The 72,089-nt window shown below is 32.2% G+C and overlaps 1 protein-coding gene and 2 long non-coding RNA genes across 5 annotated transcripts; all 3 read left to right on the top strand.

Moving 5' to 3' along the window:
- Positions 1–36,007: 36,007 nt before the first annotated feature.
- LOC105797093 (uncharacterized) lies at positions 36,008–38,396 on the top strand. 2 transcript variants are annotated; one of them, XR_001134631.2, is made up of 3 exons: positions 36,008–36,296; positions 37,296–37,399; positions 37,942–38,396. It is a non-coding gene; the product is annotated as an uncharacterized LOC105797093 (long non-coding RNA). The 2 variants fall into 2 exon arrangements; XR_008197978.1 differs by lacking the exon at positions 36,008–36,296 and having other exon boundaries at positions 36,730–37,399.
- A 1,948-nt stretch (positions 38,397–40,344) lies between these two features.
- On the top strand, positions 40,345–41,210 carry LOC128042451 (uncharacterized). Its single transcript, XR_008197963.1, has 2 exons — positions 40,345–40,471; positions 40,741–41,210. It is a non-coding gene; the product is annotated as an uncharacterized LOC128042451 (long non-coding RNA).
- A 1,068-nt stretch (positions 41,211–42,278) lies between these two features.
- LOC105797099 (60S ribosomal protein L36-2) lies at positions 42,279–44,570 on the top strand. 2 transcript variants are annotated; one of them, XM_012627033.2, is made up of 5 exons: positions 42,279–42,375; positions 42,468–42,511; positions 43,708–43,812; positions 44,049–44,248; positions 44,354–44,570. In XM_012627033.2, exons 3-5 carry the CDS (start codon positions 43,711–43,713, stop codon positions 44,382–44,384), a joined length of 333 nt encoding a protein of 110 aa, XP_012482487.1. In that variant the 5' UTR covers positions 42,279–42,375; positions 42,468–42,511; positions 43,708–43,710; the 3' UTR covers positions 44,385–44,570. The 2 variants fall into 2 exon arrangements, with proteins under 2 accessions (XP_012482487.1, XP_012482503.1); XM_012627049.2 differs by having other exon boundaries at positions 42,360–42,375; positions 42,468–42,507.
- The last annotated feature ends 27,519 nt before the right edge of the window (positions 44,571–72,089 follow it).

Below are 72,089 nucleotides of genomic sequence, written 5' to 3'. Positions count from 1 at the left end.
AAGACACTAGTAGACAAAAGTTGTTCATCCTTAATTTCCATAATGTGCCATGGCCTTGGTCTTTTCACATAACTACCACACTGGCTTTCTCTCGTTTTTACATTCCTACCGGATAACATTTCACCACACTACCTTTCGTGTTTACTGTCCCGGCAGATGTCATCAAAGCACTACCGTGAGGTCTATTATCATATCACATATTTTAGCAACACTTCGTCCGAACCCCCTTGTCACTAACAAAAATTTGGCATTCATCAGTCAAACAACATTTTGGACACATTTACATAGACTTCACACATACCCTTAACAGAATCATACTTCCCAACACATAATTTCACATGCATGCTTACCACATATCCTTATTTTCATGCAGCACATTGTACACTTCAGTACATACATAAAAATGCTTTATAGAGAACACACACATCCATACATACAATAACTCCTCAAGAAGATATGCGCATCTATATGAACATCGATCGTATAATGAATCATCATAAAATATCATACTAAAGTTGGGTTTAGAAACTCAACAAAGACCTACCTTTACCTCGACTTAGAGCTTCTGTTTCAATTTCCCTCCTCAATCCAGCAGTCGCAATTGCTTACAAGATCATAAAATTTCTATTAGACTCCCATTTTACATATATTTTACAAACATTTCAACTACATGTGACCCCTATACAGGGCCTCTCACTCACACCCTACTGTTCTCACACCTTTTAGCATCCTTACTCATCAACAATCGTAACGTATAGGGCTATAAGACTTACCAGAAGGTTGAATCATCCATTAGTTAAATAAGGTTTTAACTCTACATTAATGAAGGAGAAGAGAATGTTTAGGTTACAAAGAAGAACCTGAACGTTAAGCAGAAAGAAAAGCCATTTGGAACGTCTCCCTCCCTTCAATAAATATACTTTTAATCCCCCTAATTTCCCTACCAAATTAAAAGGTAGGTAAAAGAAAATCCGGGGAAGATCTACTTTACTTTTGACTAGTCATGGGGAAAGTCAAATCAATCCAATTGACTCCCAACAAATCCCATTATAAGAACCAACTTGAAAAGTTCTCATGAAAACTGAGCGTATTATACCTTAATGATGACTTACGTATGGATCTTAACGACAACTAAGTCTCCTACAACTTTCTTATAAACTTGATAGGCTATTTGTGCTTAGCTAATACTCTAAGGCGTACTCGCTTTTTCACTTGAAGATACCCGTAACTAAATCCTTAGGTACTACTAAAGGGCAGATACTTTAATGCTTGTATATGCCAATATTATAACTCACCATCAAGTTAGCAGGGCGGCGAATTATACTACCACAGTGCCAAAACAGTTTGCATACATACCTTACTTACCTTTTTGGATCCATCATTTTTAAGGTGTGACAAGATAGAAGTGTCCTAATGTGGCCAATATTCCCAAAATGAGGGATTTCTTAGAGAAGAATGTTATATATTGTTCAATTTAACCCCTAACAACCCCAATCAAAAGTATTTTTCGAGAAGTTACAAATTTAGCTATTCACACAATGAGAGAAAGAGACAAATGGTAAGACTCTAGTGGAGTAAACAACAATTGGAGGATCCAAGATAGCCAAGACTGACATTTAAAATCGATGGTAAAGTTCAAGGAATTCCCGAACAAGTCCGGTAGCACAATAGAAATTTTAACCATCAAATTTAAATAATTTGTAATTAATCTATATTAATTTGTTTTCGACTTATTAGCATTAGGAATTAGAATTTTTTTTTGTTAAGAATTATTAGGGAACAAGTTTTTGAGCACAATGGAAGAGCTAGATGTTAGTAGGATGCATGTACGGGCAATTGAAGACCCTCTACAAGTTTCAGAGAGGCCAATTTGAAGTTATGTTGACACACAATGATTTCATGGTGCAGCACAAGCTAAGCATGCCAAAATTCATTTTCGTGTCACACAACACCATATCTGTGGCACGACACACCTTTGAACTCTGTACACACAGAGGTAAAAATTGCTTTTGTGCCATGCCATACATGCTCTCTGGTACAACACATAAGCCTTTTTTGGAAACTTTCTGTTATTCATTCCATGCGATCTTTAGATATTTTCACCAAGATTCGACAGCAAGTAAAGCCATAGGTGGCTTCTATATATTGCCCTTAGCAGTTACTAAACCATTTAAGCCATCATAGCCAACCAAAGTAACGTTTACCAACCTTTTATTCAGAATTCTGTAACTTCCCCTATTTTTCCTCTATTTTCGAACCTCAAAACATGCATAGCAATCCTTCCGGTAGTGAATCCATAGTGGATAGCCACACCTACCATCCGGAATGGGTGCTCAAAAGCAACCTTCTTACAGCTTAACATAAAATATCTTTGTAAGAACAAGGTTTTGAATCCTTAAACGAATTGAAGAATGAAACGCATGACTTAATCCAATACCATCGATTAGAGAAGTTCTGCACAAACCTGACCAAGTCGATGTACTTTTTGATCGTGCACGAATTTTTTTTCGCTTTGAAGGAGGCAGATGCGAGTAGACTAATGGAGGTACTATGGGTGTGGTTCTCTGTCTGAGGAAATGAGATAACTATCTCGCCATTCGAGATAGCAAGTTATTATGACATTTTGCTATATCTCTGTAATTTCGTTCAACTAACTAACCTAATGTAGTTCCCGAAAGAGAATATGCATGACATAATTAAACTCCTAATGAACAAGAAGGGTGAGTGGAAATGCCACTTAGGCACAGATTATCCTATATCGTTCTCTCAAGCAAAGTTAACTCTGACAATATGAATGTGGTTGAAATTTATTAGTACTCGAATTTGCCCAGCAACGGACATGTCCAACATCGATACATTCCAGGCAACCTTGTTATACATAATTTTAACAAAGGAAGTGGTTTGTGTGGGAACATGGATATATCGAAGAATGCTCTAATGTGTGAGGAAAAAAAAAGTAGAATTATTGTTCCCACACTTGGTAACGTCCATATGTCGACAAACGAAGCTACCGGTGGGATGATTAGGTCGTATCTTACAACCGAGCAAGTATCCAATCTTGAAACCAAGTGTAGAATACCTTATAGGAAACTGGAAATGAAATAGGGAAACAAAAATAAAACCACATCGAGGCAAAAATGTGTTACCCAATTTGGAATTGATCATTCGATGGATGTAAGAAAGCGGACCAATCTTTAAAGACTATGCAAGGAAAAGCGAGTTGAAGCGGCCACAATTCCTAGCAGCCAAGTATGAGGCAGTGACCGAATCAAGTAAGGTGAAGAAAAAGATGGAATTGGAGAAAGAGGAAGATCTTGAAGAAGATCCGAAGGAGAATTGGAAGCACAAAAATATATACACTTTTTCAGCACCTTTTGAGCCCTAATTCATGCAGTTTCGTGGTAATTTTTGTCAAAATTTATACTTTGATTATAAAATAATTAATTTGAACTTAAATTATTAACATATTTAATTTTAATTATTTTTATAATAAATTTACACAAATTTGGTTTATTTTTTATAATTTTGCACAAAGGGTGAAAATTGGCTCGGCAGACACCTCGAGAGGCTTGAACCGTTGGGGAAATGTTGTGCATCAAGTGATTAAGAGCAAGGCTAATAATATTTTCCAACCATAGACGGTCCAAAAATATGTCTTAAAATTATTTTATAATTAATTTTGATCCAAAATTAATTGTGTTAAAAATTAATTATAAGCCTGGAGATGAAAAGAGACCCAATTGTGCTAAGTAAAGAAGACTGATCCACTTAGCAAATGAGGCAGCCCAAACCATCCAAATAGCTGACCCAATCAGGTAATTTTAGCTTATTACCACACTTGCAAAACAACCCTTGAAGTTTCCATAAAATCTTATTCGAACCCTTCCACTATTCGTGCATTCAAACTTTTGCCCCTAGCTTAAAATAACAAGTTTGAGCCATTTCATAAATATTTTAGTTTTTAAAATCTCTTCTTTAAAACAAAATATTTTCCCATCACCAAAGTGTTTGGTTTACATTTCATAAATATTTTTCTTTCACAGTCCCTATGGGTATGATAACCCAACATTTACTTGTCACTTTATTACTTGTTGCGGTTGTGTACACTTGCACATTTCCATCGTTCCAAGAACCTAGAGGAAGAGTCAGAAGGTGAAAAATATAAACTGAATAAAGCATCGGATCCTGCCTCCGACTAATTTTAAACAATTTCATTTAAGTTTCACTTTTTATTAGAATTTGGACTTAATATTCGAAGTGTATTTCATATAGTTTTTAAGTATTTAAGACTTTAATATTAAATATATATATAATGTGTTTAGGTTTTCTTATAGCAACCCCAAATTTTTTATGGCACAACATTACAGAGCCACAAATCGAGAAGGGGGAGTAGTCCTACCAATTGTATTGCACGAATGAAGAAAATAAGGTAATCTCTTTCCTTAATATTTCTAGTTGCACATTAACGACAATGTGTCAAATAAAGTGTGGGGTGACTTAGGAAATTTTCAGAATTTTCTTTCCAGTTATGTTATTTTCTTTGTTTTTAGTTTTTAATTTTTCTTTTTAATTTCATGTTTGTGCTTGAGCTTGTAGAAATACAAGTGATTGGTTAGGATTATATACCTAGGTTGTTTGTTTAAATTTTAAATTTCACCTAAAATTAAATAATTTAGGTTGTTTTTATGTAGACTACTTAGTTTAGTATATTAGACTATAAATAGGAAAAAGAAATTAAATATATCAAGTGATAAAGGGGTTGGATGTAATCAAGTCGTCCTAAACGCCTTCAAAAACCCTCGTAGTCTACAATTAGTTTTAGTTTATTTTCTTTTCGATTTTTAAATATTTTCTTATTCTTCTTCTTGAATCATTCTTGATTCAAGGACTTGTTTGCTTAATTAAAGTATTGAGTCTATATTTTCCTTTGCATTTTTTTATTTCGTTATTCCAATCGAGAGATTTTCTACTCCATTTCCCATTTGATACTCAATCCACAACTATTCAAATCACATTTCTTCTTTGAATTGATCGTGTTTCTCAGATGGTTTATTCAATCGAAGTTGAGATTATGAATAACATGAGTGGCTAAATCCTTTAAGGGAGATTAATGAGTGGATAGGAATGTGACTAACGGAGGATTTGGGATTTCTCAGGATAGATTAGTTGATATAAATTATGTGTTCTTAAATTTTGAGGCTTGACAACCCTAATAAGTGATCATAGGTTAGATTACATCAGAAAATAAGTCGAACCGAGTAAATCATAATTTATACTAGTTGAGAAAGTGAGGTCTAAAGATAAGCGAGTATCAACTAATCGATTAAGTTAATTAAAGTCAGGAGGCAATAATTGTTTATCGGTGATTAATCCACTCTAGACCCCTAATTCGAAGTTAGTTGCAAACCTTGAAGCAAGTTAATCTTCCTGATTGGTTTACCAATTTAGTTCGTTTGTTTATTTATCATTATTTATTTCCTTTTGGTATTTCATTATTTTTATTCCTCTAAATCTATGTTATGATCCATCATAATATAGGAAATAATTATTACTACTTTGACTTATTATTGGGAAAATTATTTTCGTTATTTATTCCAACCTCTTTTGGGTACGATCCTCAAAATACTTCTAGTATTTCGTTGTACAACTATATTACAATTTGACTCGGGCACTTACGGACACCACCATTCTCAATTCTTATATTTTCTTGGTGATATATTTATTCTATAAATAATAGTTCATTTATAGGTGGTAATTGCCATTGTTAGACCAAATTGTAAGGCTTAATTGATAGTTTCGTATGTTATGGGAAAAATTAATTAAAATGCAAAATTGGTAGGAAATTTTGGTAGAAATAGAAAGTAGAAGTTCCTTAATGATTTTATGGGAAATCAGATTTTAATCCAAAGCCTTAGATTGAAAGATATGTTTGTCTCGGGTTTAGGGGCTAAATTGAATAAATTTCAGAATATGTATAACTTTATATTTGATTTTGATTTGATATAGAATTTTATGTTGTGTTATTTTTGAATTATTATTCGTAGCTAAAGACGACATAGGGTTGTCGAGAAGAAAAGAAAAGGCGAGAGTTGATGACGAGTGACACGAGCTATTGGTTTGTATTTTCATGATTCAAGATCAATTTAATTTTTTCATATTTGTGTTATTTTTCAAAATTTGACATCAAGGTGAGCTAATAATGATTATTCAAATTGAATTGCTAGGATTGAGATTTGTTATCGAAATAGAGGACTAAATTGAATAAAAAGAAAAATAGCATAGCTTAATGATTTATCGAGTTTAGTATGAAATGAGTTGAAATATTATGTATGAATTGATGAATTGATGAATTGAAAATTAAATGAGATTGATATAATGTGAATTGTACTTTGATTGAAATTGGAAAAATTGATTACCCTATTAACTGTTTGGACAAAGGCAGATATAGTTGGCATGTCATAGGATAGATTATGTATTGGTTACTTTGATTATATGTCGATGAGCACTAGGCGCATTTTTCTTCAGACATTTCGATGAGTGTTGGGCACAAATTTTATTTTTGTTATACTGATGAGCATTAGGCGCAATTTGTTTACTTCGGACGTTCTGATGAGGCACTGGGTGACAAATTAGTGTGTTGGTTAGGATCAGTGTATCCGTTCGAGTTCGAGCCTTGTTAATAAGGGATATAATTTTTGAATTGATTGAATGATATTTGAAAATGATTAAATGTTAATGACGGATTGAATATTACTTATATACGGTTTGTTTCTCGTGCGCAGGTTTAGGTACACCTTGAGGTCTCGAATAATGGTTTCATCATCCAGTCAGAGTTCCCAGGTTCATCAATGTTTGTAAAGTCTTTTTTTGTTCATTATATGGCACGTACCTAGGTTGATTAAGTTTTATTATAATAGGTGATCATGTGAACTTTGGAATCAAAATTAACAGGTTTGAATTAGCTATATATTTATATATATAAATTTGAGAATGTTACAACATTTGGTTAGACATAACTTGTGGTATCTTAATAGGCTATATGGAAATGTATCTATATACATATATATGCCAATTAGTTTAATGAAGAGCATTGATGAAATGATTTATGTACTTGAACGAATTTGTTGGAATGGATGAAATCATATATGTTTTAGGTGATTGCAATCAGGTACCAAAACTTGACCATTTGGAAATAGTATGTCACGTTGTGATAAGATCTAGCCAAATGCCACGCCTAGACGTCGAGCAATGGTTATTGCGACGAGGCGAAGTCAGTAAGTGGCGTCGAGATGAGGAACCCCCGAAATCGCAACGTCAACTCCAAACTTTGATAACATTACAAAATGGTCCTAATTCAACCTCGAGTTAGCATGTAACACCCCAATTTTGGCGGATTTAAATTTTTGGACGTATATAAGTAGACAGTTTGCCTAGCATTGTGATATCCGCCCAAATGACAATTTTGGCGCATACGTGTGGGCATATAATAACCAGCACTTGAGTTGGTAAGAATTTGATTTCAAGATATTCTCTATATAAGGAGACGTTCGTGTTAAGGGATAAAAGTGAAATACAATATGAGCATTCGCCAAAGGTATAGTACATTTGGTTTGTATGAATTATTGTGCTAGTTAGACTTTAAGTAATCTGGTTAGAAACCCACTGTATAGTTCAACTTGATAAGTTTGATGAAGAAAACCTATTTATACTTTTCTCAGAAATTGTAGGCCAATAAGAAGGCAAGTTTTGATACGTATGACACTTGTTAAATTCCACTAAGCAAGATGAGTCATATTTATATGTGAGAATGTGTTTTGAAAGGGGTTCTTCTTTATTTTTCTTTCTCTTTCTTAAGTGGTCTCTACTGAAACCTTCCTACAATCTGAATGTATCCTACCTCAATAACCTACAGGCTAAGGTTCTTTTATGATCAGTAGTTACTTCGCATCAGTGTAAGTATTTCAGCTCTGCATGTTAAGTTCTAAATGAGTAAATCTGCATTTGGCAACTGAACAGTGAGACTATAAGTATAAGGTTTCTGCATGAAATTGACAGCGATTAAATTAATAAGCAATTTGTATGTGTAAGAGTAGTAACTGTGTTCCAATATTTTGTAAGCAGTGTTGTCTCGCTTTCATGGTGGAAGTTTGAATTTGGAGTTCAAGCTATTGTACGTGGGTGTCAGGTGAGTTCTACACTGACTCATGCATGTATACTGTTCATATTGTGAGTCATCTATAGAAAATAGATTGAACTATGGATCTGAATTCATGAAGAGTATACCATGTGATGATTGGTGTATGAGTATTGAAACTTTAAAGTATGGCTAAGTATGTTTATGCCTGAAATGTATGTTATGAAATGTGTGTTCTATTTGGGTGTATGTTAGTGAAGTAAAAGGTTGAATTTAGATTGTGTCAATGTATGAAGATTCGGTTAAGAGAGTTTGCGTCTGTTCATCGCGGTGTTGTCTAATGGAGTCGTCGGGACTAAAAATAAAAACTCTTATATAAACTCTGAAGGAAAACCCATGGCCATGGCACACACTGAAAAGAACTAAGGAATGGTGATTACCCAATTGGGTTCTCAGCGTGTCCCAGGACAATGATGACCAAACCTCATGTAATGTGAGTTTAGGCAAATCCATATCGTAAACACGATAGTTAAGAATAGTCTGTGTGGCGAACTCTGAAAAAGGATGCCTTTGTGGAAAACTCTGAATGGATCGCCTTAGTGGCTTGTTCTATACAATTGCCTATATTGTGTATTCTGCCAAGTCTATGTTGTGTGAACTATTAGGAACATCTGGTAAGCTATGAATCTGAATGTCCATATCTAAAGTAAAACATGAGTAAATTCTAGTTGTTATGAAATAAATGTAACCAAGATAAGGTATTGATATGCTCTGGAATAAGAGTTGAATAAAGTCTTAAGGGTTTTCCATTACAAATATATGTGTGTGTGTATGTGTATGTCAAGAAGGGTATATGTTACAATGATCTATAAGTATGAAAAGTAAGAGATATCGCATTACAAATATATGTGTGTGTGTATGTGTATGTCAAGAAGGGTATATGTTACAATGATCTATAAGTATGAAAAGTAAGAGATATCGCATCTTCTTCTAAGTTTATTCTGAATCTGAATCACTGCTATTATGAGATTCTATAATAGCATGATATGGAGCTCATCTAGATGTTATACGATGTGAATTATCAATAGGGGTCTGTGTAAGGAACTGGTTCAGGGTATGTCTGAGTGTGAACCAATGGTAGGAAAGTCTACGTAAGTATCTGCCATATATATGTATTCACCCAAGATAGTGTCAGTGAGCAATTGTTTGAAATAAGAGAATGGGTTAAGGTGAGGAGTGTTGGAAGTAGTTTCTAAAGGTATGTTTTGTTAGGTAAGTATTATGGGATAAGAGATTCATGAATTGATTGGAGGGATTCCTCAGTTAACAACATATGGAAGACTAAGTATGATAAGGGCATGATATTGGCATATAAAAGACTGATCACACGGTGTTGGTATCAGCTGAAGTAAAGAGTGCAAACTATGGTTGGCTCATAGAAGTTCATATAAGATTGTAAAGTATCCATAAAGGTATGGTTATGGTGAGATTCACTAAGTACCCTTGTACTTCCAAGGTTTGTTATTTATTTTCAAGAATGTTGAAAAGAGACTTCGCCTGGAGGAACAACACTAGGAGTACAGCAAGTTGGTGGTGAAATAGGCTATCATGCATACAGTGGATATGTGGCACAGTCTTGAACATGCCCTTGAGTTTGTCCTGAAATAGTTTCTTGAACATGCCATTGAGTCTGTCTTGAAATAGTTTCTAACTTGTAAAGATTTGTATCAATATTGGTGTAATAAGTTATTCATTTCATATTTTATTCTAAATTTTCAAATGTTAAGTTTTTCTTAGAATTTCAAATAATAGGTATTAAGTTAAATAAGAAAATCTAATATGTTTTCGCTAAATGTTTTGTATTGTTTAACACCTGAGATCCAAACCCGATGAATCAAATCGGGTTGAGGGCGTTACATAGCAATAGAGCTTTTGTAATCTCGTATACGATCCAAAAATGAATGTATATCATATTATAATCGTATGTATTTATTGTTTGAAATTTAATCATTTCTTGGTATAAATTGAATGTAGTTTGATTGTAGTTGCTCCGGCAACGAATGTGACACCTTGTAGCTCAGACCCGATGATCAGGTCGGATGTCAAAGTGTTACAAAAATACTATTCTTAATAGAAACTATAAGAATAAGAATACAAAGGCATGACGCATAATACAAATAGTAAATAAATCACTACAAACTAATGCACAAATACCAACTCTGCAGAAGAATCTCAAAAAAAGAGAAAGAAAAAACTTGTGGCAACTGCAACACTAAAATAAGTAAGAAACAAACCAAAGATGCATCAACTTGATCAAATTGCTAAAATTTTCATCTTAGCCCTACCATCTCAAATCAACCTAAAGATGAACACCAATCAACCAAGAAAAAATTTCCAAAACCCCCAAGAGATCCATCGTATCAATGATGCACAAAAAGCCAATCTCAGATGGCCTATCCTCCTCCTCATCATCATCTCGAATCTATCACTATCACCTTAATTTATTGTGATAAGGCATTTCGAGAATGATTCCTAATATACCTAGGGGCTCACTTACCTTAACAAATCTCATATATATGCTTGACAACGACTAGAAACTAAAAACTATAAATAAAACTACATGTGCTTTCAAAGAGAATAGAGTGGACAAAATAAAATCATAAAATTCTAGATAAAACCGTGATAATATGGACTAAAATTAAAAACAAAACAAAAACCATGAAAAATAATGTTCAAAATGTCGTTACCAACAACCAACCTTCGCTGGCGCTGTCATCGACAAAACAAATTTTGTTTGAAAAAGTTAAGAAGCTAAGGTTTTTCTATGAAAGGTAGAGGTTTTCCTAGTTAAATTTGTATATTGATTCTTCATGTGTTTGTACTTTGTATTGATTTGATTTTATATTATAGTTATCTAAATATGTATTTTTCATTATATTATCTTATATTTAAGTTTGTAAACTCTAAAAAGAAAAAGAAAAGTCTTGCCATATGTGTACTACAAGTCGCATTTGAGAACCACGGAGAATATTCTTGATACATTACATTATTATTAAACTTAATTATTCTTTGAAAACACACAATTCTAACTATATTCTATAATATGAAAAATAACTATTTTATATAAATTTAACAATTAATTTTCTCTAATTTTATATGTTCATGCAGAAATTGTATACTAATATTGTATTCAAAATTATTATATTATATTTAATTAGCTTGTTTGATTTTGGGATGACCACGAATTTAGATATTTCAGACATTCGATTTTTTATTTGAATATTTCAAATTTAAATAATATTGAAATTCATCTTTTCTAATTAATATTCTCAACATAATTGGTGCACATGGGGATAAGAAGATATTAACTTTTGAATATTCATTTACCAAATTCACATTATTTTTATAGGTAACATATTCAATTTTAATATCTAAATTCATTATATTTTCACTTTTTAAATATTCATTTTAAATTTTATTACTTATCATATTCGAATATTTAACGTATTTAAATATATTACCTATAATTTATAATTATTAAAAATAAAATATTTTCAAAAACAAACACTTAAAACATTATGCAATACATTTAAATATTTATTTTCATTATATTATTCAGTATCTATGTTTGTAAACTCTAAAAGTGAAAATTTCCCATACATGTATTATATGTCATTCATAAATCACATCAAAAAATCTATATTTATGATTGTTTGTGGTGTAATGGACTACTTGTAAAAGAACCATCAAGAATATTGTTGATACATTGCATTATTATTAAACTTAATTATTCTTTGAATTGTTTTGTTTAAAACTCAAATTTTTAATTATTTTTTAAAATTCTAAAATTAACTATTTTATAAATTTTGTAATGCCCAAAATTTAAGTTTTTAATTGTTAGAAATTGTTAAAGTGATTAACTTAGTTCGGTGGTTAGGTGTTGTGAGTAGTGTGTAAGAGGTTTTGGGTTTGAATCTTATTTCTTGAATTTTTGTTATTTTGTCTAAACCCTTATCTATGAACATTTAATTTATATTTTATTTTCGCTCAACTAATGATAGAATGAGTTTGCTAGTTCAATAATAAGACTTTAGTTTACCTTTTGATCTTGTGTTCAAATACTTGCGTATGCAAAGTGGAAATTTTTTTATTCCCATGCACTGTGGTGGCATGTGGATGAGTTTGAGTCAATTTCAAACTGTGGATAATCTAATTAGTTATCAGAAAAATATGGTTGGTTAGATATTCTTTTCTTTTTTTTTTTAAATCTTTTCTTTTTTTTAAATAATGATAATAACAATTAACAAAAGGTTTTTCCCCCCCAAAATTCTCTCCTTTCTCACGTTCTTTCTCCCTCTTTCTCTGTTGTTCCATTTTCTTCTTCTTTCTATTAATTTCTTTTCCTTTTTCCTTTTTCCTTTATTTTCTCTTTTTCCTTCTTTTTTGTTCATTCGTAACTGTTGTCATTATTGTACTGTTGTTCTTCTTTCGATCGAAAGTGGGATATTTGAAAGGATTTTTCGTGGTTAATCTTGGCGTAAGTAATGTATTTTTCATTGTTTAAGTTTAGTTTTTACTCACACACAAGTGTTGTATTATCGGAGTTATGAACTTTGTTATTAATCTTTTAGGTTTTTTAGGTGAAGTTTACGAAACGACTAATCCTCTGGCGATTTAAAATATTTTGGTGGGCTGTTATTTTTCTCAAGGGTAAGAGTTCGATTTGATGTTTAAGATCAAATCTCGATGTTAAGACTATGTTGTTGGTGTTAGCAAACAAGTTAGGGACTCAGAATCTTAGTTTGTCGTTGTTAAATCTCATGGTTTTACTCGTCGTTTTAGGTACTGGATTCCTCACTGTTGAGTTTGCCTCAGAAACAGACCAGGTGAGAAATGAAAACCCAAAAAAATAGCGAACGGTGCGATACTAAAAAGTGGACTATCGACGCCACACGATCGTGTGAGCCACACAGCCGTATTCCAGACTGTGTAGCCCACACTGGCTAGGCCAGTTGGGTTATGTAAGTCACACGGGCGTGTGGGCCCATTTTCTAAAAATATTCTTTAGGCCTGAATTGTTGTGTGATTCGTATTTAGTCACTCCATAGGGTCCATACTATATAATAAGACTTGAAATCATGATATTCGATAGTATGTTACTGTATGTAATGTGGTTATGGTATGTGAAATATATATGAATTGTATTCTGATAATTTTTTATAGCATGTCTTATGTGAAAAGCATGCATGACATATGTGACTATGATATCTGTTAGTATTTGCATGAGCATTGGGGTGGGAATATAAATTGACGGAGGAAGCATTGGCATTTTAATAATCTGCCCTATTTGGTCATAAAAACATGTATATGTTATAGTGGCTTAACCACATTTATCTGTTTCTAGCGGTTTACCATGTATTATTATCCAGCAGTTTGTCTGCTTTATTTCTAAAAAGTGACATACAGTCACTTATTGGGGTGTGAGGTTGGATGGGTATTTGATACCCTAACTAGTGTGTAGGGATGGATGGAGATGGTGTGTAGTGGATAAGGGTAGGATTTGATTCTATATTTGATATTGCATATTACTTTGCATCTAAGATTATATCTGAAATTGTATGTGAATTGCATCCGAAAACGTATTTGTTAATTTATGTGTATCTGATTTGCTGCTTGGGATGTGTTACACACTAAGCTCGTAAGCTCACTCTTTGTTTGTTTTCTTCTCAGGTAACCAGCAAACTTAGGATGGGTTGGCATAATGGGAGATCGAATTAAAATTTCTGTTTTATAATTTGGGTTAAGTTAAAGTTTTATTTCTAATTGGACTGCTTTGGACTCTTGAGGGACTGTTATTTGTTTTGGGTTTTATTTGTCATTTTTGAACTGATTAATCGCATTTAAACTATTTTATTTCAAACTACAATTCGTTGAATTTCAAATTAAACCATGGTTTTTGAAGCTCGATATAACTTAAAAAATTCTGCTGCAAAACTAAGTGATCTTAAGTGCTTTTTTGTAACTAAAATGAATTACCTTAAAAATGTGTTTTTCCCTAAAAATTGAAAAATATCATTATCAAGTTTAGTTCCATGTTACATGTCCGATCTTAATTTCTGGTTTTAAAATGAATGTATGTAATCCCTCAAGATTCGGCCATAACGTCTAGGCCAAGTTTAGGGTATTACATTTGGTGGCATCAAAGTCTGGCTTTAGAACTCGGGCTATGATTTTTGGGTTCAAAATTTTTACGAAAATTATTTTCAATAACTTGTATTTTTTTATTAATTTTGATAATTGGGTCTGTAAAAAATGAATCTAAATCTCCAAACACTAATCCAAGTAAGTACTTTAGTCACTTTAGTTAAATGAACACTATAGAGACTATAGAGTAGAAAATCTTCTACTTTAGAAAAGACACTATGATAACTTCTGATAAAATTGTAGACTTAGGGTTTTCAATAATAAACCTAAGTTTATATATAAAACACTAAATTGTAGATAATTTAAACATAATGAGTACACGAGGAACCGGTGAACGTAGTTCCCGTGGGCGTTGTGGGCACTAAAGAGGGGATTAAGTTTAGTCATCTTCGATAGGTAGCATGCCTAATTTAGATACAAATGAGACTATTGGGACACCTACTACTGAGACCGAGTCTCAAGCTCAGACTGTTGGGGGCGACGCACTGTCCCAAGCTATGTTGAGGGTGCTTGAGAGGGTCACTAGGGCCCAAACTAGATTTGATAACCAAAGGCTAGTAACTGAAAGATTTTGTTCGAATGGGACTGAGTTATTTAAAGGTGTCATTGGGACTACCCCAACAGTGCCCGGGTACTGGTTGGAGGCCATCGAGAGAATAATGAATGATTTGGACTGCACCCCTGAGCAGAAACTGAATGGTGCAGTATCCTTACTTCGCGAGGAAGCGTATCAATGGTGGTAATCGATTGAGTGAGGCACCTAGCCTAAGCAAGTGATTTGGGATTTCTTTCAATACGCCTTCTAGAAAAAATATATGGGGGCTAGGTATATTGAGGCTCGGTGGTTAGATTTTATCGTGCTTACTTAGGGGGATAAGACTTCGGCTAAGTATGAGGACAAATTTCAGAGGCTGAGCAGGTACACTCATAGTCTGGTAACGGGGGTCTATGATAAGATTGTTCATTTTGAGAACGGACTCCACTATGATTTAAAAGTGTTAGTGGCTCCACAACAAGAGAAAATCTTTAAAACACTAGTGGAAAGACTAAGATCACCAAGGAAATTAAATGCGTGAAACGCGAAAGGAGAGATAAGGAAAGGGGCCAGAATAAGAATAAGAGGGATTCAGATCCTTTTAGTTCTACTCAGCAGCCCAAGAAATAGGTCAGGTTTGATAGACCTCCGTAGGTTGAGGCACCGATTACTACTGTGAGGTTTCAAATCTGTAGTGATTGTGGTAGGCACCATCCGAGCGAGTGTTGAAGAAGCTTATGAGCTTTTCTTAGATGCAGGTCTATGGAACACCACATGACTGTCCTTATCGGGTCAATCAAGTGCAAGCTCCAAGTTTAGTTCAGCCACAGAGAGCTATTCAGCAGGCACATAGAGGTCGTGGTCAAGGTATAGGTTGTAGGCAGAGAGCACTGGGTAAAGGTGTTAATCAGACTGAGATGAGACAACCTGTATTGATGTATATGATGAGGCACCGCGAGGATAGAGATGCGGCCGATGTGATAGCCAATACATTTTTTATCAATTCTCTCCTTTATTTTGCATTAATTGATGTTGGTTCCATGCATTCATACATAGCTAGTGGGGTTTCTAGTAATTTGGGGGTTCCTGTCGAGGATATTTCTAGTGGGATTTCTGTGATTAGTCTGTTGGGTCAGTTTGTACAAGTTAGTAATGTGTATAAAAGGTTTTCGTGAAAGATCCAAGGTGTTATATTTCCGGCTAATCTAATGGAGTTACCATTCGGGGAGTTTGATCTGATTCTGGGTACCGACTGGCTTGTGGAGTATCGAGTCAGTTTAGACTGTGCGACCAAGAAGCTAACTCTGAAAAATGAGGATGATGTGGAGATTGTAATGGTTGGTGAGTGTCAAGATTACCTCCCTAATGTAATATTCGCTCTAGTAGATGAAATGATAGTCCAAAAAGGGTGTGAAGCGTTTCTGGCATTTGTGTATGATAGAGTATTTTGGGATCTTCTGTTGAGGGTATCCGGATAGTTAGAGAATTTCTAGACATCTTTCCCAATGAATTGTCGGGGGTTACCACAAAATAGGAAGGTTGAGTTCAGAATTGAGGTATAGCTTGGGACAGCTCTGTTGTCAATCGCTCATTGCCATATGGTACCAAATGAGCTAAAAAGACTGAAAGTACAACTTCTGGAACTTCTAAGGTACTATGAGGATGTGTGTAGATTACCAACAGTTGAATAAATTGACAGTAAAGAATAAGTATCCACTTCTGAGGATTGATTATCTGTTTGATCAATTTCGTGGGGCATCGATTTTCTCCAAGATTAACTTTCATTCCGGGTACCATCAGTTGAAAGTGAAGGAAGTTGATGTGCATAAGACTACTTTTAGGACTCGCTATAGGCATTATGAGTTCCTTGTCATGCCTTCCGATTTGACGAATGTTCCGGTTGCGTTCATGGATCTCATGAACCGGGTATATACACATACACTAAAGTAATGTTTGAGAGAAAAAAAAAAGAAACAAGCTTAGGTGGTAGGCTTCAATGTTTGACAAGTTCTACATTCTTATAGCACATATGCATTTAATGTGTGAATATTTTTGTGTCTCATTAAGTGCAATGTTTCAGTGTAAAAGTGAAAAAAAAATGTTTGAATATTATATATATTATAACAACATTTATAAAAAAAAATCCTTTTGAATATCATTCCCTTACTCTATGTTTGGATTGAGGTAATACAAGGGAAATGAAAGGAAAGGGAAATCCTTTCCCTCTTTTGGATAATTTTTTTCTTTGGGTAAAGGAAAGCAAAAAGAGTTTAATATCCTTTACTTTTCCTTGAGTTACTCACTTTTTAATTCCCCCAATTTGGGAGAAAAGTTAGGGAAAGAAAAGTAATGTTTTTTTAAAATGCAAAATACCATTTTATCCTATTGACCTTTTAGATTAGTTATTTTATAAGAATGATATAATTGAAAAAAATTATTATAAATAATTATTTCCTTAACTTTTCACAGATTAACCAAACAAAGTAGTGAAAAATTTTCACCTCCTTTTCCTTATTAATTTTAACTATTCAAATGAAATAAAGATATTTTATTTCATTTTCTTATCCTTCCTTTCCTTCCTTCCTCCTCTTCTTTTCCTTTACTTTCCTTGCCTCTCCTTTAAAATTATTTACCCAAACATAGGTAGCATTTGGTATAATGGAAAGTAATCACTTTCCTGAAAATTTATTAGTTGGAAAATAATTTTAATGTTTAGTGTGTCAAATTTTATTTACTTTTCTTAGAATCTAATTTTTCCTTGTGAGTTACTTTCTCGTGAATATGTTGATGTGATTCCTATGATAAAAGGTGGAAAAATTATTTTCCCATACAAATTGGAAAGTTAAAAGACCATTAAGATAAAATTATCCCTATTTTATATCGATTTAGGATAGTAATCAATTATAATAAACGTAAAAAAATTTATTGCCTTCTTCTTTTGTCCCACTATTTGATTTTCTCAATTACTTCAACTGATTCTTCACAAGTATTATATATATAGTTTTTAATTTATTCTAGAACAAGTTTTATATATACATGATTTTATATGTGTTATTATATTTAGAAAATATATGTAGGACAAATTTGAAACAATATTGCTTTCAATTAACATTTTAAATTCAAAAATATATATCAATTAAAATTTATTATTAAACATTTAATCCAAATATTTGTTAAGAATAAAGTTTATTATAAAATTAAATACATGAATATTATATTTTATGTAATAAGCTAAATTTGTAAATTATCATTATATTTTTAGGAAAGTACTTAATGAACAATACGTGTCAATGTAACTTTTTGGGATTTTAATCACTATCTTCCAATGTATACTAAAATTGTAAAGTAACTTTCCCAGCAATTACATTCCAAGGAGTCACATTCTATTGAAATTATAACATGAGAAAGCACCATATGATACCACAGTGTTATTTTTTAAATTAAAAAAAGTGAAAATATAAATAATTAGTAAATGCATTAATTTAATTATTTTTAATATTTTCTTAGTGGTGGGATTAAAATAAATTTCTTACAAATTGTGAATTAATTACAAACATATTTAGTAATATCAAATATAATTTCCCATATTCGGTAATTTTAAAATAAAAATAAATTAAAAGAAATTTGACTAGAAATAATATCAGACATATTCGGTAATTGAAGGAACTTAACGTTGTTCACCCTATAAATAGTGAACTTGCATACGATTTTCAATCACATTTATATTATATTATTTTAAAATTAAAATCAAACAAATTAATCATAATACAAATTATCGAGATTCTAAAATTAAAATTTTAGATTATATTATTTTTACTTTCTCAATCATAATATTTTTAAAGGTTACAAATTTTATAACCATTTTTAATATTTGACATATATAACTAAACTCGTGCATTGCACCGATAAGAAATTAGTTTTAATATCTAAATTCATGTCCTATTTTAATTTTTAAATATTTATTTTAAATTTTATTAACTTACCATATTCTTGCCTATAATTTACACTAATTAAAATAATTAAAAATACAATATTTTAAAAATAAATTAAAAATTAAAAATATAAAATCACAAACAATACATTTAAATATGTATTTTTCACTATATTATCTTGTATATATGTTTGTAAACTGTAAAAGAGAAAACTTCCCCTGCATGTGCTACAGGTCACATTGCAAATCACATCGATTTAAAAAGAAAACATTTATGGAACCTCTCTATCCTGACTTAGACATTAAAATCGAATTCGGAAGAATACATCATTTACCGAAATGGCCTAATACAATCGGAGTTTTATAAAATGGTTGTTAAAACAATTGTTTATTATTGAGAAAAAATTAGTCTATTCGCAGAAAAACTCACGAGTTATCGAAAATCGATTAAGTTTAACATTTCCCTTGTAACGGTGATTTCTTTTGAAAACTTAGTTAATTTCTAATTTATTCATTACTCAAAATTAATTTATAATCTAGCGGTAGAAAATGATATTCAACTTAGTTTTAAATAAGTAAAATCAAAATAATTTTATGCATAAATAATTCTAAATCCATGTTTCATTATCCTAAATTTAAATTAAATACCATGCATGCTAAATAAACTCAAAATCAAAGTTTCATACCACAATTCAAATAAAGCGATATAGTTTCCAAAATAACAGAAACTTCAAATAGTAAATCTAAAATACTTCTTAATAGAAATTAATCCGAGTTGAGCCCTCCGTATGTCGAGTCCATGTCCTAACCTAGTGGAATAATGGGGGAGTGAACTTAAGAAGCTCAGTGTGAGTTCAATCACAAGGAAATCAGTGCAAACGGTAGACAAATCATATAGAATAACGACTCATAGAATAAACCACAATTGAATAGCAATTCAGAATATCGATATTTCAAATCAACTCATCAATATAATATCTTAGTATTCACAGCCATGTAAATACTTATGGATGCAATGCAATTTCAATTTATCAAAAAGGATCCTACCCAACTCCGCTACACACCATAATAGGAGTTCTTTCTACCTTTACACCATGTTGTGGATGAGCCACTGATCGTTGCAGATGAATTGTTAACGATAAAAATATTGGTGTACGAACCATCCATCAGTGCAGATAAAAGCTGCTAATAAGTTGTGTATGAACCACTGTAATACATTGTGGATGAACCACTAGTCGTGCAAATAGACTGCCGACTAAAATACGTTGTGGATGAAGCATTGGTCGTGCAAATAAATTGCCGACTACTTCCTCGGTTCATATCGTCTAACCCCATGCAATGTAACATGACATGTTTATAACAGATCAATACGGTAGCAATAACATTCTTATAACGAGTCAATTCGGTAGCAATTATCATGTTTATGATAGATCAATACGGTAGCAATAAAATGCTTATAACAAATCGATATAGTAGCATTTGTCATGCTTATAGTAGATCAGTACGGTGAATAACATGCTTATAACAAGTCGATACAGTAGCATTTATCATGTTTGTAATAGATCAATATGGTAGCAATAAACATGCTTGGCATGTATTTGGTTTAACGGTAGCAGGAGGCATGTATAACATATAAACAGTAACACAATGGTATGAATAACATTATCAATTCATTAGAAACACAGTGTCAGTAGGCATGTATTATTCACATATCATGCATATAACAGTAATAATTCAGTTATTCAGATCATGGACTCCGGAATATTCAATCATCAGGGACTCAATTGAGTGTATAAAATCTCTAAAAATAATTTGGGGATTATATGGGGACTAAACTAAACAATTCAAAAAAAATTGGATAAAACTGTAAAATAGAGGTCATACAGCCGTGTGGGATGCTATAGATTGTGTGGAGGGGTTACATGGTCATGTTGTCAGGCCGTGTAACAAATTTTGGTCGTGTGGTTCACGAACTAGTCTAGGGTTTTCAGAGGCACATGACAGTGTGGTCCACACGCCCGTGTGGGAGGCAGTGTGGCCCTAATTCTACACACGGTTTGCCTCGATTCACTTGTAAAAGAACACACACCTTTCACCGGGAGTCCGATCGACGTTCCTCACGCCCGATTTTGATTCGTTTCACCTAAATCTGATCCTTCAAACGGCATTTACACTCGAATTCACGATTGGTTTCAATATTTGACAATATTAACAAAAGATTTGGCAAGAACCGTAGAAGATTAATTAATCTAATGTAAGATTAGTGTCAGATAGAAATATTACAAAAATTTGGGATCTAAACATCAGAAACGAGATGTAATTATTGATTATTGGCAAGAATGTTGAATGTTTTTTTATGAAAATTATAAACCGATAGAAAGAACGATTATTTGATTCGGAAAGCTAAATAATTATCAACAATTAGGATGAAAATATGGTGTAAAAAAAAAAGAAGAGGAAAGAAAATAAAAGAGAATAAATAGAAAGATGGAGAGCAAATTCTATTAGGATTTGAAAAGGGAAACATGAAAATCTAATTAGTAAAAGAAGATAAAATTATGGTGAAATTCTAATTCTATTAGAATTTTGAGAAATAGCAAAATATGAATTCTAATTAAAAAGAATTGGTTAAATCCTAGAATTTATAAAAAATCATATTTAAACATTGGTTTAAAATTATTATACGATGCTGATGCAATTATTGTATAATCATATTTTGTTTAAAATTATTATATTTAATCTAATTAGTTTGTCTAATGGATTTAGATATTTAGACATTCAACTTGTGTTTGGAAAGATATTTAGTCATTGAATTTCATATATAGGATGACATGTTTGAGTTACTATTGTAATTAGTGAGTCCCACTAAATTGAGTGTAATTGAAGCTCTCCAATTACACATTCCAATTCTTAAGTGATGAGAATTTGAGTACTTGCGCAGCTAATTACACCCAAATCCAATTACTTTATGGACTTTCCAAATACTCGTATATAATTTTACTTTAGCAATTATTTGTTATACAAGTTTAAATTGTGAAAATTATATTATAAGCATGGATATGTATTAGTGTTTGGGATGGTTATATTTAAAAATTTTAAAGTTATATTAAAAATCCTAAAAATTATATTATAAAAAATAATGTGTGTATTTTATAAATTTATAACAAAAATAGATTATTTAATTTCTATAAGTCATTGTCAAAAGTATATTATAAAAATCATTTAATGTATTATAAAAGTGCTATAATGTAATTATTTATAAAAATTATAGCAAAAAATATGGACATAATTTATTTATGTCAACATGCTATATATTATAAAAATAATATACTTATTTTGAAAAGAAAAAAAGTGTTATAATTTTTGCCATAACTTATTTTTAAAAATAACTTTTCAAAGCTATGGCAAAAAATTCTATTATTTATATGTTATTGGACATTTTATAAATTCTTTTTATAAAAGTTATATATTATAAATTTTATGTTATTTTTAACCTAATTTACATATTATACAAAGTGTTATAATCTAGCATAAGTTTTCTCTAAATTAAATTTATATGAGTTTTTTTTATAATCAAATCTACATATTATTTGCACTATAAACCTAAATATTACTTGGTAAATGATAGTTAATCAAATATAAAAGGTCTTCTTGCACTATATCGTGGGGTACAATACCATTTAAGAAAATGGAGCTAGACACAAACACTAGAACGACTCACAAACTATTTAATTTTAGACATTAAAAACTTTGAAATGTGGTTGAGATGACAATTGTCATTTTAAAACAAATTTCCATTTTAACATCACCTTAGTATAGCATAAAAAAAAAAAAAGAAGGTTGGATCATATTAACATGTTGCATACTTCAACTTTATTTGTAGATGGAATTGGAATGATCCATACTTTGAAAAATCCATAGAAGAATGAGATATTGATAATCTTAATGATACATATTTAAATTTAGATTCAAATGACGAAGAGCTTGGTTAAAGACCAACATATGATGGCAAGGAGAATATGTTAAATGTTAAAGATGGAATAACCCAACAAATATGGAATCTTGGAGCAATTAGATAAAATTGCATATGATGTTTATCGACTACTTTCTTAGACTAATATATTATACATGATGATTTGATTTTAATTTTGTTACTCATTTAGAATTTTTATGGTACTAATATTTTTATAGTAATTAAACAAGTGTAATTACACTATATCAATCAAACACGTTTAGGGAATTACAATCAAGAAAGCGTAATTACTACCCTAATAATTACATTTTCATTCATATTACTTTATGTTGTCCAAATAAACTCTTAACGATTTTGGATATTACAAATTTAAATAATATTGAATTTATATTTTCTAATTATTATTCTCAACATAATTCAAGTATCTTTAATTTATTCAAACTTTAATGTCTAAATTCATTATATATTTTACATTTTAATTTTTGTAACATGCTATATTCAAATATTTAACATATTTAAATATTGTACCTATAATTTATTTAATTCAAATAATACAACTTAAATTTAATTAAATATTAAATAAAAATTATGAATACTATTTAATATATATTGAAAACAATGCATCCAAATTTATTATAAATAGTTGGGTATAATAGTGAGACACATTGTTCTCTTAAGAAAAAGACATAAATTCAAATCTTGAAAACAATAATATTAAGAAAAATAACTACAAACTCTGAACATCGACTATAAAACGGACATGAATAATATAAAAAAATTCTTATTAATACAACAGTCAGGCACCAATTATAATAGTGGCAAAGCTGGAAAGGCATTAAAGAGACCAAAAATGATTTCTTAATTTACAGAGTCATTATCATCCTTAAATTTCCTTTTTTGTGAAGTAAGAGTACAATAATAAAATTCTTAACCGCGTGTTCACAATATTCGTGCAAATAATTTGGCACCTAGCCCCGTTTTGTATTTATCAACCAAATCCAAATGTCAATCAACCAGTATCCTCCTCTTATTATTATTATTATTATTTATGTGTTTACCGTTTTTAAGCGATCATTTTCAGTGTAGTTTAAATATTATAATTTAAAAATTATTAATAAATGTTATTTGAGTTTTAATTTGATTGTTATATATATTGTTGTCAATGTAAAAAATATAGGTTCAAGTATACACCTCTTATTTATAAGTTGAGGATGGACTATGAGTATTTTTAAATATTATATCTTAAAATTTATAATAAAATTATTAAAAATAATAATAATAAATAGATAAATTAGAAAAAAACTAGACGTTCCTTACAGGTTGCAACAGTCCAAATTTTGGTGCAAACTACAAGATGTCTTTTTTTCAACAAATTCATTATTTTGATGACATGTAACTTTATAATAATTTAATTAATATTTAGTAAGATTGATACCATAAAATAGAAGTATATTCTGTTTGATTCATTTCTATGTGACAGAGACGATGTTAACCAGCCAGCCATCAATTATTGAATAATTTAACTCTTCCAACTTTCCAAACTGTAATCTGATTTCAAGTTTTATAATATTTAATTTTTTACACTATCAAACCTAGGTTTGAAAGCATAATAAAATTAAATAAATGAAGGTACGGAGTCGCACGCTATGTACGAGGGCAAATACATTTGGTACCTTTTCACTATAATTTTGTTTTCCACTTAAAATTGACAAATATTTTATAAAAATATAGTAAAATATTAAAAATACATACCAGATTTTTAAAATTACTTATAAAATATAAAAAGAACGTTACTATTATACCAAATACAAATCTTAAAAATAATTAAAGAAAAATAAATTTTAAGTGTGCCTTTTTTAAGATTACAAGAAACTATTATAATACATAATTTGACTGAATATGTTCGATTTACAATAAAATAAATTTGAATAAGAAAAATTAAATATGATGAGACTCAATTTAAGATTTAAAACTTTATTGGCAACTTTTAGGTGTGTTTGTTGAATGAGTCTTTGAGTAATTAAGTCTAAATTTTATTATGTATATGCAATTGTTTTACTGAGTCTTTAGTTTTATCATGTGTAATTATTATGTGTGGTTCATTTCGATTTTTATTCATTTATACTTTATGTTAGATTTAATTCTATTTTATCGCACGTATAATTATAATAATTGTTAAATTAAAAAAACCTCCAACAAGAGAATCTGTTTAAAATTAGAAATTACTAACAAGAAGAAAATGACAAGGAAAATCTCAAGAGGGCCGAAGTTGAGCTTAAGGGCACAATATTTGGACCCATTAACCGGTCAAATTGCTTAGGAATATGGACCTTTTTCATCTAAGGTAGTGTACCGTTTTTTTTATTGATATTGGTATATATTGATCTCGATTTATTGTATTGTTTTAGATTAATCATTATTTTTTTAAAAATATTTCATATATTTATATAAAAAATATTATAAATATTAAATAATGAGATTAAATAAATATTAAATATAAAATACTCATAAATTAAATAAATTATTCTTTAAGAAATTCACAAATGCAATCCATCGTTAATTAAACTAAAATAAATAAGAAAAAAATTATTATATAAATTAAAAAATAAGATCATCCGTAATTCTATAAATTCAAAATAAAAAATAAAAAATTTATGTTATATTTTAAGATTTATTGGCGATACACCATATTTCGGTCATTACAAACAAAATCAACTGGTACACATCGATATAGCCGGTACTGATCAAAATTTTCACTAGAGTGGTACCTAGAGTTTCTTGTTTTGGTTTACTACCAGAACGAAGTGTTTCGACCAATAAGGGTGATACCGAAATGGAATTGATTACCTTGATTTCGCCCCCTGTGATTTGACCTTCTCTCTAAAACTCTTATATTATAATTTTCATCTTTTATTATACTTAAATTTGACCGAATTAACGAGTAATCAAAATTAATAATATATATCATATATAAACTCAATATATATTATAGATTTATAAGTTGAATATATATAAACCAAATGGACTTATAACTATTTATATGATGGACAAAAGAAAAATATAGTAAAAATAATATTAATGTTGTTATAAAATAAAGAGAGATGGGGAGAATAAAGAATAAAGTAAATATAGAGGATGCACTTTATTGATCAAAATGAATGATTACAATGCTTCATCGTAATCTCTATTTATAGGCATAAGAAGTATAAAACAAATAAAGATCTAATTCTAATAACTACTAGAATTTAAAGTATACCAAAACTTTATCTTGATCATGATGAACATTCACTTAATTAGATATTCATAACACTCCCCCTTAGATGTCCATTGGTAGATAATGTGTCTCAGTTAAAACTTATTAGGAAAAATCCTGCGGGATAAAAACTTAAAGAAGGAAAAAGAGTACACAATCTATAATACGCATAATATGTTGCCTCATTAAAAACCTTAACAGGAAAACCCAATGAGATAAAACCTCGATTAAGGGAAAAAGAGTGCAACGCGTATTTACTCCCCCTCATGAAAACATCACATATTTTCTCATATTCTACGTATTCAATCTTGAATACTAGCTTTTCAAATGACTATTTAAATGTATTTGATAAGCATTTATATTACTATTCTTTTAAAACTCATGAGTGAGGGAAAATTTTGGGGAAATATATTTTGATCTCTTCAGGAGTTTCAACAATAATCATAGCAAACTTTAAACATGATCCTTCTGCAAAAATACGAAAAAGGTATTTTGGATCATTTTATAATCCTCTTTCAACTACTATTGACTAAGTCAAATTTACCACATATGTTCAATTATTTCAATTCATATAAATAAATAATTTTCCAAGAATTTCAATATGCTTCTAGCATTCTAATCCTTCAAGGATTTTAATATAAATTTTACTATATAGTGATTTATAAAGGTTGTAACAATAACCATTAGACGCTAGTTAAATCTTTTATGAATTGTCAATTTAATAATATATCTAAATGTTATTGCATCCACTACAAAAGAATATTATATCTTTTCATAATCAATATCGAGACTTAGCAAAAACTTCATATTTTTATTCTGCTTTTGGAAAACTACTTCATTTGCACCCTCACTGACTTTATATCTTTAGATATTTGGACTACTGGTCCAAAAACTCTACGAATTTAATTGTACTTGAGTTGCATCTTTCTATTTTGATCAATTTATTCCATATCTATATTTCTCAATACATTTATTCAAGATCCTCTTTTTATTTCATTATTTCAATAATAATATTACATGCAAAATTATTGTCGACCACTTTTATTATTCGGTTCCACATTTTCTCGAATTGACATAACTTATCGAGATCTCTTATTTTCATTATTTCAAAATTCAGTTTCAGGTATCTGAATCTCTTCTGAAGTTTTACTTATTAGTTATGTCTTGAGTCTCTTCTAGAGCACCCGCCTTCACTATATGATCATCTAGAAGAATTTTCATCTTTGGAACCAATCAAACTATTATTTATTCTAACCGATTGTCCTATTGGGACTTTTGGTTCAAATTAAAATATTAATTTGATTATTTTCATTAATGTTGTAAATACATATGATAGTTAAATTGTATTGCGTTATCATTGTTGAACTTCTGGTTCAAATTACTCTCCCCCTAACTCATTACAAATTATTATTTCTCTCCCCCTAATATCGAGAAAACTATCGAATCAAAATTATAATCACAAATAATGTCATAATTGAATCTCCAATGCATTCATAATAATATAAATAAACTTGTAATTAATATATATTCCCAACTTTCTTTGAGGATTCACTCATCTTTGTGCGTTGTGGTGAAGCAATTGGAAGATATACGCACATACAAAAATTCAAAGATGAGAAATATTTAGCTCTTGATCAAAAACCAATTGTAATGGGAATTATTTATAACTTATTGGCTTGATGTGTACAACACGTAAATTAACATAATCTCATGTTCAAATAGAAAGTTTAGTTCTCATAAGTAATGGTTTAAACATTAATCAGAAGTGTTTAATCAATAATTTCTCTAAACCATTATGCGTAAGCTTTTAGAAAAGTTTTTCAAGCTCAATCAATAAAAGATTGAGATATAAACTCATCAGTATTAGCAAGATGAATTGTCTTAATTGCATGATCTGAAATTAATTATTTAAACAAGCAATCTTGCAAACGACATGTTGCAAATTGATAATGCATGTGATTATTTTGTAGATGCATCTACTAAAATCATATAATATCAAAATCATCAACATTGTGGATGAATGAGCCTATATTCATTTCAGAAATGCAAGACATTAAATCTCAACTTTAGCTAGTGAGTTTCTAAGATTCAATTTTCATTGGGAACAAGCAACAGATGAGAATTCTTTAAATTAAAGAATCTTCAAGTTCTGTAATGAATGTCTATATGAATTTTCAATTAATTTTCGCATCATATATAATTCAGGATGGTCTAACTGGTCACGCCAAACAATAAATGCATTTGTATCAGTAAACTTTTGGTTTACTTTAACATGTGTTTCAATTGTACTAAATTGTAACAAATTAATAATTTTACTATTATTCCTTTTACTTTGTATCCACATATGAGTACTATTGTGACATTTACTACTGGAAATGTCTAAATCAATGTGAATATTATAATATCACTAAGTCAACAAAATAAATATAATTTCCAAACAATTATATGCAATATTCGCTTTGGGGAATATGCCAAAATCTTCAAATATCTAAAAACTTTTTGCAACTTTAGGTGTATCCAACCATAACGAGCTTTAGATAGAATTATCATATTTTATTGCTCATAAATATATCTTTCACAATAAAATATTTTGCTTCCAACCCTTAATGGGGATGATGACAAAAGAAGATCACAAAATTATAAAAATAAATATACATTAATAACACAATACTCTCTTTTTCATCCTTTCAAAATAAATATTTATAGCAATAGTGATTCATATGGAATATAATATTTTTCTCATTCAAAATCTCAACATAAGATCCATTATAAATATCTTTTAAAACCAATAGATTAACCATCACAAGATATTAATATATTAGCTCTTCTAGAGCTTTCGACTAATTTTGTACTATCAAATATTGGAATAATATTTGTTTGTTTTAGTACCAAATAAGATAACTATTTTCTATCAATAATGATAGAATTTATTACTCCATTCTCATATCATTCCTCAAAGAATATTAATGTAAACAAAATATTTAAGCATACACCACATATGTGACCAATCATCTTTCATGTCACATTGATAACATAAGTTATCTTTACCCTTTGAAAAGTTATCTTGAGAACTCTCATTGTTCTCTTATTTATTGTTATGTTCCCAATTTTAGTGGTCCATAAGTATATCTTTTATTTTCTTTATGTTTACATTCACTTCGGGGAATGCAACAAATCTATGAGGACAGATTTATAAACATCCCAATAGATTCTTTATTTCATAATCACCATCGTAAACATGCGTGAGATTTCAAATCAAATTCTATCTATTCATGTTGTCATGATTAGTTTCCAATTATAATAAACATGATATAATAAATAAAACATAGTAAAATATACCAAGATCTTTAACATCATCGTTATCACCTTAACAATTATCACGAGCACTATTAGAAGTAGTAAAACAACTTTATTTTCGTAATAACATTTACAATCTAATAGTAAACATCATTTAATAAACAATCAAAATTTTCATGTACGATGCTTGAAAATTATCTTATACACATTGTACCAAATTTCAATATCACATATATGTTATAAAATCTTATCTTGCTCTAATAAAATTTATAAGTTCAATTTAAAAGATATCATACAATCATTCAATATTAGCAAGTTAATAAGACTAAATAGATCCTATCAAATTCCTTTTAATCAACAATGGTAGGTTAATAACAAACATATCTAATCAATAATTATGTTTTTACATAAAAATTAACCTAAAAGGCAAAAATCAAATACCATCGAATGTCAAATTTATGTCAAATAAAAATTAATAGTAGTTATACATTAATTGAAAAAAAATATGGTCGAAATATAAAAGTTTCTTACCAAATCTATACTTTACCCATGCTTGTACAATAAATCAAAGATCAAGAATAAGAACCATAATTCATTCTAAGATTGAATCTTTCAACATCTCGAAGATGAAATTGTAAGGGTGAAAGTTTAAGGTGAAAAAGAATTTTATCTGTGGGACGACTTCGAAAGATTTTGAAAAAATAGAGAATCATCGTGCTGATAACATGTTATAAAATAAAGAGAGATGGGGAGAATAAAGAACAAAGAAAATATGAAAGTAATAGATGATGCACTTTATTGATCAAAAGGGATAATTATAATGCTTCATCAGAGTCTCTATTTATAGGCATAAGAAGCATAAAAGAAGTAAAGATCTAATTCTAATAACTATTAGAATTTAAAGTTGACCAAAACTTTATATTGATCATGATGGATATCCACTTAATAAGATATTCATAATAAATGCAATATTTTTAATATAGTGTTGCCATGAATAGATAAAAGTATAATGGAGGCTTCTATACTAAGAATCGGGTTGTATTTTTTTTCCTCTACTTAAAAATAGACAAATGAGTCTTTATACGTTAGATCAAAGTGCAAACTGGTCATTCTGTTAAAAATTACATTCATTTCTACTATTAAGTAATGACATATTATTGTATGGTTTCTTGAATTAGTCCCTCCACTTAAAAACTTCCATCCATTCACAATTAGTTAAAAAATTCCATTCATTTTTATTAAATGAATCCTATGTCAGCATGAGGTACATGTGGCACGCAAAGTGTAAGTGTCTAGTTGATCTATCAACCACATTAGCACTTAACAGTAAAAATAAATGAAACTTTTTACAAAAAGGTCAATTTGTGCTTTAATCTAATGTACAAAGACTAATTTGCTCATTTCTTGAGTAGAGAGGGAAAAATGCAATCTTACTCCCAGTACAGGAACCTCCATGGCACTTTTACCCTATGAATATTATTTTAATTTAATGTTTGTTAGTATATTTTTATTGTAATTAATTGTTGTGATTGTATTATTTGTTTTTTTTATTTCAAACTTCTTTGAACTACAAGTTGGAAGCAAATTGAGTAGCTTGTTAGAGGTTTCATTTAGGGTATAAGGGCTAATTATAAGAAAATGGCATTTGTGAACTGGAATGATATTTGCCAACCTTGTTGTAATGGGGGTCTGGGTATTCGTAAACTAAAGGAACAAAATATGTCTTTATTGATAAAATTGGGTATGCAGCTGATCACTAAGCTTGAAGCATTGTGGGCCCAAGTTCTCAGGTTCAAGTATAAGATAGAAGAGGAGCGTCCGCAAAGCATTTATCGTATAAGATGCTCGTTTATGTGGTATTCTATTGTTAAGGTATGAGACAATGTGTGAGGTAACTTTCTATGGTTGGTTTGTGATGGGTGAAGGGTTAGATTTTGGATTGATAATTGGGTCCCTAACTGTGGCCCTTTTTGGTTCTATAGATCAAGTTCTGAGGGCATTAATAGGGAAGCACTTGTATGTGATATAGTGACCAATATTGGCAAATGGGATTAGCAAACTCTAACACAGTGGTTAAGCCATGTTACTCTTACTCTTATAACCAGTATTTTGCCACCTAATGAGGGAATAGGGCGAGACCAAATGATTTAGAAAAGGACCAATAATGGGCAAGGCACCAGTATGTTACTCGTACTCAGATAACCAATTTATTTGGATGTTGATTTAGAGGGTACAATGTCCCTAACGTATCAAAAGCTTCATGTGGATGCTTGCTGGAGGAAGAATCCTAACAAATTTTGAGAGGTGTTACTGGAGCACTTTCCAAACCATAGTCAAAATTTCCTTTTAATAAAACACCATTTGACAACCTTATAGAATTTATTGAAAACAATTCTCAATGTTTAAGAAAGAGTAATATACAATTCTGAAATCATTTCAGGTCAGGTACAAGATTATATAATATTCTTTGAACTAATGTGATTGACAACTACATGACAATTCAAAGAAATAAAGAACAATTAGTAATATGAGAATACATACAAGAATTTGCGTCGAACAATTCATGTGTTTGTATTTATCATGCTAAAATCAAGTTATTATTTATCATCGCTAGTAAACTTTAGCCCTTAGTGCGCTTAGAAAACAAAGATAGGATACTAGGGACAAATTATCTGAAATTATATTAACAAGAGCGCCAAAACACAAGTGTCAGACCATATCATGATTGCACCAAAATGCTAGGAATAGGAGCATTGAAGTGCAAGTAACATGAGTACCGAAGTACAAAACATGAGTCCCTTACTGTCATGCCAATTGTCTCCTAGCCATTTAACTAAGCTACTAAGGCCTTGTTTCAATATTTCCAAAATATTCATATTTGCATCTACAAACTAGTTTACAAAATTAAAACAATGTCCGAGACAATAGCCATTACAATACAGAATAATGATTCCATTCATAACTTTAACCCTTCAAATCAAGATTCATGTTCCTATAAATGTCTCCACAAGGAGACTTAACTTCAAAATCACTCATAAAGTTATTATCTTGCCATTAACCACACTTTCATAATCATTAATATTTATATACTATAATATATTCAATTCAATCATAGTAAATCAAGTATAAACAAAATTAATTTTAAATAAAAGATTTCATAAGTTTTCTATATATCTTCCCACACTAAAATGTTCAAAAGAGTTGGCGAAGCCTAAATCCACCTTAATCAACAAGCTTTTCCTTCCCCTTGCTAGCACTTTCCTTTCCTTCTTTAATTGAGTTTCATGAAAACATAAGCACAAAATTTATTAAATGAACATAAATATGGCTCAACAACTCAAAAGTTTACAATAAACATGATATTGAACATGTATGATATGTACACTATAAAACTCAACCCTTGATTACCTTCTTTCTTCATCTTAACACAATTTCGTTTACTAGGGTTCAAATCCTAAGTACTTGGATGATGAAGATTATGAAAGGATTAACCAAGTAAAGGTTTGAAGGTGAAGATATATTACAAAAATTTGATGAGAAATGGTGGAAATTTGGAAGAGAGATGGATAAAGATTGAAGAAAAATGAAGAAAATGGTGGAAAGCAGTGAAAACGCTTCTCCCTAAGATAGCTGGCTGAATATGGATGAAAAAGATGATACTTTCATCTTTTATTTCTTATTTTATTAATATAACACTCAATAGGATTGGTCATTAAGTCAAGGCATGTTAACATGTGTCAAAAATGCCATTTATACAATAAAATTGGATTAAAAAGGTTCTAATATCATCTCATCACCACAAGTCTAAAATTGCTCAATATTTAATTCCTAACAATTTTTAAATGTATAAAATAACCTTCGATAGAAAAATTATCATTTTACTCGTAACCTTGTACTTTACTCGATTAAACCGATAACAATCAAATTAACAAAAGTGCCTTTTTAAAGGCTCATCAATAATTTAAAATTAACATAGTCCATCAGAAATTTTAATTTTCTCATATTAGATTTCTATTGGATTCCTCAATGTGTCGTTATACAATAAATAAAACAAATTTGGGGTGTTATGATTCTCCCCTCATAAATTTCAACCTAAAAGATTACCCGAACCAAATAGTTGGGGATACTATTGTCTCATAACATGCTCACTCACTTTCCCAAGTAGCATCTTCAACCTTGTGATTGCGCCAAAGTACTTTCACTAACGAAACCTTTTTGTTCCTCAACTCTTTGGTCTCATGAGCCAAAATTTTCATTGACTCTTCCTCATATGTCAAATCGAGTTGAATTTCCACTTCCTCAAGAGTGATAATATGCGAAGGATCATATCTATACTTCCTCGACATAGAGACATGGAAACATTATGAATTTTTGATAGCTCAGAAGCTGATGCTAATCGATACACTACCTGTCCAATAAGTTCCAGTACCTCATATAGTCTAATAAATCTTGAATTCAATTTTCTTTTCCAACCAAACTGAAGCACCTTCTTCCAAGACGAGACCTTTAAGAACACTTTGTCTCCCATGTTAGAAAAGTTATATGTTGACGTACATCAATTAATAGGTTTTTTTAACAATAATGAAATAGCTTTTTGGAACTTATACTATGAATTGGAAGTTATAATTACAACCAAATTGAGCATGAATATTGTAAACACAAAAGCTCTTTTCGGTTTCGATTGCAAGGAATACGTACAATGTTCAAGTCTATAAATGATACTAAACATAACTTATATCTTGTGAAAGAGATTAGGATACTACAATTTAACAATTATGTTGTCTTACGCTCTTATGTTTTATGACTTAGGGTGGGTTTGGATGGCGGTGGGGTGCGGTACGGTGTGTTTAGCTTACTTTTTATCTTACGCTACAGTATTTAATCTCACTGCCATCTCTATTTTTACACTAATCGCAAATAAATGCATCATCCATCCAAACTCACCCTTATTGTCCGTCTTCTTTTAAATTACTTTTCAATTACATTAATAAATTTATTCAATAAACTTTTATCTTTTATTTGTGTCCATATCTTTATTTTTCCATCTTATATATATAATTATATTGACAAAATGTTATTAATTTGTTAAATAGTTTTTAAAAAATTATTATAGTTGGACATTTAAATTTTTTCATCAAATCCTATTCTAACAATGTTAAACTAAAATAGTAAGGTAATATATATGATAGCTTTTATATAAAATATAACATCTTGTATTAATTACTTTTATAAAATAATATTAATACTTTTAATTAATTAAAATATTTAACTTTAATTTTAAATAACTAATTCTATTTAAGTAAATAAACAAATACATACTAAAAGTAGGAATTGGTAAATAAACTTTGAAATGAAAAATATTAAATATTTTAAATAAATAAATATCATTTTAAATAATATTGTAATTAATTTAAGCTTATTTTAATATTACTTTTTTCCTTAATTGAAATCGATGACAAATTATCATAATTTTAAAATTAAACAATTTTTTGTTTTGTTTTTATTTTATCAATCATTGAAAATGTTACAAATTTTGTTTTTATATTTCGCCTTTTTAATAAGGATAAACTTTTTCTTTTGGCAATAGCATTTTCCTTAAATGTTGCCTTTCATATTGATTAGCCTTTAGATTTTATTTCCATTAAATTTAGCACAATGTTGGTCATGTTATTAAAATATTTTTTCTCTATAAAGGAGGAATCTTCAAGCCCACATTATATTGAACAATAGAGATTTACTAGAGAAAAAAATAAAGTTACGAATTATATAATTAAAATAATTTTTAACAAAAAAATCAAGTGGTACTTTCGTTCCGTAGTAGTTTGATGTAATACATTTTACATCTTTATTTTTTTCTAAAAAAAAATCAAAGAAATATATCTTTTTCATAATTTAAATCAACTTTAAACTTAACCAAAAAATAAAATCTTAGTTTTTTAAAATCACGCAAACTACTCTATTCCCACATTTTTTAATAGTCAAACTTGTGATTTCGTTGGATCAACAACAAAAGCTCTTCCAAAGTTGTCTTTCAGCAACAGTCATTTTCTACTCCTTCATCAACCAATGCCATCTTTATTTTATACAACATTTAAACCATCAAATCTCCCTCACAATCTTTACTCTATTAATGTTTCATATTTAAAACTCTTGAGGCAAGCCATCCTCTAGAACTATATTTTATTTTATCCCCAAAATTTGTTAATCCACACATTAAATTATATTATTATTGTTAAAGTTTCATAAAAGAAATAAAGAAGACTTAAATTTAAATTAGATCATTGCCTTGATATTAAAAATTAATATCCTTAATTAAACGTTGCTTAATTTTTTAGTATTTGGAAGACACACATCAATATGGCTTTCAACTTTATCCAATCATTGCCGTGTATATACATTCGTTATCCTCAGTTCCATATTTTCAAAACAATGACTTTTACGAGGTTTAGTAACATTCTTAAATACAACCTATATATTCCAGGGTTTTATTATATATATTTCTTGACAAATAAATAATTTTTTATATTTATTATATTTATTTTTTATACCATGCTTAAATTTGCTCATAATCCTTCTTTAACCTAAGAATATGTTTGGTTGGGTGTATTGGATTAGCCAATACACTCCTAATCCGTGGCCCCACCGATTACCCTGTTTGGTTGGCTATATTACCCTAATACGGGCCTATTACGCTGCGCACGGATTCCTCATTTTCCCTTATGCAGCGCCGATTTGTAATCCCTTCCAAAAAAAAGGATTACCTAATCGGTCCTCTTTTAACCTCCCAAGCCGTTGCAGCATCTTTTCTATTTTTCATTTTTCTTCCCATTTCCTTCCAACCTTCTCCCTCCTTTTCATGCTTCTATCCTGACCAACCCTTTAACAAACCCTAACAACCCTCAACAAGGCCTTCAATTACAAATCGTATGAGGTAATAGAGTAACAGAGAGTAGTAGCAATGGTTCCCAAGTACGCTTCTCCCTTCTTCTATTCCTTTGATTTCAATTAAATTTCTTTATATATACCATGAATTTAATGATCTGTTCTTGAAATATTGTTTCTTTATTTTTGTTTTTGGGGAAAATGGATTTGCCTTTCATTTCATTCCATTTCGCCTGAAATCGAAAATATGATTAATTTTTGGTTTTTAGGTTATATTTACATGTAATTTCAATGTTAACCGCTTTTGTGTTTAAATTTCGTCTTTGAAATTTTACACTTTCAATCGATCAACTGTATATAGGATTTGATTAATGAAGCTAATAGTTGTGAATTAACGAAAGGGAAAGGTTTTAATGCTCATTGTACTTTGATTGATTGGAACACTATATGGTGTTTAAGGCAATCGATTATTTTCATTGTTAAAATATACCTCTGCTTGTCTGCTTTTAGCTCGTTGGATAGTAGCTCTATAAATAATTATTTTTGTTTTGTCGGCTATGTTGCTGCTGATGAATGTTGGATATGGGTTCGAGTTTTCTCATTTAAGTTTTACATAAATTTGGAGGTAATGTTAATTGGACTCGGGTGTTTTTTGTAAGATATGTGTATGTATGCTTCATAAGTGTGTTCTTTTATGTATTTGGGAATCTTTGGAATATATTAATGTCATATCCATGCCTAAGAATCTGTTGAACATTGCTTGAAATACAAGTTTCCGATACGGTTTTTTTTGGAAAAATGAAGAGTACGAGAGCACCTTACAAGTTGGAAATGGGAAATTAACTTGCTCCTGCTTCATACTATGGTCTATAAGATGGATATTGTGTTTTTTTGCAATCAAGAGCTAGTGTAAGGGGTAGTTGTTTGTAGAATTCTGTTTATGTTAATGGTGATTGTTGTTCGATCTTGTTAATTATGTAATAAGCTCGTAACTCGTTCAAAGGCACAAATGAGCATGCTGTCATAAAGTGTGACTTTAAGAGTGAGAAAGGGAAAACATCTAACTTATTAGATGTACCTTATTAGATGTTGAGAATGCGCTTGCGAAGTTCACATGGGCTAAAGAAGTTCATAAGAAGATGGTTAAGCTGAAAGAGGAAGGCAAACCGATGCCAAAGAACTTTGCTGAGGTAGGTTCACCACTGGTTTTTTTCAGTTATGTTTTTGCTGATCATATGTTGAATGATTAAAATGTATGAGCTAGTGTATTTATGCTTATTGCTCAATTTGTCTGATCTTAAATTCTCTAAGTTAATGTAAGGGAGTTAGTTTGAGTGTCTGATATATATGTTTGACACGGGTGTGTTATGTTCATTTTTTGTCCAAGTTTTTTAATGTATATGGAGGATTTTTAGAGGATTATCTCCCTATATTCATTCTGGTCCCAGACTTTCATCAAACATGGATGCATAAAGGAAAAGAAAGAGTCGAACTAACATAGAGTTACAAATGTTTGGTCTGCTGATCTGCGTTATGCTTTTTTGGTTCAATGCCAGATTGCTTAAAAGACTGAGATGTCTGCCTTCATTCATCTTCAGTTGCTGAAATTCGCATTTGAGTTCGGATGAATGTTTCTCCCACAGTTTAAAACATCAATGACAAGTATTAGTTTATGCATCTCTCTCTTTCTCCATTGGAAATGTCATTCGTTTTATTTTTTTATCTTTTGCAGGTGCAAAAGCTAATGGGTTCAACACCATTGGATCTTGCCAAGTTTAATATGGTAAAGAGTGGAGAAATGAGCCGTAATGCTCCTTGTCCATGTGGTTCCAAGAAGAGATACAAAAGGTAATTTGGCACACTATTTCCCAGCGATCTGTGTTGCTGTGAGTAGCTCATAACCTGGACGCAGTGCTTAAGAGATTTTATGTCCTCAACCACGGAATGTTTTTCCAGTGCCAGTGTTGTTCCCTTCAAGTAGCACAATTTGTTTATCTTCTTTCGTAAGAAGTTTCGCTTTGTGAGCTAGTTTCGTTTTGATACTTATATGTTGTTGGGGTCTACTTTAGTATCTAACTTTACAAGTAGGTCTATTTTGACTATGAATTTATATTCCGTCCAAATTTAATGATGTGAGACAATCTTAAAGTGTTATGTCAATAAAATTTTATATATTTCAAGTTCAAAGATTAAAATATATCTAATTGTAAAGTTCAATTATTAAAGTGGGAAAAAATATACAAGTACTAAAATAAACTTAATTGTCAAGTTCAGTCAAGAAGTATACTAAATTTTGGGGTAAATTTTAAAATTATACATGAAATTTAATTTAGGGTATGTTTGTTAATATTTGAATATTATATTTATGCAAAATATAATTTTCAAGTTATTTATTACTTTTAATTTTTTTGTAGAATAATTAAATTATTTGATTCACTAATGATGTTTTAGCACATTAAATTTGTATTTCGGTTTAAAAATAATAAATGAGATTAAATATTTTATATTATTATATATTATGATTTTAGTAAATTAATATAAGAATAATTTTATTAAGAATTTTATTAAATTATATATTTTTATTAAATTATATTTAATAATAATTATTTTAAATTATTATTAAATTATTTATTATTTATATTAATAATCTTATTAAAATTTAATAACAATAACAATAAATCATCTACCTAAAAAATTTCATTAAGGGTATTTTAGTCATTTTAGTTTTTTTCCTTATGCTATTACGCCTCTATTCCATTCAACCAAACACAAGAGTACTATTACGCCTCTATTCCATTACATTCAACCAAACAATTGAATTGCTATTACACCTCTATTCCATTATGCCTCTATTCCATTACAGCGAACCAAACCTTGCTCTTAATAAAAAGATAAATGCACATTAGCGTACTCAAACCCACATCCTCCTTACCAACAATACTGATGCTAATCGAACTAAGATTCAATCGGCAACCTATAAATAAAATTTTAAAATCCAAGTACCAAAAGGTGATACAAATAGAGACAATTAAAAATGATAAAAATTTGATTTAATCTTTTAAAAATTATAAAGGCATGAAATTATATTTTTACTGAAAAAATTATAATTAAATTAAGCTCCCTAAAAAGAATTTATAACTTCATCCCTGCCGCAGTCAAATAAAAAGAAGTAGAAAAACAAACCTAGTGTTTAACATAGAAGTTATAGTTCAACACGCAAGAGAGTCCGCCATTAAGTTTTCATCAACCAAACATCCCAATTCTCATACTCGCGTTCCAGAATCGAATAAATATTTGTATATTTATATTTCTAAAATAGTTTAAAATTAGATAATCTCAAATATGATAGAAATATTTATATTTTGTATTGAATTTAAATTTTAAACACAATTAATTCCTAATTTAATATATTATATGATATTTTAAATTTATTAGAGTATATTATAATATCTTTGATCGCGACTAATTTCTCGACCCACTAACACACACATTCACATTATTTTATGATTCACACAATCCAAATGCTAAACTGGTAGGTAAAGATTTAAATAAATAATTTTCTTTTTAATTTCCTTTTGGTTTCTAAACTATCCTATTAACCCTATCTGCATCTACTTAACCCCATTTGAGAGCGCATTTTTCATTTCAGTTTATGGGAGTTATATATATTCCACAATTACAAACTCATGTCTTCCTTTTCTTTCTTTTAATTACACTTATAATTTTTAATACATCTTTAAATTAATTTATAATCTCCTTTTCTATTTATTAAAATGTCATTTTATATAATTAGATTTAAAATAATTAATATTTATATTTTAATTTAATTAAATTAATTTTAGTTGCTGTATTTTTAAAATTTAAAATTTTAATCCTTATTCAAATAGTAACAATTAAATTCAGTTATTAGTCTTCTATTGTGCATATAGTTGTAGATTTAACCCATATTCTCTTATTTTGAAAATTTAAAATTTAAATGTACAGGGACTAAAATACCAAATTTAAATATAAAATTAAATCCATAATTTTTACAAAGTACAGGGACTAACAGCAGAATTTAACCAAGATAACATAAAGAGTATTGCTCCGACTAAATATGAAATATCTATGTGTGTTATATATAACGACTATTTCGAGAAAATATTCCAATACCTTTCTCTGTAAGTCCTAATTCTTGCTCCATCTCTCTTTAAAACAAAGCCTTTCTCCAACGCTCTCTTCATCTGCAAACTTCACTACTCCCATCATTTAGCTTTATCTGAGTAAGTTCAAAGTTCCCACTTTTTCATTTTTACCCCTATGTTCTTCTTGTTTTAGATGTATTTCTCATTAGTTTTTTAGTTAATATCAGACGAAACCATGTTTTTATCTTGCTAACTATATCTTCTCTCTTTTTGATTTTTTGTTTCCTCTCGAAAACATGCTTTTTCTATCCTAACCAAACTCTTGAAACAATGAAACCCAGAATCTCTTTTCTTTTATCGTCTTTTGCCTTGTTTAATTTCTCATGGAAATTATTTGTGGGTTTTAGTTGAGTTTGTGAAATTTATTGAGGCAATGGATAAAGAGAAAGAGGTGAATGCGGCGAGTGGTGGTGTGAATGTGGCAGAGAAGAAGAGATTGTCGCAAGCCAATTCTGAGGCCATGGAGAAGTGTTTGGAAGAGAACAAAGGAGACAACACCAAATGCAAGGATAAGGTTGAAGCTTTCAGATCATCTTCCTCAACTTCTTCTCCAACAAAACCCTTGAGGCGTTTCATAGTAAGGAGTGGTTCATTGAGTGATGTTTGAATGGAATTCCGGGTATCTCAAGCTTCTTTTTATATTTGAAATGAATTAGTGGGTCAAAATCACTTCCCTTTAGCTTGTTTCAGTCCATAATTTCAAAATTTGTGAAAATGGTAGTTGAAAGTAATTTGAGAAAATTTAGTTGTGTATGAACAGGCGGTAGACTTTCTTTTCTTATGTTTTAATTTGTGAAAATTGAAGTAATTTGAGAAAGTTTAGTTCAGAAGATGAAAAACTCTAGTGTTGATAGCCATAGCTGGCTTGTGACGTTTTTTTTTATTAGGAGAGTGATGTATGTTTGATGAGGCAAGGGATTCCTTCCCAATTTGAGGGCACACACTCCTTTCCTCTGCACACCAGAATTGTGCGTCCTGGAACTGGCTATCCACTATCCTCTGTCAAACCATGTGGGGCTATCAAATAACCCTTTTCCACTACTGCTGATTGTGTGATGTTCAATGTTCTTTTACATAAACACCTTTTTGTGTTTACAATTAGCATTGCATCCAAATTTCTTCCTGCAAAACCAATGAATTGAATAATGAACTACCCCAAAAATCCAACCCTTCAACCGAACCCAACCAGCTGTGAACAAACACCTATGAATCCGATCCAATTTTGAACAACATAACGGCGTTCATAAACCGATGGACTCACTCGAGCGGCCGCTGTGTTCATCTCTGCAGTCATAGTTGGTAAGTCACATTATACTCCATAAAGGAGGACTCGAGTTCTTTAGAGGTACAATATTTGATGCAGAATGAGTATATAATATTATATGTTAATTAGTTTTCTTTATCCATGTGAAGCACTAACTTATTATTTATATAAGTTATTTAAAAAAAAGATGTTGTACGTTAATGTTGCATGCAATTATATTATTATTTATTTATGTTAAGAGATTTTAGTTTTAAATTTTAATTATGATGTAACATATGATGTTTAAAATTGTTTATTATTTAAAATATTATTATTAATGGTAAAAAATCATATTTAAAAATGGGAGTCACTTTAAACATAATTTTAAAAATATTTTAAAATTAAAAAACTAACCCAAAACCCAAAGTTTTCATATATATACTCTATATGGTAACTTTAATATGAAAATCGTGGATTATAAGAAAGAAAATGCAGAATTTGAAACAGAGAGCCTAAAAAATTAGACCGGTCTGCTTATTGGTCTTTTGGGTCTTCAGTCATGAGCCTAATAAATGGAAACCTCTTTCTTCTTTAACTTTTGGGTTCAACGTGGACCCAATTATGTTAATCTTTTAACGATAGGGTTAATGGACCCAAAAAAGCCTCGACCCGATTTACCACCTATAAATACGCATAACATGCAAAACCCTAGCTATTTTCCCCTTGCACGGTCGGGAAGGTTGGCCGCCCTTCTTTGTTCTAAGCCTAAATTGAAACTTAAGATCTCTACCGGGTTTCAGAAGCTAATGTCTGTTTTTCTATTTTTTGCAGCTTCGAGTTCTTTTAGGTGATTTTCTGTTAGGGCTGTTTGGTAGGTGAGAAAATGCGCTGAAACTGCTACATCATCTGCCTTTGTTTTATTTTGTTTGTGTAGGAAATGTGTTATTTCCTTCTTTCCCTGATCTTGTTTGATGTTGAACTTTATAACGTATGTAAATAGCATGAAGTTGGGGCTCTGTTGCTTTTTTGGTTTCGATAAAACGAACAATAAGTGATTAGACGTTCTGGGATTTGAAAATTTTAGGCATTGTTTTCCTGAATGATTTGGTTAACACATTTTCACTGGTTCCAAAATTAAAATCTGAAGTTTATCCAAGTCCTCTTTTTTTTTTCTCTGAAACTAAGTTGAAACCTCACTCGAGTTTGTTTTTGAGAAAGTATTTGTCCCTACTAGTACTAAGCAGTTACTAGTCTGTGAAACTGAGAAATTTGATTGAGACATACTTTTAAGATGGTGCTGAATTTCAACCATCTGATTTGATCCTTTTTAGCCTCCCGCCATTGTACTGTAAATGTCTGCATTAATTTATCCTAGGTTCCAAGTTGATATACTTAGTGGAACTTTTCATATCTGATTAACATTGAGTGCCAAATGATGTTATCATTTCTCAAACTGAGTAGATAATTTGGTTTGTTTTTTTTTTATTTTGTTTAGCATGTTTTAAGTTTTATGCAGTTTTAAAATGATCCTATTGGAGGGTTAAAACTCTTGAATTTGAGAAATGTGCTATGGAATCCCAAATTCCCAACCATTTGCCTATGTTGAAATATCTTGAAAGCCTATAGATTGCTAGGTCCGGACTACTCAGGGTACTTTTCTTTTGGTCTTAATCCTTATTTTCTTATAACTAAGCCTGTAAATATTCTAACTAATCACTGTTGATGAAACAGCTTGGGAACTGATGTCTGTACTTGTGCTGGTAGCTTTGACATGAGTGATTTTCTACAATTTTGATTTATGATGTATTGCTTGATGCTTATGGGTGTTCTTTTTTGGTCTTGGCATTCTGATTTACCAGAATATGCTGATTTTTGTAACACCCCTTTCATTTTTCATCATTTAAAAACAAACAAATCTTCTCCTTGATTGTTTGGTAAATTTGGAATGCATGTGTTCTTTACTTTACTCTACCTCTTTGTTTGGGATCTCTATTGTGAATTACAGAATTAACTTTCCTTTCTTAGACTGATTTCATTTCTGATTTGTCGTGATACCTGATGATTCTCTCAGGTGATGGCTCCAAGTCAACCTAAAACTGGCCTTTCTGTGGGCTTAAACAAAGGACATGTTGTTACCAAGAAGGAATTGGCTCCCCGCCCTTCTAATAGAAAGGGGGTAAGCTTCTATTATAATAACTTTTGATAAAGTTGCAGTCTCAATTCTATGCGCCTTTAAAACCTTTAATGAAGTCTTTTCAAGCTACTTTAGAGGTGGCTTCTTTTTCTTTTGAACCCGTAGTATATCTGCATGTTCTTGTTTTTTATATCAATCTATCTCCGCATTGTCTTAATGATGTACTCTGTATCATTGATATATGTTTTATGGCGTTTTTATTTTTATTTTTGCTCTAGAAAACCAGCAAGAGAGTCCACTTTGTGAGGAGCCTAATTCGGGAGGTTGCTGGTTTCGCTCCATATGAGAAGAGGATAACTGAACTTCTCAAAGTTGGGAAAGATAAGCGTGCTTTGAAGGTGGCGAAGAGAAAGTTAGGCACTCACAAGCGGGCCAAGAAGAAGCGTGAGGAGATGTCTAGCGTTCTCCGCAAGATGAGGTAACTTAGGCTAATGATGATAGGATAAAAAATGGAACTATTTTTATCAATATTTGTATTTGGACCAAGGCTTTTTATGTTGATGCATTTGTTGTGTGTTTGCAGGTCAGCTGGAGGTGGAGAGAAAAAGAAGTGAGTTGCCCTGCGATTGTGCTTCAAAGCAAGTATTGAGTTTTTTAGATTTGTTAAATTCTCTCTTCAGTTTTGTTTGGAGAGTTTGGAGTACTGAGTCGGATAGCATTCTTTTACTTGTGTTGGATATTTAAAAAAAAAGAAAATGAAATTTGCATCACTTAATTGCAATCTAGATTCGATTATGAAATGAGAATCGGCCTTCATTTTCTTTTAAAAGTAGAATGTATAATCCAATACTGCCATTACAAGACTTTAGATTCTCGATCCTGGAAATGCACTCTTTCACCCTCTTCACAACAACTGGCATAGCTGATATGTTACAAAAATATTTTTCCTAGCTTATATCTTTGCAGCCCTCCTTAAGTAATGTTTGGAAAGTTATTTAATAATTGAGTTGAGTTTGGGTGTAATTGTTTGTAACTATATAAGGGTGGCATATTTGGATAATTATTATAATGGTAATGTTGACACCATTTTTTTGATAAAAACGGGGTCGATTTGGGTTTTGAAAAATGAAATCGAATGTGGGAGTCGCCACCAATCCTTTTTGATAAAGTGTGATCGGGTTACTTTGAAAAGTGGTTGTTTTTAATAAACGATTTGATTTTCTTAAAACAACGGTTTTGGTCTACGAAATTTAGAAAAACAGGTTCGGGAGTCGGTTACGCACGAGGAAGGATTAGCACTTTCGATACGCCCAAAATTGGTACCTAGTTGATTACTTAATATCTTAGTGTCGAAAAATTGAAAATTTTAAAGAATTTTAAAAATACGATCCTAAAAACTTGAACGGCATGGATTGAGATTTAAGAGGATATTTGGATATTTAGTCAAACGAGAAATCGAAACCCAGCACATTAGGGCACGTTTTCTCGAATTTTCAAACGCAAAATATTGTCTTATTTCGAAATTTGAAAAGGATATTTGGCTATTTGATCAAACGAGAAAAATCGAAACTCAGCACATTAGGGCACGTTTTCTCAAATCTCCAAACGCAAAACATTGCCTTTATTATTTTTTAGAAAATCCTCATCTCGAGAAAACGACGTGTCATATCCAATGCGTCAGGACACGACGTATCGAATTCTCGATATGAGAATAAATGCTGAAAATTCACTTATTTAGAAGATATTTAGTCATCTTAGGTTTAAAAAATGGGTCATGCCCGGTAAGTTAAGACACGATCTTTTCTGAATTCCCGAGATTGTTTAAAACTTGAATTTGAAAATATTCGTGTATTTAGATTTATTGTGAAAGTCGAAACCCAGTAAGTTAGGGTACGACTTTCTCAAATCTAAACACGAAATTTTGTTTATTCAAAAGTCATAATTCATACATTGAATAATTTAACACGAAATAGTAGAAATAAGATACAATATTAATATGCGTAACTAAACAAAGATGAATACGATGATGTAAAAACAATACGAATAATAGCAATGAAAATAAGATAAATAAAAAGTACAGATTAATAGCATAAAAATAACAAGTATATAAGCAAGTAAAAGTAAAACATTCTTTTAAAATAATGATGAAAATGTAATAAATAAGTAAATAAAGAAAATGATTAAAATTATAAAAAATGTAAAAAGATATATATGCATGGATATAGGTGTATGTACGAAAAAGAAGTATAAAATATATTTATAACTTTGGAAATATACATTTATATTAGCAAAATATTTGTGTATATATATTGTAGAAATGTATATATATATTTAATGTATATAACAAAATTAAGATTAAAAAAAAGGTAGAAACGAGTAAATGACAACAATAATAATTATTAATAATAACACTAATCTAATTTGTTCTATAATAATCAAAGTCACAATGGAAAAGGATTAAATTAACAAATAAACAAAACATAGGGCCAAAATCAGGAGCAAAAATAAAATTATAGGGTAAAAACCGCAATAAAACAAACAAAAAGGACTAAAATCAAAATGCGCGCAAAAGTCAAGGACCAAACGGGTAATAAAACCCAAATCCGGACACGTGTCCATTGTCCAGTACACCAGAGGGTTTGGGACGAAATCGAAAAAGAAACAAAAGTTTGGGGCTAAATTAAAAAAAATAAAATTGAACAAAAAGGAGTAAATTTAAAAGAAAATAAACATAGAAGGACTAGGATCGCAAATAGACCCTCAGGTATGAAAACACGCGGACCGTCATCGGGTCGGGTCGGACGGATAGGGTCAAAGCCAAAACGGCGTCGTTTTGGTGCCTGAGAGGCATGCCCAAAACGGCGCCGTTTTGAATGCCTATATTAATCAAATTTTTTTCTTAAAATTTCATTTTCTGCCTTTTCTTTAAAAAAAAACCTAAAATTCTCTCAAGCCCTCTCTACCCTTTCCAGATGCCGGCTAGAGATTCGGTGGCCGGAAAGTTGAAAAGGTGCGTTTTTTCCTCTTTTTTTTATAAATCTTTTTCAATATATATGTATAATAGTTAAAAGAGAAAGCTAAAGAAATATATGTATGTATATAAACAGTTTCAAAAGGAAGGAAAATAATAATAAAATAAAATAAAATAAGGGAAATAGATCTTATACCGAAAATAAAGAGTCATTGAATCTGTTTTTTTTTTTACTTTTTATTTCTTGAAATCGTGAAGAAGAGAGGCTGACCCTTTACAATATATTTTTGTTTGGCTTTTATAGCCATTTTACAAGTTTTTTATTTGCTTGCTTGCTGCTGTTTCTTTTCTGATTTTGCAGGTTATTGATGTTGATGGAGTAGGTGGCTAAGTTAGTGGCGGTAGCAGGTGGCGCGGCGGTGGCAGAGGGCAGGTGGTACGGCGCCAGAGATTAGGAGGCTAGGGTTTCTTTTTCTATTTAAGTATTTTGGGCCGTTTGGACCATTAGGGTTTAGTTTTAGTTGGGTTGAAATTTTGGGTTTTGGGCCAGGCAAAAAATGGGCTTGTACAGCTGCCCCTCTTTGCTCGTTGTCGTGTAACAAGAACAGAGCAAAGACTAAGAAAGACCAATTTTTACCCGGTCTTGTTGATTCTTGACTCGTTCTGGTGCTTCTCTTTTCAAGTAGCTTTATCCCAGTCCACTGTGTCTCGTTGCTTCAATCCACTCCACTTCACTTCAGAAAGATCTGACTTGTAGCTTCAATCTTCTTCGCAGTAACTTCAGGGGGGCGATGTTTGTGGTTCTAGTATGCTCCACTACAACGTCAAGGAGATAAGACTTGTATCTTCAACCTGCTCCACTTCGACTTCAGGGAGATAAGGTTTAATCCAATTCGACCTACTGCAACTTCAAGGTATATGATTCATCGTTTTCATCCACTCCACTGCAACTTCAAGGAGACACGATTGGTATTTTCAACTTGCTTTACTGCATAAAGTCTAATGTGATATGCTCTACTGCAACTTCAGAGAGATAAGATCTATTACTTTAATCCGCTCCACTACAAATTCAGGGAGATAGGATTATCGACTTCAATCTGCTCCACTGGAACCTCAGGGAGATAAGATTTGCTTCTTCAGTCTGCTCCACTGTGACTTCAGGGGGATAAGACTTGTTTTCTCAATCTGCTCCGCTGCAACTTCAGGGAGATAAGACTTGTTTTCTCAGTCTGCTCCGCTGCAACTTCAAGAAGATAAAACCCAATGCGATCTGCTCCACTACTGCTTAGGGAGATAAGATCTATTGTTTTAATCCGCTCCACTGCAACTTCAGGGAGATAGGATTGATTTCTTCTGTCTGCTCCACTACTGCTTAGGAAGATAAGACTTGTAATTTCCAACCTATTCCACTGCTGGTCAGGAACATAGGACTTGTGGCTTAAATCTGTTTCCCTACTCCTGGGGAAGATAAGATTCGCCGTCTTCGATCTGCTCCGCTAGTGCTTAGGAAGGCAAGATCTGCTATCTTTAATCAGCTCCACTGCAACCGATGGAGGCAAGTCTTTGTTTTCGATCTGCTTCGCCGTTAACACAGGAAGGCAAGATCTGCTATTTTTAACCAGCTCCACTGCAACCGATGGAGGCAAGACTTTGTTTTCGATATGCTTCGCTGTTAACGCAGGAAGGCAAGATCTGCTATCTTTAACCAGCTCCACTGCAATCGATGGAGGCAAGCCTTTGTTTTCGGTCTGCTTCGCTGTTAATGCAGGAAGGTAAGATCTGTTATCTTTAACCAGCTCCACTACAACCGATGGAGGCAAGGCTTGATGTGATCTACTCTACTGCAACTTCAGAGAGATAAGATCTATTATTTCAATCCGCTCCACTGCAAATTCAGGGAGATAGGATTATCGGCTACAATATGCTCCACTGTAAACTCAGGGAGATAAGATTCACCATCTTCACCGCCTTTACGCAACTTCGGAGGATAAGACTTGCTTCTTGATGCTGCTCATTGTAACCTCAGGGAGATAAGACCTGATGTGATCTACTCTACTGCAACTTCAGAGAGATAAGATCTATTATTTCGATCCGCTCCACTGCAACTTCAGGGAGATAGGATTACCGGCTACAATCTGCTCCACTGCAAACTCAGGGAGATAAGATTCAACATCTTCAGTCTGCCCCACTGCAACTTCAGGGGGATAAGACTTGCTTCTTCGGTCCGCTCCGCTGCAACCTCAAGGTGATAAGACCTGATGTGATCTACTTTACTGTAAACTCAGAGAGATAAGATCTATTATTTCAATCCGTTCCACTGCAACTTCAAGGAGATAGGATTATCGTCTACAATCTGCTCCACTGCAATCTCAGGGAAAGTAAGATTCGCCGTTGTGGCTTTAATCTTTTTAATTACAATGTCAGGGAAATAAGATTCGCCGTCGTAGATTTAATTTGTTTCACTATATTTCCAGGAAAGTAAGATTTGCCGTTGTGGCTTCGATCTTTTAAATTGCAAAATCAGGGAAGCAAGATTCACCGTCGTAGCTTTAATCTGCTCCACTGCACTGCCAGGCAAGGCAACTTCATTGATCTATTTTCTGGGGAACATGACCTGTAGAATCCATTTCATGGACCTACTTTGCCTAGTGATTAGGATGTTATGATCAAAATGAATCAAATGCTCCTAACTAGATGCGTATGAATGATGTTTGAATAAATGCAAAATGTCATGAGAATGATCCATTTTTAATGCTTAGGTTATCATTACTCAAAGTTTATTAAGGCTTTATCACTGACGTGCTATAACGCCTTCTTGCTCGGCAGGCGTATCCAAAAAAACACTTAATTTGATTGCCCCCCACTGTAATCTTCAAACTTCAATCCACTGGGATGCAAAATTTGTACTATCATTCTCCCACTGTAACCCAATGGTAGAAAAATATGGCTTTTCTCAATCCTCTCATCTTCTTATTACTCGGTGATCCTTGCTTGTTTGTTCATTGAATCTTTGTCACTAACACGACATCTTGTCATTTTGTTCAATCAATGTTTGGACAACAAAATCCGAAAGGATAGTCTTTAACTTAGACTCTTCTTTCTTAGATATTTCACCCTTTAAACTTGGTGTTTTCTAAACAATAGTCATGTTTCAAGTTCCTATATTATTTAGAAACTCCTAGAGTAATATGCAAAACTTCCCTTGTGAAAGTATTATTAGTCCATTAATCATTATTCTAATGCAATATGCTTGCAAAAAGAATATAAAGATGGATAAAATAGAATTAATTTGAGAGCATAGCCCGAAGTGGATAAATTATCAATGATAGTAAGAATAAAAGGGGAATTAATTGGAAACAAGTATCTTGAAAAAGAATGAAGTATTCCAAGAATAACAAACTCAATATAAATAGTATGAAAATTGGGTGCCCCAGATATCGCAGCTTGAACTTCTCTATACCAACTTTCTGAAGACCCTTCTGAGTTTGACATGTGTTTAAGAGATCTACGATGCTTTGTCGATACCCCAAGATGTCGCCTACCCTTCCCTGTTGATTCAGGTATAACAAGACTACCACATGCCCCAATCTGATCAAGATTCGAGTTGTTCTAATCACTTCATGCCCCATTCTGATCAATATTTGAGCCGCCCCTTTCAGGTTTTCAACTCAAATCCCCTTTGGCCTAAGGTGCCCTTTGCGAGTTTTCCCCTTAGCCTCTCCATTTTTATTTTTTCATTTTTTTTTCATTTTTCATTTTTCATTTTATCATTTTTCATTTTCATTTTTTTGACTCAAAGTGTCCTTTGCGGGTTTTCAACTTGGTCCTTTCTTCTTCTTTAAACGAAGTATTTCTTGACTGGATCCGAGTTTATAGGATTAGCGATCTCGTTCAGGATCAGTGCTCCTCTGAAAAAGGTCTTCTTTACAACATAGAGACATTCCCGGTTTGGCATTCATTTCCCTCTAGAATCCTTTCATTGAGGAAGGATATTTTTCAACATCTAGCCCTCTCGCGGAATTCTCTGGGATGACCCTATTTATTATGGGCTCGTATCATTTGTTTCTGGTACATCCGACCCTGATGAATAGCTTTTAACCCTTTTCCTAGGTCCAAATGATCACATTGCGATTAGATCCCTCTAACTTTAGCTCAACTAATACCCAGAGAGAGGGGTGTTCAATAGGTAAAACTACCACAATCCCGTAAACCAAAGAGAAATGTGTTGTCCCAGTCGAAGTTTCGATAACCGTTCGAAAAATAAGGAGGGCAAATGGTAATTTCACATGCCAGCTCTTGTAAGTCTTAGTTATTTTCCTAACTCATTTGTGGGCGATACAGCGACGAACCGTGGTGTCTGGTCTTGAATTGATTACAGACCTCAGCTATCATGCTATTATTCAAGTTCAATGCATTTTCCAATACCATCTTTTCTAGAATTCTATGTCAGCATATGGTGACATTGGCGTATAAAATAGCCTTAACCCGTTTGCTAAAGTAATTAATGATCTTAACAGCGAAGCAATACCCATTAGAAGCCTTTGATACTGATGTCCAGGCTCCATTTGCTTAAAATTTGAGTCGCCCTTTTCGGGTTTTCAACTCAAAACCACATTTGGTCATAAAGCGCCCTTTGCGGGTTTTCGCCTTGGCCTCTCTTTTTCTTCTTTTTTCTTTTCTTTTTATTTTTATCATTTTCATATTTTTTATTTTAACTTTGATTTTTCCTTTTTTGTTTTTGTTCTCTTTGTTTTAATTGGATCTGAACTCTTGGGATTAGGTAAGTCCTTGTTATCCCTTTCGAAGAATCTTCATTGATATCGGATTTCTTCCATAGAGCCTTCTGGGGCGAAGCTACGATAGAAAACTTTTGATCTTCCTCTTCAATCAAGATAAAATCCAACAAAACTTGAAAAGATGGAAACTCGACTTCCAATGGGCAAAGCTATACTGAGTCAACAAGAAAGGCATTGACCTGGCCAAGAATTTTCATTGCATCATTCCTAACGTTAATCTTGAACATACTGTAAATTTCTGATGTCGTGCTGTTGTTCAGATTACAATATCAGTGTTTAGCCCTGGCATAGCCTAGTATGATCATACAAAGACATCTTTGAACTCTAGAGGTAACTCAACAAGGTCTTGCGTTGTCTTTGCGGTCATGTCAATTTCACCTAGCTCATAATTTCTAATGACTCCTGGTGAGGTAGGATCTGTCTGTTCTCTTATCCTACCATCCTCAACAAGTCCGAAGATAGGCTACAATCCATGTCATTTTCAAAGTCATGAGATCCCTCTAAAAACATATCTCGCTCAAAAGGAGATTCAAAGTTTACAGCAGTGTCACTCATGTCGTTGATATCTGGGGACTCATAATAAGTACCAAAGAATATACAAAAGAATGTATAAATTTATGGATAATTATTTGTACAATATGATTATGAATGGATGAATGATGTGGAAGAAAATCCAAAAGAATGAAATAATCAAAAATAATTATTCAAAAAGAATGAAAGAACATTGACTCAAAAGTGATCGCAAAGATGTATTTCATGAGAATAATAACGTTTAGACATTAGCCTATTTCACAAAGGAATTTCTATAACTTTTAGGCTAAAAACAACAAAAATGTTTTGAATATTACTCTAAATAAGCTCTAAAAACTACAGGGATTTCTTCTGCAGTCCAATAAGCTCTAAATAAGGGCGGATATCTAACGAGGACCCTTTTCAGTTGTCTCCATGCACGGCATTGATGTGAACGCTTCCTAACACTTCTTGATACATTGCATTCACCCCATCATCAATATAATTGGGTAGCGGATTTTCTGCACTGTATGAATCATTGAATTTGACAACGCCTACATTGATGAGTCTTTCAACTAGCTTTTTGAAGGCAATGCAATTCTCTACTGAGTGCCCCGTGATTCCCGCGTGATAATCACATTGTGCGTTTATATCATACCATTTAGGGTACGGAGGTTGTAGGGATTTTGAGTAGAAAGGGGAAATAATATACGCATCGAATAAGCTTTGATACAGCTCCTTATACAACATCGGAATTGGTGTGAACTGGAGCTTCTTAGTACCTGGTTTCACTCCATATTCTTGCTTTAAAGGGCTCTGATGGCTAATGATTTCTGACTTTGGCCTGCCCACAGTGATTGGTTTTAAGTGGCCCTTGTTATATCCGCTTGCATTATCCCTTTTATTCCCCTTCTTCCTTGGGGCCTTTATAGTATCTGGGTACTCTGCCCTCGACTGTTTCATTTCTGCTGGTTTAACAAGAGCAACAAGAAAATTGTTCCTCAAATTGAATCCTAGGTCTGTCAGGCAATTCACTGGTGTTGATGTACCAGTCTGATAACGTTGGGATCTGACAGTAAAGAGTGCCCCTTGTGGACGTCCATCTGGCTGGACTGGACACTTATCGGAGTACAATCTAGGGAATAGACCATATCCTTATTATCAACCCCAAAGTGGAATACCGAGCCTTCCACTTCTTCTAACTCTCAAGCTAGCAATCGATTGAACTGGCTCATCATGGTTCTCTGTAATCCTAGCATCTGATCTCTCATTTCCTGTTGAAATTTGGTCAGTTGCTCTTGTATCTATATTTGCATTCGCTCTAATTTCTCTAACCTTTGTTCCATTTCTCTAATCTTTGCTTGGATATCGTAAGGGTGTTGGTGTTCCAAATTAACTGAAATAAATTTACTCCATTAGACTCTTTCAATGGATTTTAATACATATGATGTCGTGTAATGCAGATGCATGAAATGAATGCCTAAGGAGACATTGATTTTGATTCAATTACATTTAGGAAACTTTTCTAGAAAGAAAATCCCTTTACATACAACAGATGCATGTACGGTCTCGCCCTTATATTTCAAAAGACAACATCGATCTTTCCTTCATCCGTATGCTGGAGATAATCTCACCAATTTCCAATAGATGCTAGCTCCTTTTCTTGATCTTGGTCGCGGTCCATCATCTGCCCATCCTCATAAGGCTCGTCAGCTTCTTTAAGGGAGTTGGAACGTCGAAGGCTCCTAGACAATCGCCTTGAATCCTCAGGCCACGAAGCAAGGTCACGAATTCTTTCATCACTCTTCTTGTGTTTCTCAGAATATATTCAGGCAGCCATATTATTTTCCACTTTATCAAGGAATCCATATTCCATGACAAGCTTTCTAACTTAGTAATTGGACTTGAATCAACATCTCCTTCCTAAGATGCAAATGCAATGCAATCACAATCAAAACACAACGAAAGGGGTTAGTACAAAATAGAAGTAAACAAGGAAAACAAAAGTACCTAATCATGTAACCACTAGGGATCTGAAGTGGCTCTACCTAGGATGGGTTCCTAGGTCTTCTATATGCGGTTTGGCTCTAAAGTCAAGGTACCCGAACCAGCAGATTCATCGATCTTCACCCATTATAGGCTCTTACAGACCGAGTTCGGTTCAGGGGGATACATTTCCCTATGGCTGCACGGAGATGAAAATCTCACGAAGACATAGGTACGGATGTATCCCGGAAGTGATCTACTATCCTGGACGGAGGTGAAAACCTCACGAAGGAGTAGCTTCTCACTCCCACTTAAAAGGGTAAGACTAAATAGTCTTTATGCAATATGATGCCAATGTATAAAAACATAATCTATAATAATCATACAAACACATGCAGTGAGAGGATCGTAATTTTTCAAATCAAATTTTCAATTTTCGATTATAAGACAGGAAACAATCAATTTTACGGCTTGACTCTCTGAAGTCCCCAGCGGAGTCGCCAAGCTGTTGACACCATTTTTTTATGAAAACAGGGTCGACTTGGGTTTTGAAAAATGAAATCGAATGTGGGAGTCGCCATCAATCCTTTTTGATAAGGTGTGATCGGGTCACCTTGAAAAGTTGTTATTTTTAATAAACGATTTGATTTTATTAAAACAACAGTTTTGGTCCACGAAATTCAGAAAAATAGGTTCGGGAGTCGGTTACACACGAGGAAGGATTAGCACCCTCGATACGCCCAAAATTGGTACCTAGTTGATTACTTAATGTCTTAGTGTCGAAAAATTGAAAACTTTAAAGAATTTTAAAAATACGATCCTAAAAACTTGAACTACATGGATTGAGATTTAAGAGGATATTTGGCTATTTGGTCAAACGAGAAATCGAAACCCAGCACATTAGGGCATGTTTCCTCGAATTTCCAAACGTAAAATATTGTCTTACTTCAAAATTTTAAAAGGATATTTGGCTATTTGATCGAACGAGAAAAATCGAAACCCAGCACATTAGGGCACGTTTTCTCGAATCTCCAAACGCAAAACATTGCCTTTATTATTTTTGAGAAAAATCCTCATCTCGAGAAAACGACGTGTCATATCCAATGCGGTAGGACACGATGTATCGAATTCTCGATATGAGAATAAATGCTGAAAATTCACTTATTTAGAAGATATTTAGCCAACTCAGGTTTAAAAAATGGGTCACGCCCAGTAAGTTAGGACACAATCCTTTCTTAATTCCCGAGATTGTTTAAAACTTGAATTTGAAAATATTCGTGTATTTAGATTTATTGTGAAAGTCGAAACCCATTAAGTTAGGGTACGACTTTCTCAAATCTAAACACGAAATTTTGTTTATTCAAAAGTCATAATTCATACATTGAATAATTTAACACGAAATAGTAGAAATAAGATACAATGTTAATATGCGTAACTAAACAAAGATGAATACGATGATGTAAAAACAATACGAATAATAGCAACGAAAATAAGATAAATAAAAAGTACAGATTAATAGCATAAAAATAACAAGTATATAAGGAAGTAAAAGTAAAACATTCTTTTAAAATAACGATGAAAATGTAATAAATAAGTAAATAAAGAAAACGAATAAAATTATAAAAATGTAAAAAGATATATATGCATGGATATAGGTGTATGTACGAAAAAAGAAGTATAAAATATATTTATAACTTTGGAAATATACATTTATATTAGCAAAATATTTGTGTATATATATTGTAGAAACGTATATATATTTAATGTATATAACAAAATTAAGATTAAAAAAAGATAGAAACGAGTAAATGACAACAATAATAATTAATAATAATAACACTAATCTAATTTGTTCTATAATAATCAAAGTCACAATGGAAACGGATTAAATTAACAAATAAACAAAACATAGGGCCAAAATCAGGAGCAAAAATAAAATTATAGGGTAAAAACCGCAATAAAACAAACAAAAAGGACTAAAATCAAAATACGCGCAAAAGTCAAGGACCAAACGGGTAATAAAACCCAAATCCGGACACGTGTCCATTGTCCAGTACGCCAGAGGGTTAGTGACGAAATCGAAAAAGAAACAAAAGTTTGGGGCTAAATTAAAAAAAATAAAATTTAACAAAAAGGAGTAAATTTAAAAGAAAATAAACGTAGAAGGACTAGGATCGCAAATAGACCCTCAGGTATGAAAACACGCGGACCGTCATCGGGTCGGGTCGGACGGATAGGGTCAAAGCCAAAACGGCGTCGTTTTGGTGCCTGAGAGGCATGCCCAAAACGACGCCGTTTTGAGTGCCTATATTAATCAAATCTTTTTCTTAAAATTTCATTTTCTGCCTTTTCTTTAAAAAAAAACATAAAATTCTCTCAAGCCCTCTCTACCCTTTCCAGATGCCGGCCAGAGATCCGGTCAACCACCACCGTGCCGGCCGCCGGTAATCGGCGACGGCGCCGTCGTCCGCTGTGGCCGAAAAGTTGAAAAGGTGCGTTTTTTTTTTCTTTTTTTTATAAATATTTTTCAATATATATGTATAATAGTTAAAAGAGAAAGCTAAAGAAATATATGTATGTATATAAACAGTTTCAAAAGGAAGGAAAATAATTAAAAAAATAAAATAAAAAAAGGGAAATAGATCTTATATCGAAAACAAAGAGTCCTTGAATCTGTTTTTTTTTTTAACTTTTTATTTCTTGAAATCGTGAAAAAGAGAGGCTGACCCTTTACAATAGATTTTTGCTTGGCTTTTATAGCCATTTTACAAGTTTTTTATTTGCTTGCTTGATGCTGTTTCTTTTCTGATTTTGCAGGTTATTGACGTTGATGGAGTAGGTGGCTAAGTTAGTGGCGGTAGCAGGTGGCGCGGCGGTGGCAGACGGCAGGTGGTACGGTGCCAGAAATTAGGAGGCTTGGGTTTCTTTTTCTATTTAAGTATTTTGGGCCGTTTGGGCCATTAGGGTTTAGTTTTAGTTCGGCTTAAATTTTAGGTTTTGGGCCGGGCAAAAAATGGGCTTGTATAGTTAAGTCTCATTGAATTGGAGTAATTAGGCAAGAAATTATAATAAAATTTATTTTTAAAAAATCTTTTTTTATATAAATTTAGATTGTATGAATATAGTGTTTGGGTGCTTATAGCTAATCTTAAAAAAATTATGTATAATAATAATATTATAAATCTTAAAAATTATGTATATATTATAAAAATTTATGTATATATTATAAAATTATAAAAAGTTTATAGACATAACTTATCTATCGGTCTATGTTTTATATTATAAAATAATATACTTTTTCTTAAAGAAAAATGTTATAATTCATCATAACTTATTTGTAAATTTTTTAAAAATTTATTAAAATATATAAATTATAAGAAATATTATGAAAGTAATTGGAAAGTTTTTATAAAGGTTATATATTATAAATTTTATATTATTTTATTTAATTTACATATTAAAAATAATTATAACTTAGTATAATTTGTTTTTCAAATTAAGTTTATATAAGTTTTTATGATTAAAGTTAGAAACTATTTGCATTGTAAATTCAAATTTATATGCGAGATGTTAATTATGCAAATACAAAATGCTTCAAAATGTGGTTTAGAGGACATTTGTTGTTCTAAAAGAATATTTCTCATATTAACATCATCTTAGTATGGTTAAAAAACAATATGGGATCATACTAGTATGTTATATATTTCATAGCTTCATTTATAAGTAGATTTGGAATTATTCATATTTCAAAATTATTTGAGAAAAAGAGATCTTGATAATAATTTTAATGATGTAGATTTAAATGATGGTGATGCAATAATCAACATTTTATAAAAATGAAACCTAACAAATTTGTAATGAACGAGAAGAAGCAACGAAATAAAGGAAGAAAATTGCAAAAGAACGGATGAGGAGAAATTTGAAGAAGAGAGAGAAATTCTTAACTGTTAAATTGATAGTTTCCAATCAGATCTATAAAAGCAACATGCAGCTAACGTCATAACAGATTTAACAAAATAACTGTGTAAAAGAAAAATGTAAAACAACATTACTGTTGGGTCGTTCCAAATCCCATTCGATTCCCCAGGTCCGGGTAGTTTAGGGCCATCGATTAAAGGAGAGGCGTTTTGTTCGGTTTTAAAGTTCGAGCGTAAATCTTGCCTCTGAGATTTTTTGTGTTTTGCTGCAGTGTTGAGATAGCTACTCTAAAATTACCGGATTCACTGCTTTTCATCGGCCTTGAAGGGAGCCTTAAATATAAGATGCTTCCTTAGACTTTGATAGTACTAGGTAGAACATCCAGCAATACCACTTAGATACTGAACTTGTAGCCGCGCTTTCGACAGGGATGGCTCCACAAGGGGAAATATACGTTTCCTTCATACTAACCAACATCAACGATATCCGAAAGAGGCAAAGGTTGGTGATTACGGTCATTAATGGAAAACTAATATCTAATTCCACCTTTAAATAGCTGAATTAAAAATCTCAAACATTGTTTGAACGATGAAATTTATCTTAATCAATGAAGTGTTAGAATCATAAAACTCTTATACAAAATTTAGAATCATAAATCAGGATCTGACATATTAAATCATCAAGAATAAAACTAGATGTGGAAATGTATCTGAATCCATCGATATCTTAAAATCTCTGAGTCTTATGGTTTTGATTTTCCAAATTAACACACAAGTCATTTAAAAGAGGTGACTCCCTCTTTTTTGAAGATGAGATGTCAGAAAAGTTATATAACTTTTGCATATTAACCTTAATTTCATAATCAAATCTAGATTGCAATTAAGTCAAGGAGAAAAGTAGAATGTATAATCTGATACTGCCATTACAAGACTTTAGGCTAATTAGAAATCTAGGGACCAAAACCCTAATATATAACTTTTGCATATTAACCTTAATTTCTAATTAGCCTATCATCAATTAGAAATTAGTTACTAGAGTATCTACACATATTTGGTTTATACTTTATTTAATAACTGAAGCCCAATAAGTTTTAACCAAATTAGATCACTTTTAATTTGGCTAACTTTTTATTATAGTAAATAATAACATGTAATTATTCTTATTATATATGTGATGTCCATATTTTTCCAACAATCTCTCACTTGGACCACATATATGTATATATATATACTAATTATTTTATTATTACATTTCATTATGTAATCTTATGAGCTTAAAACATTATTATATTCAAAAGGTATTACAAACAATCTCGTCCATAAATCATATTAACATAGAACCAAGGTGACTTTCGTTACATAAATCGTAACTAAATCCATCTTTGATCATGTATACTAACATAACTGACTGCGCCCTGATGTGCGTGCATCGAGGCTATGAATCAACAAGAATAAAATAAAAAAAATAGTGGTCTATTGCAAATGTGACAAGTCAGTTGCAATATTTATAGGTGTTACAATGAAACCCAAGAGAGTTCGAGTGATAAAGTGATCAACAATGAAAAGACATGCAAACAAGAAGTCATGTTAGCTAATCACTAAATATTATAGTACAACAATTCATATTCAAGGGGTAATTACATTATTTACCTATCTAACACTAAAAAAGGACTAAATTGCGAAGCAAACAAAAGTATACAACTAACAATTCAATGGAAAAAAAAACAGTTGGTTGACTTCCATGTTGCTGATTAATTTTTGAATTAGGGATTTAAATGGCTCACCAAGCTAAATTGGGGCAATCGTATTGATTCTTAATAGGCTTTCCTCTCGGTCTCACCTATCTAAATATTCACCTGGAGTCTGTTAGATCTGGTGCCCTAAGTGTTGTATATTCATTTGTAAATTTGTAATTTTTTGAACTGATGGGTTAATAAAATTATTCGTAAATCACATTAATATCTTTTGTATATTGTCCTAAATGGTTTTTGCATGCAAAGAAAAATGAAAACAAATATTAGCTCACCAGTTGTCTAATGTTTAACCAATACTAAGCAGTATTACATGGTTCGATTGTAATACAGAAAGACAACTTATATTAGTAGATGAACCTAAACATGTCCTTAGTCTACTCGAAAATGAGAAAATTGATTGAAAGACTAATATGTCATAGATAAAGTCTAATTGGAGAAATGTTTTATCTTGGGCATCGGAGTGGATGACTCCCAGAAGATAGACATAGATGTGACTGATTGGACTGACAGTACATCGGACATGACCTAAGTAGAATAGATCCTAAATTCATTTATAAATTTATTCACTTATGATGTTCATAATGTGACATACATTAATTTTGAGTGGATGATGGACTATGTATACGTGACTCGTATACTTTGACGTAAGTAAAAGCTTGAGTTCGAATAGATAAGGAACTAAAAGTTGGTGCGTTGGGTATATGACTTCTGCAGTATGTAGCATAATTCACAATAGTGGAATTCATAGCCCAAGACATGAGTAAATGACATATTCTTATTGACATTACATGATAGATGAAAAATAAACGTGGCCACGAGTCGTTTGTCTTTGTGATGAATGACTTAAATACCATATGATAGTAATTGACTTTTCATGAATGAAGATATAATGGTTACCATGAGATAAAATATGATCATATTGGGAGAATAAATTTATCCCAAAGAGATTAAAGATATCCTATGAGGGTAATATTGAGAAACATGTCCATATTGTAGTAAACATAAAATTATTTTCTATGTATTCCTATGAGGGTAATGTTGGGAAACGTGTTCATATTGTAGTAAACATGTAATTATTTTCTATGTATTTGAACGATGCATAAATATATAAAATTAATTTCATATTTTACTATTATGTCATTTATATTTTTGTATTTTATGCTTTGCATACATAGCGGAACTATAACAAGCAAATATTAGCTCATTAATTGTCTAAGTTTAAACTGATGATAAGTTAAGAACGTTTGTATTGCGAGAACAATAACTTACTTCAGTAGATAATCTAAACGAGTCCATAATCTCGTAAAAGAATCAAAGTGAACATTTTATTCAAATACTTAGAATGACTATTATGTCATCTACAATTCCAATTGGGAAGACGACTAGTCTTGGCTATCGGAGTAGTTGACTCTACGGGTAGAGACATAGATGTATTCATTGGAAGGATGATATATTGGGCTAGACCCCAAATGAATTAATTCTGAATCAATTTGTGAATTAATTCACTTGTGACGTTAATGGTGTGTACCTAAATCTTGAGTTAATCACTGACAATACGTATGTAACTCATGTGCTTTAATATAAGTGGGGGCTTATACTCTAAAGATGATTGAGCCCATAGGCGATATGTTGGGTACATAGCTTGTTTATGACATGGCTTTACTAGAAACAATGGAATTCATAGCTTGATTAAAGAGTTAACGATATCGTCTCATTGACATTGTGTGGATTGATAAATTAGAACGTGGCCACGGGTTGCTCGTTCATGAGCGAGCAATTTATTACAGTCATTTGTTGACAGTAATAACATTAATCATTAAGAAGACACAGTGGTGATAATGAGATAAAATAAGATTGTATTGAGTGGATGGATTTAACTCAAAGGAATAAAAGATATCATATGAGGGTAACACACACATGACGACGTCATTAGGTAAAGCAGTTGGATGAATTGCTTTCGTAAAAAGTATACAACAAGGAGTTTTCAATCATGGTACTTCTTATGAACTCACTCCATGATTAAGTAATTGCGAATTATCGGAATGATGCTTTTGGATATAATTGTAATTATTAGAGCCAATTGTATATGTCTGATTGGTCCCTCTGCTAGTTCAACAAAAGCTCGACCAAACTGTAATTAGATCAAAAGAAAATTCTACAAATTTGGAAATAATTTAATTAAGTCGATTTATTTGATGTGAAATTAAATTAGGCGATTGTGAGAATTGTTCAACTAAAAATTTTGATTAAAAAAATTTCTTGAAAATTTAATTTGGAAAATCTTAGTGATTTTTTGGGAAAATTAGTTTTGATCAAGTAAAATTAAATTAATCAAATTAATTAAAACTAATATGATATTTTTGAAAATTAATTTTCAAGTCAGACAATTGGCCCAATGGGCAATTGAACTTAAAAGTTAGACCTGAGATCAAAAATTAGGCCTAAGAACCCAAAACCAAGACCAAAACCTAAAAATTGGTCGAACCGAGCTCGGTATTTGAAACCAAGTCGATCGGTTAGACCGAATCGATCGGGTTGTCACTGGACCAGACCAAACTAGCAACAGTTTAACCGACTCGAGGTGCTGTGAGGGTGTAGCACCTGCGATGGCACCATGGAACATGACGGTGCCAGTGGCGATGACGACGACATTTCGATGGTCGGTAGGTGGTTCTTCGACGGTTGTGCAGTGGAGGAATGACACTCTTACTGGGACTCTACTGGATAATATGATTTCAAATTAACTATTCCAAAAGTAATATTATTTAATAAATTTAATTTTAATACTTATCCTGATAGTATTTTATTAATTTAATATTAAAGTGATTATCTTAATAGTGACTTAAACATGTTTATTGATGGATGTGGGTTCAAATGTGTTTTGATAATGTTTTAAAATGATTTGGAACTTATTGATATCTTTTGATGATGTTCGGGAGTGTTTTGAAGTTTTTTGAGCTAATTTTCAAGTCCCCTACACCCAAGTATGGGTACCTTGCCTTTAGGTATCGGTACTTGGCAAGTTAGTAGCCAAAATGCTACATTATCAAGGCTAGGTACCGAAATATAGAGTCTATGTATCAATACCTTTGCACATGTATTCCTGAATTTGTGTTTTTCAAGCCCAAAACAACTTCGAATAAGGTCCAAACGATATAGTTTTACAACAAAACCTTAGAAATGATTTGAAAAGTGTTTTAAGACCTTTAAAATGACCTTTTAATGAATCAAAGTGAAATGTGAATAAATTTTCAAGATATTGCTTTATTATTTTACCTCCGGAAGTGTGCCTTTTAAATCGAATAAGTAAACAAAAAGTAGTTTTATCTTTTTACCTTATCCTAACACTTGAAAATAAATTTGTTTAAAGTTTGAAAATGTACCAAATGGGTTTATAAATGGGTTATTATGGATGATTGAGATCTTTAATGTAACATCCCAAACCCGGCCTAGGCGTTAAGAGTAAGTCTGAAGAGTTACATTAACATTACTAGGAATACCAGCTTTTATAAACAGAGTAAAAGAAACCGTTTGATAGCTTATAACAATCATAAAGTCCAACTGATAATTCAACAGCATTAGAAAGTCATAATACTAAGAAATACTAAAACTATTGATAATATAAATAAAGGTGAATATGTAGATTGACCGAGCTTCCACTACGCCGGCCCGATCAAGATTGTGAGTTACCTGAAATTCAGTCAACAACAAAATGAGTTAAGAACTCAATGTATGACCAATATAGATTCAATTAGAAGCACAATTATAATAATAAACTCCTAAACTCAAGTTTCATTCAAAATTGGAGATCAACCAGTACAGTTTTACACATCAGTTGAATGGCAGAACAATTCCAGTTCAGATATAGAATAGATCAGAAACAGATGCAGTTATTCCTATCCCCATCCGCTACACACCATCTCCAACCAACCCAACACACCGATAAATGAGTTTATAACCCTTCCAACCCTACACACCATATAGTGTCGGTCCGACGCATTCAATGTAATTGTAGACTAGCTGCCAGATCAATTACAACAGAACGCCTGATTAACATATAACTTGCGGCTTAGCCACTGAATCAAACAGATTACTTCCTCTTTTACACAATTCCCACCAAATGCAAATGTAAATTACAGATATTAAGAACGCGCACACCGTCATTCAGATTTAATTCGTATTTAGATGGTATAGATCAATATCATCAGTAGTCATCACAATTAGTATCCATTTATATACTTACAGCTCAGTATCAGATTATCAGATAGCAACTCATATGGTCTAATACAGATCATAAGTGCACTACGGAAGGCCAACATTCATTTTAAACAACACTTGTCTGACCCCACACGGCCTGGCACACGCCCGTATATCTTACATGACCTGACACACGCTCATGTTGTCTGCTCGTGTGGTCCCAAATCGCAAACAGTGAGTCACACGGCCTGGTCACACGCCCTTGTCTTTGGCTCGTGTGATCTCTAAAAGCAATAGTAAGTCACACGGCTTGGACACACGCCCGTGTCCTTGTCCTGTGTGAACCCTACACTAACCTAATCATACATGGCTTGGACATATGTCCGTGTCCCTTGCCCGTCTGGCTTATATTTGGTAAACAGTGAGTTACACAGCCTACCACACGGCCTGGCACACAGTCGTGTGGCATCGACAGCCATGTTTTTTCTGCGTCCAAAATTCGCAAAAACTTGGGTTGTCAGTACGCACCTGAAGTAGTTTTGAAGTAAGAGCAACGTAGAAGACTCCCGAAGCCTAAAACGACCATTCAATAACACAATTAAACAATTTAATTGACGACAAATCCAATTACGCACAGAAAACTAAGTCGAAAGTTTCGACGCAAAACCTTCAACAATTTTAGACTTACTGACAAAATTAACAGCGACTACTCGAGTTATTGTGCTCAGAATCGTTGCTTTTGATATTCTCGCCTAAAATAAAACCAAACGGTCACTTAAAAGAAGGTTTAAACAATTCGAGTTGTAAACAACTCTGGCGAAAACAAACGAATCACCGTTTAACGGAAGTCCTATGATTACCGATATTAAGGATGCTTGTACTTACCCGACAACAGCAACAACCAAAACGTGCAAATACAAGCAACAATTGGATGAAGGAAAAGAAAAGAAAAAAATAAAAAGAAAGGAACGAAAAAGGAAGAAGAAAATGAAAGAAATGGATAGTAGCAGGAGAAGGAAATGTTCAATTTAAGTTAACCACCAATCGAAATTTCGACATGAAGCAAAAATATTACCTAACGCATACACTGAAACACGAACACAAGATTACAGGATAAACAAATGCTTAACCAATGAATTAACAGGCTCATTCTTAACATAGATTTACACAAAATTAAGTTGAAGTCAACAACTCAATAGCATAGATGAATTAAAATTGAATCAACAAAACTTCTAAGACACGACTCGAACTCTTGACCTTGAACACATTAGGAAAACGCATAGCCACAAATATAAATACTTAATTACAATAGAATTCAATGGTTAGATATTCAAATTTTTGGGGAGTTACAACTAAATTCGTTTATAATGAAATTTTGCCAAAGGAAGTTTTTTCAGTGTGAGTATTTTTTCAATATGGCATCACTAGCCCGTACCAATAGTCGGTACAAATGATGGGTATTACAATCCTAGCTTGAAATACCAATATCCAGCACTTCCTAATTTTATCATGTCGAAACTAACTTTTATTTTGAAAAAACAAAAATTAGTTGTCGATGAAAATTTGGAGTCGCCACCAATCTTTTATTAAGGTGTGATTGGACCACCTAAAAATGATTTTGGTCTACGAGTTTTAGAAAAACAGGTTCGGGAGTCAGTTACGTTTAAGGAAGGATTAGCACCCTCGTAACGCCCAAAAATTGGTACAAAATTGATTAATTAATGTCTTAAAGTCGAGAGTTAAAAAAATGCGATCCTTATCTAAATATTATTATTTATTGAGACTCACCCATTTTGAAAAAGAAAACGTCACACCCAATGCGTTAGGGCACGGCATTTTATTTCTTCAAAAATGAGTTTGTCCAAAATACTCGTGTAATAAAATTTAAGAGAATATTCATTTATTTAAAATTTATAAGGAAATCGCGGCCCAATACGTTAGGACACAATTTCTCAAAATTTTAAACATTAATATTTCATTTTATTATTATTTTTTTAGAAAAATTTTTATCTCGAGAATTCAACGCGTCACATCCAATACGTTAGGACACCACATGTTGAATTCCCGATGACAATTTTTATTTTGTTTGATTAAAGAGCAATTCCCGGTTGTTAGATTTTACAAAGAAAATCAGAACCCAATACGTTAGGGCTCAATTTTCTTGAAAATCCTAAATACGGGTATTATCTCTATTTTGAAAATTTTCTATTTTTAAACTCGAGTAAAAAAATGTAATGTTATATTGGATGTATGGATAAATGTCGCAATAACAAATAATAAATACAACAACGATATAGAAATAACATAAATAGCAAATAAACGAAATTAAAAAATAATGACATACTGAAATATCTAATAAATGAACAAAAATAAATAATAATCAAAAAATCCTTTAGAAAATAAATGAAAATAAAAATAAATAAACGAGTGAAAGAAATAAACAAAATTATAAAATAAAAATAAAATAAAAAATAGAATATAAAGTGTGTATATAATATGTATATTGAAATTATGAAGAAAAAAACATGGATTTACATATAAAATTTGGGATTATAGAATTTAAATAACAAAATATATAATGTATTTATGAAAATAAAGAAAAAATATAAAAATATATATATAAATTATAAAATTTGTGTTAAAAATATAAGTAGGTAGTTAAACATTTTGAAAATAAAATAAAACATAGATGTATGCGTACATATATATAAATATAATAATCATTAGAAAAATAAATATATATACATGTACACATAAAATATATTAAAAATAATTAAATAATATCTACAAGTATCAAAATTAATTAAATACAAAAAAATAAACATGTGTACATGAGAAAATATTAATTAGAAACATATGCATATATATATAAATATAAAAATATTCATTAGAAACATACATATGTGCATATATATATAAATATAAAAATATTCATTAGAAACAATATACGAATCAATAAATAAATTATACACAAATCAACAAAATAAGAACAAGTCACGAAAATAAGAACGCAAGAGAGAGAAATTTGAGTAAATACTCTTAAGAATTATTATTACTCCCCAACTCCCCCCTTTACAATGAAGGGAGAGGCATCTATTTATAGTTGAGCCTCCCCAAATCCAACGGTACAGATTAATTACATCAACGGCTAAGATTAAAAGGTATCTACGAATTAAATCTCTAATATTAAAAAATCATATCTTTTAAGATTGCATATCATATCTAAGATTTCATATCATATCTAAGATTGCATAACATATCTAAGATTACATATCATATCTAAGATTGCATATCCTTGAAGATTATGTTTCCATATGCGTCAAGCTTGTAGATAGACCTTCAACCTTTTCAAGTAATGGGCCATCCCGATCGGGCCAAATGATATAATTTTGGACTTTGTTTTATTATTTGGGTTTATTATTTTTTTATGAGCCCGAGCTAAATTGGCCTATTACAGCTGCCCCTCTTTGCTCATTATCGTGTAACGAGAACGGAGCAAAGACTTTAGAAATGGCCAATTTTGCCTGGCCGTGCTAGACTTTAGCGCTCTTCTTCTTCTTCAAATAGCTTCATTCATTCCTACTGCATCTTCAGAGGTATAGGGCGGTGCTTCAACCTACTCCACCGCAATGCCGGGAGATAGGATTTGCGTTGTAGTTTTTCAAAATTTGCTATCTTTAATCGCTCCTTGCAACTCCAAGGAGATAAGACTTATAGCTTCAACTTGATCTGCTGCAACTCTAAAGATGAATTTGATGCGATCTGCTCTACTGTAATTTCAGAGAGATTCTAATCCACTCCACTACAACTTTAGGGAGATGAGATTTGTTTATTTAGTCTGCCCCACTGCAATTTCAGGGGGATAAGACTTGATTTCTTGAGTCTGCTCCACTGCAACTTCAGGGAGATAAGACTCGCTTTCTTGGGTCTGCTCCATTGCAACTTCAGGAAGATAAGACCTGATGCGATCTACTCTCTGCAACTTCAGAGAGATAAGATCTGTGATTTTAATCCACTCCACTGCAACTTCAGGGAGATAGGATTATTGGCTTTAATCTGTTACACTGCAACTTCAGGGAGATAAGATTCGCTATCTTCAGTCTGCCTTACTACAACTTCAGGAGGATAAGGCTTGCTTACTTAGTCTGCTCCACTGTAACTTCAGGGAGATAAGATTAGATGCGATCTGCTCTCTATAACTTCTGAGAGATAAGATCTGCGATTTTAATCCGCTCCACTGCGACTTTAGAGAGATAGGATTATTGGCTTTAATCTGCTCCACTGCAACTTTAGGGAGATAAGATTCGTCATCTTCAGTCTTTTAAATTGCAATATTGGGGAAACAAGATTTGCCGTCGTAGCTTCAATCTGTTCCACTACACCGCCAGGGGAGTAAGATTCACCGTCATGGTTTCAATCTGCTCCACTGTAATGCCAAAGAGATAGGATTTGCTGCTAACAACTTCAATCCGCTCCACTTCAGCTAATCCAAGCCTTAACGCCAGAGAGATAAGATTCACCGTCGTGGCTTCAATATGCTCCGCTACAACGCTAGGGAAATAAGATTCGCCGTTGTGACTTCAATCTTTTCCATTGCAACGACAAGGCGATAAGACTGATGTCTTCGATCTGCTTCACTGCCAGTACAGGAAGGCAAGATATGCTATTTTCAACCTACTTCACTGTTGCTCAGGGAGATAGGATTCACAATCTTCAACCTATTCCACTGCTGACCAGGGAGATAGGACTTACAATCTTCAATCTATTCCACTACTGTCTAGGGAGATAGGGCTGGGGTCATCAATCTGCTTCGCTGTCGATGCAGGAAGGCAATATCTGATATTTTTAATCTGCTTCGTTGCAACCCATGGAGGCAAGACTGGTGTCTTCGATCTGCTTCGCTGTTGGTGCAGGAAGGCAAGATCTGCTATTTTTAACCTGCTCCGCTACAACCCAGGGAGGCAAGGTTGGTGTCTTCGATCTGCTTCGCTATCAGTGTAGGAAGGCAAGATCTACTATTTTAACCTGCTCCATTACAACCTAGGGAGGCAAGGCTGGTGTCTTCAATCTGCTTCGCTGTCGGTGTAGGAAGGCAAGATCTGTAATTTTTAACTTGCTCCACTGCAACCCAGAAAGGCAAGACTAGTGTCTTCGATCTGCTTCGCTGTCGGTGCAGGAAGGCAAGATCTACTATTTTTAACCTGCTTCGCTGCAACCCAGGGAGGCATGGCTAGTGTCTTCTATCTGCTTCGCTGTCGGTGCAGGAAGGCAAGATCTGCTATTTTTAACCTGCTCTGCTACAACCCAGGGAAGCAATGTTGGTGTCTTCGATCTGCTTCGTTGTCGGTGCAGGAAGGCAAGATCTGTTATCTTCACTGATCTGCTCTCTGGGGAACATGACCTGTATAATAAACCTAATTATGCCTAATGAAAAAATATTGGCTCAAAAATGAATGCAAAGATGTATTTTATTAGAATAATGACGTTCAGGCATGAGCCTATTTCACAAAGGAATTTCTATCATTTTTAGGCTAAAAACAACAAAAATGTTATGAACATTACTCTAAATAAGCTCTAAAAATTACAGGGATTTCTTCCGCAGTTCAATTACTTAGAACACTCCCAGATTTATCAAGGCGGATATCTAACAAGGTCCCCCTTTCATTTGTGTCTCCCTATATGTCATTGATGTGAACACTTCTCAACATCTCCTCATATATTGCATTCACCCTATTGTCAATCATGATTGGGTAGCGAATTTTCTACATTAAATGAGCCATCTAACTTGACAATACCCATGTTGATGAATTTTTCAACTAGATTTTTTAAGGCAATGCAATTCTCTATTGAGTGTCCTGTAATTCCCGCATGATAATCACATTGTGCACTTGCATCGTACCATTTGGGATATAGAGACTGTGGAGGCTTCACATGTAAAGGAGAAACAATATGCGCATCGAATAAGCTTTGATACAGCTCCTTGTACGACATTGGAATTGGCGTGAACTGGAGTTTTTCAGTACCTTACTTCACACATGATTCTTATCTTGATGAACCTTGCTGATTAGCAATCGATTTACTGTACGTATTCACGTTGTTCACCCCATTTTCTTTTTCTTTTGAAGCTTGCCTTCTATTATTTCCTCCAGCATCAATCTTTCTGCTCCTTATGGCGCTTTCAATCATTTCACCATTCATGATTATGTCAGAAAATCTTTTTGTGGCACTCCCTAACATATGTGTGATGAACGGAGCTTTCAATGTATTTATATTCAGCATTGTCATTTCCCTTTCTAGGAGCGGTGGCTGAACTTGGACGGCGACCTCCCTTCACCTCTGTGCGTATTGCCTAAAAATTTCATCGGGCTTCTTTTCGATGTTTTGTAGAGTGATTCTATTAGGTACCATGTCAGTTACATGATTGTACTACTTTATGAATGCCTGTGCTAAATCTCTCCATGAATTAATCTTGGTACGACTCAATTGATTGTACCACTTGGACGCTGCCCTTGTGAGGCTATCCTGGAAACAATGTATCAGCAACTGGTCATTAGTAACATACCCAGTCATCCTCCTACAAAACATAGTAATATGGGCTTCGGGACTACTAGTTCCATTATACTTCTCAAACTCGGGCATTTTGAATTTGTAAGGGAGTACTAAATCCGGAACCAAGCTTAATTCTTTAGCATCAATCCCATAATAGCTCTCAGCACTTTCCATTGCTCTAAATTTCCCTTCCAGCCGTTTATACTTTTCTTCTAGCTGTTTTGGCAGTTCATCCTTCATTTTCTCCTTTTCAGTTGTTTCGTCGAAGTCAGGTATAGCAGGATTAACAAGGTTGTCTCCGGGTTAGAGCCTGATCCAGCTTGAAAATTTATTGGTGTTGCAGCACCGGCCTGAAGCTGGTGAGGCTTGATGGTGACAGAGAATTTGCGCGGATATACCTCAACATGCTAAAGGGTAAAGCCTGGGGGATAAACATGTCCCTTACTGTCTCCTTCTTCAACATTGATCACAGAGCCCTTTCCTTTATCAACTTCTCTAGTCAACAACTGAGTTAACTGAGTTATCATTTTCCCCTGAGATTCCATCATTTTTTCATCATCTTTTGTTGAATTTTCTTAAGCTGTTCATTCATTTGTTGTTGAAGCTGATCCTGCATCTCCTTTTGGAATTGTTCTAGCCTTTCCATTCTTTGGTCCATGTCCTTAGTTTTTGATCGAGTACCGTAGCAGTGTTTGGTGGGTTGGTTGGTTTCCAGATTAACTGAAATAAATTTACTCAATTAGACTCTTTCAATGCATATGATGTCATGGAATGCAGATGCATGAAATGAATGTCTAAAGAGACATTGATTCTGATTCAATTACATTTAAAAAACTTTTCTAGAAAACAAATCTCTTTACATAAAATGGATATTTATACGGCCTTGCCCTCATAGGCGAAGGCATTCGATCCTCTTCTTCATTCGAGTGTTAAGATAAATCTCACGAACTCTTCAAAAGAGACGTCTCTTCCATCTCTTCTTTGCTTGATCCGGGCCATAACTCATTGCTCACTCATCCTCGTGATGCTCGTTGTCTTCTCTTTAAGAAAGTTCAGCAGCTCTCGAATAATCTTTGTTATCTTGAATCCTTGGGCAACGGAGTAAAGTCACAAATTCTTCCATCGCCCTTCTTGTGTTTCTAGGAATATATTCAGGCAACCGTATTATTTTCCATTTTATCAAGAAATCCATTTTCTTATGACAAGCTTTCTAAGTTAGTAATCGAATGTGAATCAACACCTCTTTTAATGAAATGTCATGTCATGCAATAAAACACGAAAAGTCAGTACCATATTTAAACATTGAAAGCAATCAAGAAATAGTAGAAACACCTATTCGGGCATCTACTAGGGTTCAGTGTAGCTCTGCCTAGTGTGGATTCCTAAAGTTCACTATATGAGGTTTGGCTTCTAGAGCAAAGGTACCCGAACCAGCAGATTCCTCGATCCTCACCCATTATAGGCTCATATGAATCGAGTTCAGTTCAGGGGAATACATTTTCCTATGGCTGCACGGAGATGAAAATCTCACGAAGACATAGGTACGGATGTATCCCGAAAGTGGTCCACTACCCTGCACGGAGGTGAAAACCTCACGAAGAACTAGTTTCTCGCTCCCACTTAAAAGAGTAAAATTATT

This window comes from Gossypium raimondii, chromosome 7, assembly GCF_025698545.1.
Source record: "Gossypium raimondii isolate GPD5lz chromosome 7, ASM2569854v1, whole genome shotgun sequence".
Lineage (NCBI taxonomy): Eukaryota > Viridiplantae > Streptophyta > Magnoliopsida > Malvales > Malvaceae > Gossypium > Gossypium raimondii.
The sequence above is the reverse complement of the archived record's forward strand: the minus strand, read 5'-3'. Positions and strand labels throughout refer to the sequence as shown.

What these genes read in the sequence shown, in the direction of transcription:
- LOC105797099 (XM_012627033.2), top strand. Translation starts at nt 43,711, where the DNA reads ATGGCTCCAAGTCAACCTAAAACTGGCCTTTCTGTGGGCTTAAACAAA. An exon ending in GCCCTTCTAATAGAAAGGGG is followed by an intron (nt 43,813 to 44,048) that starts GTAAGCTTCTAT and finishes TTTTTGCTCTAG; the next exon opens with AAAACCAGCAAGAGAGTCCA. An exon ending in AGCGTTCTCCGCAAGATGAG is followed by an intron (nt 44,249 to 44,353) that starts GTAACTTAGGCT and finishes GTGTGTTTGCAG; the next exon opens with GTCAGCTGGAGGTGGAGAGA.